Source organism: Odocoileus virginianus, chromosome 23 (assembly GCF_023699985.2).
Source record: "Odocoileus virginianus isolate 20LAN1187 ecotype Illinois chromosome 23, Ovbor_1.2, whole genome shotgun sequence".
Taxonomy (NCBI): Eukaryota; Metazoa; Chordata; class Mammalia; order Artiodactyla; family Cervidae; genus Odocoileus; species Odocoileus virginianus.
The window spans coordinates 40,725,657-40,797,574 of NC_069696.1; the positions used below are offsets into that span (position 1 = coordinate 40,725,657).

Sequence of the window (71,918 nt, forward strand, 5' to 3'; positions counted from 1 at the left end):
CCTGTCGCAGGTGTTACAGGTAAGGCTGGCCCCGCACGTGTCGTGGCGGTCACCGGCGTGATCGGTGGCTCGGGCGATGCTGTGATCACGGGTGTCGTGAGTGGAGGGGGTTGAGCTGGGGGTGACGGTCCTCGCTTCTGGGCAGGGTGGGGGAGAGGCAGGCTCTCTGGTCGTTTCCCTTGACTCCTGGTTCTCCTGCTGCTGAGTAGTATCCCAAAGCCTGTCGGGAATAAGCATGGACACTTCAGGGCTGGCGGGAGGCGTATGTTCTTGGCTGCTAAGGTCGGAGGAAACGGCTGGCCTCACAATGATGGTGCGGGCCCCCACCTTGGGTTCATCCGTGTCACTGAGTTTAAGCAAGGCCTGGATCTGGTCCCTCCAACAGCCCATTACCATCTCCGCTGTCACCCCAGGGTACTCTTCAGAGGCTGGCGGGAGTGGTTCCTCCTGGCCCATGTTCATCCATGGATGCTTCCAAACATCATCTAAAGTCCCTCTATTGCTAGGGTTGAGAGTTAGCATCTTCTGAATTAAATTAATTATTTCACCTGATAGATGTTTGGGCACATGGTACTGCCCTCTGAGGATGCACTGCCGCAGCTCCCAGAAATCTCGTCCCCTGAAGGGGAGGGATCCAGTTACCAGTGTATACAGAACGACGCCGAGGCTCCACACATCCACCTCTGGGCCTGTGTAAGGCAGACTCAGGAAGAGTTCTGGGGCCGTGAACGCAGGGCTGCCGCAGAAAGTGTCTAGCTTCTTTCCTGGGTGCCACTGGTTGCTGAGGCCGAAGTCCGAAAGTTTGATGATGTTGTTGGCATCAAGGAGAAGGTTATTCAGCTTCACGTCCCGGTGCACCACGCCCCGCCGGTGGCAGTGCTGCAGGGCCGAGACCAGCTGGCGGAACGCGCCTCGGGCCTCCCCCTCCGTCAGGCAGCCTTGGGCCTCCAAGTAGGTGAATAAGTCTCCCCCACTGAGGTACTCCATTACTATGAACAAACAGTCTGGTGTATCGATGACATCCAGGAGTTTCACGATATTCGGGTGGTTTACCATTCTCAAACTGTTAACCTCTCGAAGCAGTTCCTGGAGGTGGGAGAAGTTCTGATGTGTCTTTTCAACGACCTTGATGGCTACCATTCCCTTGGTCAGAACATGCCGGGCCAATTTCACTTTGCCGAATTGGCCTTCTCCAATCGTGTGAAGGATCTCATAATTTTCAATACGAGCCATCTTGTTAGTGGAGATGGCTATGAAGCCCTGCACCCCTAACTATACTAACTCTACCACTAACTATACTACCACTAAGCCCTCACTAAGAATGCTAACTGTTCTAACTATACCGAGAATACTAACAGTGCTAACACTAACTATACTATGCTAACAAACTATTAGCTCTACCAACTATGCTAACTATATCAGTGATACTCTCTATACTAATACTAGCAACACTAACTAAAATAATAATAAGATAAAATGAGAAAAAGAAGTAAGGGAAAAAATGGGAAAAAAACAAAAAATGAGGAGGAGAAATTAAAACTGAAACAAAAAAACGATAAAACACAAATTTAAAAAGTGAGCAAAAGACAAAGAAAAAAAGAGAAAAATAAAAAAGAGAAAAAGGAAAAAAAATCAACAAAATGGCAAAAACACGGAAAAAAGCTCGCTAGCTATAGGTCCAGCCGTCAGGTCACCAAAATCAGCTTCCTGGGCTCTGTGGACAAAAACCTGCACCAGCTGGGGTCTTATATAGGGTTTTTGTGTTTCATCACAGTGATGCCTTGTGAGGTCAGAGCAAGAAATGGACCAGTCATGGCTGGGGATAAACCCAGTGGTTTTTCTCCCTTTTCAGCTTCAAGGCCCCTTTACACTTAGGTAAAAGGTCCCAAAGAGATTTTTCTTTAAATATATTAGAGACTGGTATTCACTTTGTTAGAAATTAAAATCTGTAGGAGGCTTCAGCAACTTTTTCATTTCTAGTTTGAAAGTTAGTAATAATTTTAAAGACCTCATAATGTCTCCACTTGAAATATTCTTTTCCCTTAAACTCTGGTCGCAATGTGATGATTTAACTGACTTGATGAAACTATAGGAAAATGTTCTATTGTGTGAGACACTGGTAAAGCACATTATTAATGTTTATGAAGGCGAGAGAAGATTTGCCAGGAGGATCAAGAGCGGATTTCTCATCGGGAGCCTCAGAAGTCAGATGACATGGGTGAGTGTCTTTGAAATATGTTGAAGGAAAGAAGGAAATGTTAACCAAGAATCCTATGTTTAGCAAAGCTGTCCTTTACCATCAAACAGTGATGGAGGCATTTCCAGTTCAGGGAGGATCTGAGCCGCCCGATCTTCCCGAGCCAGGGAGCCCTTCAGAGGGGAAGGACAGACCTCAGCAGTGACTCTGAGCTGCACGGAGAGAGAAGGGCCTCTGGCAAAAGGAGACGCATGGAGGCTTAGAGAGCCAGTGCTGCACCGCTGTATTAGAGTGGGCAACCGGCTCGGACCTACTGCATAGCATAGGGGACTCTGCTCAATGACCTGTGGCAGCCTCGATGGGAGGGTAGTTTGGGAAAGAATGGATACACGTGTATGTATGGCTGAGTTCCTTTGCTGTCCACCTGAAATTATCACATTGTTTATCAGCTATGTTGTCATGCAGTCACCTAAGTGTGTCCAGCTCTTTGTGACCCCATGGATGGCAGCATGCCAGGCCTCCCTGTCCCTCACCATCTCCTGAAGTTTGCCCAAGTTCATATCCATTGTGTCAGTGATGCCATCCAGCCATCTCATCCTCTGACACCCTCTTCTCCTTCTGCCCTTAATCTTTCCCAGCTTCAGGGACCTTTCCAAAGAGTTAGCTATTTGCATCAGGTGACCAAAATACTGGAGCTTCAGCATCAGTCCCTCCAATGAGTATCCAGGGTTGATTTCCCTTAAGATTGACTGGTTTGATCTCTTGGCTGTCCACGGGACTCTCAGGAGTCTTCTCCAGCACCACAGTTTGAGGGCATTAATGCTTTGGTACTCTGCCTTCTTTACGGTCTAGCTCTCACAACCATACGTGACCACTGGGAAGACTATACAGACCTTAGTCAACGGAGTAACGTCTCTGCTTTTCAACACACCCAAGTCCTTACACACACCCAGGTGACAGAGTTTCAATGTTGCTTCTTGGTTCGGGAATTTTTGCAAAGAAGAAGCTTCAGATCATGGGTCCAACACTCCAACAGCCTCAGTACTCGACCAGAGCTAGCCAAGTCCAGATCCAGTTTCCTCCTTTCTCCATATGTTCATCAGGCACACAACTGTTGGTTTCTCTTTTTCACTTCAAACATTTAGCCTCTGGGAAAACGTCTGGCATAGCACTTGGCACAGGAATGTAAAAAAACTGAATCCCGGCCAATGTAATTTATATTTGTGACAGTATTATAAAGAAAATAAGACAGAATGATAAGCTGGAGAGCAGCCAGCTGAGGGAGGGTACCTTAGTTTTTTTCAGGTTAAAATTATATGCCACAGGTCATACAGAGTTGTGGGTGGTATTGTGAGTGACAATTCATGAACCCAACTACAGGGTGAAGTGAAGCATTCATCGGGGACTTGAATAAGATGGAGATGAGTCACAGGCTGCATGAAATCAACTATAGCCCAATATAGAATAAAAATAATAAAAAAGATCTCCTTTAATGACCTTCCATCATGTATTGTAGTTTTCAGGGTAGAGGTTTTTCCATCAATTCAGTTCAGTTCATTCGCTCAGTCATGCAATTCCATGAGCCACAGCATGCCAGTCCTCCCTGTCCATCACCAACTCCCGGAGTTTACCCAAACTCATGTCCATTGAGTTGGTGATGCCATCCAACCATCTCAGCCTCTGTCGTCCCCTTCTCCTCCTGCCCTCAATCTTTCCCAGCATCAGGGTCTTTTCTAAGGAGTTAGCTCTTTGCATCAGGTGGCCAAAATATTGGAGTTTCAGCTTCAGCATCAGTCCTTCCAATGAACACTCAGGACTGATCTCCTTTAGGATGGACTGGTTGGACCTCTTTGCAGTCCAAGGGACTCTCAAGAATCTTCTCCAACACCACAGTTCAAAAGCATCATTCTTCTGTGCTCAGCTTTCTTTATAGTCCAACTCTCACATCCGTACATGACTCCTGGAAAAACAATAGCCTTGGCTAGACGGACCTTTGTTGGCAAAGTAATGTCTCTGCTTTTTAAGATACTGTCTATGTTGGTCATAACTTTCCTTCCAAGGAATAAGTGTCTTTTAATTTCACGGCTGCAATCACCATCTGTAGTGATTTTGAAAGTGAAAGTGAAGTTGCTCAGTCATGTCCAACTCTTTGCGACCCTGTGGACTGTAGCCTACCAGGCTCCTCTGTCCATGGGATTCTCCAGGCAAGAATACTGGAGTGGGTTGCTGTTCCTTCTCAGGATCCCAGGGGATCTTCCCCACCCAGGGATTGAACCTGGGTCTCCTGCATTGCAGGCAGACGCTTTAACCTCTGAGCCACCAGGGAAGTAGTGATTTTAGTGCTCCCCAAAATAAAGTCAGCCACTGTTTCCACTGTTTCCCCATCTATTTGTCATGAAGTGATGGGACTGGATACCATGATCTTAGTTTTCTGAATATTGAGCTTTAAGCCAACTTTTTCACTCTACTCTTTCACTTTCATCAAGAAGTTCTTCAGTTCTTCTTCACTTTCTGCCATAAGAGTGGAGTCATCTGCATATCTGAGGTTATTGATATTTCTCTCAGAAATCTTGATTCCAGCTTGTGCTTCATCCAGCCCAGCGTTTCTCACGATGTACTCTGCATATAAATTAAATAAGCAGGGTAACAATATACAGCCTTGACATACTCCTTTCCCGATTTGGAACCAGTTTGTTCTTCCATGTCCAGTTCTAACTGTTGCTTCTTGACCTGCATACAGGTTTCTCAGGAGGCAGGTCAGGTGGTCTGATATTCCCATCTCTTTAAGAATTTTCCACAGTTTATTGTGATCCACACAGTCAAAGGCTTTGGCATAGTCACTAAAGCAGAAATAGATGTTTTTCTGGAACTCTCTTGCTTTTTCAATGATACAGCTGATGTTGGCAATTTGACCTCTGGTTCCTCTGCCTTTTCTAAAACCAGCTTGAACATCTGGAAGTTCACGGTTCACATACTGCTGAAGCCTGGCTTGGAGAATTTTGAGCATTACTTTACTAGTGTGTGAGATGAGTGCAATTGTGCAGTAGTTTGAGCATTCTTTGGCATTACTTTTCTTTGGGATTGGAATGAAAACTGACATGTCTTTTCCAGTCCTGTGGCCACTGCTGAATTTTCCAAATTTGCTGGCATATTGAGTGCAGCACTTTCACAGCATCATCTTTTAGGATTTGAAATAGCTCAACTGGAATTCCATCACCTGCACTAGCTTTGTTCGTAGTGATGCTTCCTAAGGCCCACTTGACTTCACATTCCAGGATGTCTGGCTCTAGGTGAGTGATCACACCATTGTGATTATCTGGGTAGTGATGATCTTCTTTGTACAGTTCCATATCTCTCATTAAATTTATTTTCAAAGTGATCTATGATATTTTTAGCCTTCACTGTAAATAGAATTGTTTTGCTAATTTCATTTTCCGAATGTTTGTTGTTCACATATAAAAATATAAATTTTCTATATTGGAAAAAAAAAAGTCAGTCATAATAACCTCCGAAGGCCAGCATATCAGAGTTGGCATAGATTTTGTAGGGGCAAGTTTGAACCACTCTGATTGCCTATAGATCATGTCTCCTGTAGACAGCTGTATCAAGCACAGAGGACAGATAGTCATCAATGGATTTATAGGGTCTAGTATTTCTGAGTTTCAGTGCATTGCATGGATCTGGGAAATTTCCATTCAATCCTTCATTCAGCAAACATTCATTTGGTGCCTACTATGTGTCAGATGGGCTTCCCCAGTGGCTCAGAAGTAAAGAATCAACTTGCAATGTAGGAGCTGCAGGAGACATGGGTTCAATCCCTGGGTCGGGAAGATTCCCTGGAGGAAGAGATGGCAACCCACTCCAGTATTCTTGCCTGGAGAATCCCATGGAGCCTGGCAGGCTACAGTCTATAAGGTCGCAAAGAGTCGGACACGACTGAAGAGACGGCATGCACGCACACACGTGTTAGACACTAGGCTAAGGAGGAGGAGGAACATATTAAGACCAAAACTCCTGCCCAGACGGGATTATGATCAGAGAGGCAACATGATAAACAAGCAGATAGATATTACAAATTATGGTAAGTGGCTTGAATAAGACAATGCTGTAAATAGTATTACAGTTAGCCTGTCTTATTCATTACCATGTTTAGGAAGGTGATTTTCAGATGGGGACAAGTGATGATATTCATCCCACCTTAAACAAAGTATGGCCAGACCTGTTAGAACTCAAGGTTCTACTCAAAGAGTGAGGGCATTTCAGAGGAATGGAATCTTCAAATTGGTGAAAGTGGTTTCTTTGATAATCTCTTGAAATATCATGAAATGACTTGGGTTTACCCCTCACTCATTATCAACAGAATTGTCAGCAAATTAAAACTGGCTTTGTTGGCTTTTTTTTTTTTTTTTTTTGCGGGGAGTGGTCAATATGGATTTTGTCATTATAGTTCTTGGTTTGATAAAGACTATCAGAAAGGAAAAGGAAAATAAATGAAGTAAGAAACAGAACCAATTCTTCAAATGTAACCAAGAAAGTGAGCTCATGTTTAAGAGGAGTTTGGGAGCTTAAGGGAGTTGTAATAAAGCTTAAATCTTGCTATACAGTGGTGGTGAGTGCTACCCAGGTGCCTCAGTGGTAAAGAATCTGCCTGCCAATGCAGGAGACACAGGTTTGATCCTTGGGTCAGGAAGATCCCTTGAAGAAGGAAATGGTAACCCACTCCAGTATTCTTGTCTGGAGAATCCCATGGACACAAGAGCCTGGTGGGCTTTATAGTCCACTGGGTTGAAAAGAGTTGGATGTGACCTAATAACTAAACAACAGCAATGCGGTAATGGTGCATCTTCCTGGGACTCTGTTCTCAAGGATGTGATTCAGGGGATGATGACTGGTCCATGAGACATACACTTTAGCACTGGGTAAATCTCATGTCATGAATTTTCCCTCCATAAGGTTGGCAGAAATGGTTATTTCTTCAAGTAAGTCCTAGATGGGGTGGTTGGCTCGTAGGGTTTATGCTGTTTGGAAACAGACATGTTTAAACTCTTGAGTTCCATTATTGTGGTGAGATGAGAGTCTCAGGGAAAAGACAGATTGAGATCCATCTCACCACCCATGCTGCAGTTTAGAATCCCCTGAGGGGAACTTTCACAAAACCCTCCCTGGCTCAGCCCCACCCCCACTAGTTATGTCAGAATCCCTTGGAGAGGGAGATCATGTATTGTTCTTGCTCATTCGCTGGGTCGTGTCTGACTCTTTGCAACCCCATGGACTGCAGCATGCTTATGGGAGAACAGATTCTGGGATACGGTTACCTTTAGCAGGAAACTGGACTGTGAGCTCAGAGGACTAGTTCTGAATTGATGCCCCAAGTCAGCACTTCTCAGAGCTCACTGTGCATCCACATTCCCTGGGGCTTTTATTAAAATGCAGGTTCTGATTTGGTCCACCTGGGCTGGGGCCAGAGACTTAGCTCTTCTAACAGCCCCCACGTGGATTCTGATACACATCCAGGGTAGCCAGACCCCAGATGATACACGGATGTAAGCACCATGACATTGGAAAAGCATTCCTTAGAGCAGCGATCTCAACCTTGGCTGAACATCACCTGGGTAACTTTCATAAAATACCCATACTGGGGCTTTACCCTGAGAGACTCTGATTCAACTGGGAGCTGGGCATCAACTATTTTTAAAGTTTTTCAAGTGATTTTTAACATGCAGCCAGGGTTAGGAAACTGCTCTAGAGGATTTTTTTTTTCCTTAACTTGAGATCATTGTTGTTGTTTAGTTGTTCTTTGCGACCCTATGGATTGTAGCCTACCAGCCTATAAGGACAAATTCCTTTGTCCTTGGGATTTCCCAGGCAAGAATACTGGAGTGGGCTGTCATTTTCTTCTCTGAGGGATCTTCCTGACTCAGGAATTGAACCCATGTCTCCTGCATTGACAGGGGGATTAATTTACCACTGAAGCCACCAGGGAAGTCCAACTTGAGATTAGTGCCGCTTAATAGTAATTACATGCATGTGTATTAGCCATATGTTTCTGTGTGATAAATTACCCATGACTTAATATTATGATGTCACATGGTTTCTGAGGGCCAGAAACCTGGGAGTGGCTTAACTGGGTGATTCCAATGCAGAGTCTTTCATGAGGTTGTAGTCAGGACATTGCTTTGGCTGCAATTATCTGAAGGTTGGACTATGGCCGGAGGACCTGCTTCTGAGAGGGTACATCTACATGGGTGTTGGCTAGAGGGCTTGGTTCCTCACTGTGCAGGCTTGTTCATAGGGCTGTTCACAAATTAGTACTAACTTCCTCTAGAGTACATGACTAGAGAGAGAGAGGGAGAAAGAGAGAGACAGAAGGATAGACAGACAGAAATATTGAAAGAGAGACCAAAGCAGAAGCTTCAGCATATTTTGTAACCTAATCTTGAATGATACACCATTACTTCTGGTGTATTCCACTAAAAAATATACTGTAATGTTCCTTTAAGGAAGACTGCACAGGACACAGGGCAAGATGACATTCACAAATCTGGGAATTACTGAATACTTGAACCTAGAAAATATTTTGTATTCTACAAACTGGTCCTAGGCAAGCATGTGGCAGTTTTACATTTAGAGATGCACACAAAAAGTTACACGAACATTTTATTTATTTTTTTTTGAAATCAAGTATCTTTTAGATTTAAAAGATATCCTTTTTAAAAGGATAAAAGCAGTAAAAATTATACTTTAAGTGAATAAATTACTATATATTCTGATATTTCTAAAACAGAGGAGGAGAATGGAAGCCACACAAATTACTGTAGGTGAGCAACCCTTGACTATGTGGGTACCACCCAAGTTCTCCAGTCGACTCCACCGCTAGACTTCGATGCAGACACTATCCAGGAACCAGAGCTGCTCTTTCCATCACAGCAGGAGGAGCCTTCCTTGTCACTGGGGCACGGAGAGAACCCAAGTCTGTGCCTTCAAGCACCTCTTCTGCCAGGCTCCAAGCAAAAGGCTCAGCCTGAGCTGTGTTCATCTTCTCCTGCAGGTTAATGGTGTTAAAATGAAGCAAAGGAAGTGCCTAGAAGTTGGGCACCTCCCCTTTCTGCAGTTGTTTTATTTTCTTCTCCTTCTGTAAGTGAATTTTTTGAATCAAAAGAGAAAGGGCCTATTTCCATAGTTCCCCTCACCGGGATTTTGGGCTTCAAAGGTACTCCATAGTGGGGCAATTGTTAACCTCTTATCACTACTAGCTGTTCCTCATCTTCATCTTCTTGGGTGGGTTTTGGGGTTCTCTTTTTCTGAACAAAGGCAGGTGACCTAGGGTCAATGAGTGGAATTTCTTTCTTTTCAGGAACACCCATAACATCTAACAAGCTATAAGAAAGGCAAGGCTTCGCATGAAATTTAAAATGTTTATCCTCCTATACCTTCTTTGCTTCTCATTGTTTGATTCTTTTCTCTGTTTCAAAATCAAAGACAATAGGGATGGTGGGTGGCTTCTCTGGCAGTTTCTTAGACAAAATGGACCCACCATCAAGAATCCTGAAGTCCGATTTATGTGCTTTAAATCTGCAGAGCCTTCAGGACTTCCCTGAGCATCCAGGGTTTAAGACTCCACCTTGTAATGCAGGGGTCAGGTTGGATGCCTGGTCTGGGAACTAAGATCCCACAGGCCTCAGAGCAACTAGTCTGCAAGCCGCAAACTAGAGAGTCCATGCATCTCAATCAAAGACTTTGTGGGATGCAGTGACGATCCCAAGTGTCACAACTAAGGCCTGACAAAGACAAATAAATAAATAAATATGTAAAAATATTGTAGAGCCCTGCTTCTACAGGATTACATTTCTTGGATTTTCCATTTGTTTCCAACACCTCCACCACATTTTGTTGCATTTTTATTCTCTTCTCCGACTCTTGCTTCTCAGTACTTTTTAGGATCTTCTGTATATGGGGAAAAGAACCTTAACTGGAGCTGGAATCTGAGGCTGAGCCGCGTGGGCTTTCTGCTGAGTTCGTTTTTCGCTGCCCTGGTTTCCAGCACGACGGGCCTTCCTCTGCACCGGAGTTTCTTCACGTTCGGCTTCTGTCACAGGAGCTTCGCTGAGTTTGGCTCCTGCTGCGCTTGGCCTCTTCCACATGGAGGTTGTTTCAGCCAGGTTAAGCCCAAGTCACGGCACCATAGATGTCAGGCGAGTGTATGCTCCTCGGTTCTTTGTCTCGTCACAACAAAAATTTGGAGTGACAGACATTAAAGCCCCCTTGGTGGGTCACAGCTCTCGGAGGACAGACCGTGTTATAGCTCTGAGGTCTCGACTGGACCATGTTATAGCTCTTAAATAAATCAGTGTTACAGCTCTATTTTATTTAGATGATAGCAGGAAAATCCATCTTCGAGGAGTGAAGGCACACCGATCCAAAGACGTGAAGAGAAGAGCACCCCATCACACAGGAGATCCTACACGAACATTTTAACAATGTGCATGCTAAGTCACTTTAGTCGTGTCCAATTCTTTGTGAACCAATGGACTATAGCCCTCCAGGCTCCTCTGTCCATGGGATTCTCCAGGCAAGAATACTGGAGTGGGTTGCTATTCCTTTCTTCAGGGAATCATCCCAACACAGGGATTGAACCCACAACTCTTTTGTCTCCTGCATTGGCAGGTGGGTTCTTTACCACTAGCGCTGCCTAATGAACTCAAACAAAAATATTCTATTGGTCACACAGACCAACCCTGATACAATGTGGGAGGGGATCACAGAAGGGTGTGAATATCAGGAAGAATTACTGGGGGTCATCTTGGAGATGGCTACCACAGGGTGCATGCAAGTAATTTAAAACATTTTAGTAGACATACAAAAAAAAGTAAAAAAAAAAAAAAGAAAGAAAAGATAGCATGATTTTTAATGATATATTTTATTTGGCCAAGCTATCCAAATATGTTCTGACCCATAATCAATAAAAAAATTTGCATTCTTTCTTATCCTAAATTTGAATTCTGATGTCTGCTTTATATTCATAGCTCATCTCTATTTTGACCTGCCGTGTTTCAAGCATTCATTCGCTGAGTTGCTTGTTCTTAATTCTACAGGTAACCATGTCTGGATGGATCCTAAGGGTAGATTCTCCCACTTTGTAAAGGCCCAGCCTCTATTACCCTTACCCAAATGATAGACCTATTGGTTTACTTACTATTCCAACTAAACCACCTGTCAATTTCCTCTTCTGGAAATGGCAGGTCTGGGGTTTTCCAGGCTGGTGTTTTGTATGAAGAGGCCCTTGGGTTTTCAGCATATTTATTCCACATGATTGACCTTTTTTTATGCCACTGGTGCAAAAATCTGTCAGGGATGATATACGAATTGCAGTAGTAGTGACTGAGTCTGGCCTTTGACTCAGTGGAGAGAAACCAATTATGTGGAGAGAAAGCAATTATGGGCTAAGCTAGAGGTGCTGATATTCATCCCCACCCTGCCACAGGCACTGACACAGAACCTGCCCTTTAGCAGCGCCTGCAGGCCGGCGTCTGGAGGAATCGCCTCCTCAAAAGCAGATGGAGACTTCAAGCGGAGCACAGAGGCCAAGGTCTGGGCCCAGCTCCCGCTAACATGTCTTGCATGACTTGAAAGAATTTTGGGATGAGCTGAATGAAGTGCCCTTTGCTACGAGGAACAGAAAGTTAAAAGTCTTTTTCTATGCAGATGACATGATTTTATTGTCAAGAAGCAAGAATGGCCTCATTACTGTCAGGAAAAACTGGCTCAGAATGAACTGTTTTAACCCCCAATTGTCACTGTAGGCAGATGTCCTCCAACATTGAGTTGGCTTTTATTCAACAACCTGTGAATTGCATTCACTCATTTAGTCACTGAGGGTTGCATTTTCCTACTCAGCCATTTGCGGGACTCACCAGGAGGTGATATTTGCTTAACATTAGGTGTCTGTGGGTGCAGAGTTAGGATTTTTCTAGGGCCTTCTTGGGTGATTTATAAAACATACTTTGAAAAAAAATTAAAGCTAAAATTATTATGGTTTGGCTTGATGGACTTGGACATTATTTCTTGGTCTGGGAGAAGATGAAGAGCTGTTCTCTTAAGGACTGCAGGTTTCCACAGGCATCCCCACAGCTTTCCTACTGGTATTCTCACAGGTATTCTTTTTTTTTTTTCATTTATTTTTATTAGTTGGAGGCTAATTACTTTACAATATTGTAGTGGGTTTTGTCATACCTTGACATGAATCAGCCATGGATTTACATGTGTTCCCCATCCTGATCCCCCCTCCCACCTCCCTCTCCACCCGATCCCTCTGAGTCTTCCCAGTGCACCAGGCCCGAGTACTTGTCTCATGCATCCAACCTGGGCCTCACAGGTATTCTTACAGGTATTCCCACAAGTACTCTCACAGGTATTATCAGAGTATTCTCACAGGTAGTCCCACAAGTATTCCCACAGGAACCCTCACAAGTATTTTCACAGGTATTCCCACAGGCATCCCTAAAAGCTTTTCTACTGGAATTCCCACAAGTATTCTGAGAGGTGTTCCCTAAACTATTCCCACAGGTACCCTCACAAGTATTCCCACAAGTATTTTCAGAGGTGTTCCCAAAAGTATTCCCACAGGCACCCCCACAGGTATTTTGACCTCTCTTTGTGTAGAGGTAAGTCCACTTGATTGTAAATCACACGGATCTTTCCTTAACTGGTACCACAGCATGCCTCTTCCTCAGGCCAGTTCTTACTCCAGACTGTAACTTCAAACTTGTCTGCTATCCACATTTCATCTCAACTGTTTTCTAGGATGAGGTAGAGATGTAAATAAACACTAGTGTGAAGAATGGGACAACCCATCTGTCATCCTGAACAGTTCAATACGAGGACTGGATCCCAGGTCTCCTGATTGCCTCACTAGTGTTTTCCTATCAGACCATGATATGGGCATGTGAGTTTAACAAGAAGAGTTTAGCTGTTGTGGAGGCAACACATTACTGCACCAATAGATGGAAATCCTGGATAAAACACACCAGAGATTTCACATGCAAGAGGGTATTTATTTATTTTCTATCATGTAAATGGAGTCAAGAGTGTCAGGTCAGGGCTGGGCTGGGTTGGATTGGCAAATTCACTATCAAAGGGGTCTACATACCTTTGTGCCAACTTCTGTCCTCAGTGTTGCCCCACAGTCCAAGTTGGCTGCTGTGGCTCTGGACATCAAGTCTGCATTCCAGGTGGAAAGGAAGAAGGACTAATCTCTTACCTTGGTCAGTTCCCCTCAAGAGTTTTCTGGAAGAAAATGCATCCAATGACTTTCTCTTTCATTCCATTAAGCCTCCTCTTATGGCTGAAGGTGGGACTAGGAAATGTAATCTTGAACCTGAAAACACTGCTAACCTGAATAAGACTGGGATTCTATTGCTAACAAGAAGGGAAATATGCATATTGGATATACAACAGAAGCCTGACTACAGCTTGTAGTTGGGAGCTACAATGAGCAAGCCCCTTAAAAACATGGAGAAAGGAAGTGAGATGGCCTTTTTGGTGACAGACCTAATCCTGAACACAAAACACTGAAGTGGAGAAGTGTAAAGGCAATTTAAGAAGACACAGAAGTTGCACCCTGTTAGTAATGTGTCTATGTGAAAGGGGCTGATCAGCTCCAGGGGCTGGTGAAAACCCTCACTGGGGCACACGTGGGAGGCGCCTTCTCTTCCTGAACTTCGGCAGCAGGAAGTGCATCTGGGGGTGGGGGGAAAATTTTAGTAAGTTTAGTTATTTTGGTACCACTGGGAAGATCCTATGCTTGAGATGGGTGTGCAACCAGTTGTATCACTTGGGGTACAAGTTGATTAAACAGCCCAAATGCTTAGCTCACAAATATGAGCATGCTGGGATCCAGAGGAATAAATCTATAAGATGGCAGGTGATAAATGCTATGAAGGGAAGAAAATAAGAAAACAAGAGCAAGGAGACGAGAATGACAATTAGGGAAGCACTTCAGAAAGAAGGAGAGACTAGAACGTCAGGATGCAGAGTCCTCATCCCTGCTTTCCTATTGACTTGCGTGTGTATCTGCTTCACTGGCTCTCAGTCTCCAGCTCTGTGGAATGGGTACATTGGACTGGTGGCCAGAAAAGTGCAGTGATTAAGAGCATGGACTGTTGAATGGGTGCCTCCTGCCTTTGAACAGCTCAAATGTTAACTGAGCCTAGTGACCTCGTCTCTCTGAGCATCAGTTGGCTCGCCTGTAAGTGGGAATCAGGGCAGTCATCCATAGGTGTCACTAGAGGAGGCTTAAGCCAGGCAACGTAAATAAAGTGTCTGCACAAAAGAGTGCAGCTTCTCAGGTGGCACAGTGGTGAAGAATCTATCTGTCAAAGCAGGAGACACAGAGACATGGGTTTGATCCCCGAGTGGAGAAGATTCCGTGGAGGAGCAAATGGCAACCCACTTCAGTATTCTTGTCTGGAAAATTCCATGGACAGTGGAACCTGGTGGACTATAGTCCAGGGGATCACAAAGAGCCGGACACAACAGAGCACATGCCCACATGCCCAAAGCAGTGCAGCACTGATAGTTTCCTCCCCTGCCTACTCCACTGGACCAGGAAGTGCTGTCCTTTCTTGATAATCTGCTTCCAGCTGTCACCACCGCCAACTCCGGACTTCCTTTGGCAGCCCGTCTCCCTGGTGACCGTTGCTATGATTGTCTCAGAAGTAAAAAGACTACCACCCACTGTGCATGCGGAAGACCCTGTGTGCTGCTGTCTGGAGTCCTTTTAACCCGTGATTTATTAGGCTTGTTGTCACTAATGACTTCTCAAATGAGCCCATAAATTAGAAATATTAATAAAGAACCCCTGGGGTCTTAAACTGATAACTTGGGTTACAGGGTCCATTTATGGATCAATTAGGATCAGTTGACATTTCCATCTGTATCATCATCTATTCAGGGTGCAAATGGTTCTCAGACTCTGCTCTGGGGGTTCAAAAGAGAAATCAGCTGAAGGGTGGAGGGTTACATAGATATAGTGATGTGGGTCCTTATTTCTTCTGCACCCACATGGTCCATCAGTTCACAAGTGTATCACTTGAATTTGCTTCACACCCTCTTGCTCCCCTTCTGCATTCCAGAGCTTTCTGTGAGTAATACATTCATTCATTCATTCATTCTTCTTTCAGTTACTTCTTCCTTCCTGCCCAGCTTCTCTGCTCCATTTGCTGAATGTTTCCTGAGTATCTCATATCGCTTTGGGTAAGTCTGTAATTATATCAGTAGGGGTGATGAAGGTGATAAGGATTAAAAAAACACCTCTCCCTGGTGGCTCAGATGGTAAAGATATCTGCCTGCAATGTGGGAGACCTGGGTTCAATCCCTGGGTGGGGAAGATCCCCTGCAGAAGGGAATGGCTACCCACTCCAGCGTTCTTGCCTGGAGAATCCCATGGACAGAGGATCCTGGCCAGCACAGTCTATGGGGTCGCAAAGAGTTGGTCATGACTGAGCGACTGAATGAAGTGAACTTCACTTCATCTGTTTTTGAGTATTAATACATGGCAGATATTTCATTTTCTAGAGAAGGTAACTAGGGCACACAGCAGTAAAATAACTTGCCCAAGATCAGGGAAGCTAAATGACTTACCCAAAGCCACACAGCAAAAAAGAAAAAGAAAGGCGCCAGGGAGCTTTGGGCAAATTGCTTTAACACTCTATGCTCCAGTCTCTTCTATTGTAAAATGGTAAAAGATAGACAGAACCCATGTCGCAGGGCTGCTGTGAGAATTAAACATGAAGGGCTTCCAACAGTGCCAGGCCTGCAGAAAGTACTGCTGTCAGTCTTGGACCTAAAACTGACCATGAAGAAAGGGAGACCCACAGAGTATCTTGCCCAAGTCTGCCCAGCAAAGGCAACGGCAGGTGTGGGATTTGAACGCAGATCCATTCTGCTCTAGAGCCTCTACACTCAGAAAGCACTTTATCTTTCAGCTCACAATCTAAAACCAAAAACCGGAAGTCACATTCAGCAGACACAGAAAGGGAAAAACTTCATAATCTCGCCTCTATATGGAATCTAAAAAAGTTGACTCTGTAGAAGCAAAGAGTAGAATGGTGGTCAGGAGGGGTGGGGGTGGGAATGCGAAGATGCTGGAGGAGGGAACAGTCTTGCAGTTATATAGGATAACAAGTCTAGCCATCTAAGGGGCAGCATGAGGCTCTGGTTAATAATACCGCAATGGCACAGGGAACTATATTCAGTATCCTGCGATAAAGCATAATGGAAAAGAATGTATATGCTATAACTCAGTCACTTTGCTGTATGGTAGAAATTAAACACAACGTTGTAAATAAAAAATTCATTTTTTAAAAACTTTAAAAAATAACAAATTCTGAAAATCTGCTAAGAGTAGATCTAAGGTGCTTTCACCATGTGCACACTTGCAGACACACACATACACACACACACACGGGAACTATGTGAGGAGGTAATGCATTGACTAGCTTGATTGTAGTAATCATTTTGCTGTCTACATGCATATCAAATCATCATGTTGTACATCTTGAATGCACACAATATTAATTTTAAAAAAAGGAGAAAATGAAACTGTCTACGTGGTTTCAGTTAATCTGCCCCATTGTGGACGGGGCACCATGGAGGACTTCCTGGAGGAGGTGGCACTTGAACCGTCTCTGAGAGGACGATGGGGAGGAGGAAATACTGTGAGGATGGGAATGGTAACCCAGGGGGTGGGATTCATCTGGAGAAGAGCTGCAGGTAGGTTTGCCTAGAGCAGGGAAAGAGGGAAGGTGGAGAGAGGCAAAGACCCAGCCTCCTGCGCCAGGCCCCTGGCCTCACCAACGCAGGTGTGCATCACACTGTCTCCCTCCGCAGTTGTTGAGCGGGTGGATGTGGCGAGGCGTGTGAATGTCGCAGGGGTGCAGTGAATGGTGACTTCACGACCTGCGTTTAGAGACTTCCTCACGGTTGAAACAAAACCCTCCGCACAGGTCTTGTTTTGACGAAGGAAACCAAAGAGAGAAAAGGGAGGACACCCGCGGAAGGTCAGCAGCGGAGGAGGAAGGTGGGTGTGGACAGGCTCCGGGGGGCGGGCCCGGCCGGCTGGCGCTCCATCGGCGGCCACTTCCTCGGAGCGAGGGCGGGTAGGCGAGTGCAGACAGGCCGGCGTGAGTGAAGTGAGTGAAGGGCGGTTTGACAGGGCTTCTCCCTGAAGTCTTCTGTGTAGAGGGGGCTACAGTCCGTCCCTCACTCTGAAAAGGTCCACTGATGCCCACTGGAACTTTCTGGAAATGGCGATAGTCATAGAGACGTAAGAGTTTTTTGAGCAGGAAAGGCATCGACGGGTGTTTAAGCCCAGGTGGGGCCCATTAGGGAAGCGACTTTCCCAAGGTCACAGGGTCAGTTCGTGGGAAAGCCAAGAGGGTGGGTCTCTTGACTCCTGATTTCATGGCACAGAATATACCAGAGCTGAGAGATCCTTGGAGGTCATCCCTCCCGTGTGCTTGATGGCCAGGCAGGGAGATGACCGCCTGGCACAGCGTCGGGGGCGGGGTCACATAGCAGTTGGGAACACAGGCTCTCCAGTCAAGATCATCCCAGGTTCATGTCTCACCCTGCCCCTTCCTATCTGTGTGAACTTCAGTGATGTCTCTGGGCTCAGGGTCCCTCATCTCTGAAGTGGAACTAACGATGCTTATGTCACAGACGTGTTGTGAGCATTAAATGAGATGACAGGAGAAGAGCACAGTGCCTGGCATGCCGAAAGTCCCCACTTACTGCATGCTGTTATTATAAATCCAAGGCTGCACATGGTGGATGGTCGTACGGTGGGGGCGCTGTGGCTGACTCCCCACCACGCACTGCAGCCTTGATCTGTTGGATGGTGGCGCTTCAGTTTAGGGAGCTGACCGAGGTCCCAGGTCAGGGGCCCAGATGGACCAAAACCAAAACCCTGAAAATTATCCCACATTTTTCTCTCTCATCCTACATCTATTTCATCAGCAAATTCTGTTGACTACAACTTTTTTTTTTTTTTTTCCTTGGTTACATCTTTTGGGTGTGTTTGGAATCCCACTTCATCTCAGCTCCCCTTTGGTGAGCCAGCTGAGTCCCTGCCTTGGACGACTATACATGATTCCCTGCTTTTGTCCCTTCCCCTCCAGTCTCTGCCCCTTCAACTACCGTATCCAGCCTCTTCTGCTCAAGCACCTGCCCTGATCCCCCATGAATCTAGAGGAGAACCAACAGCCTTGTGAAATCTGATCTCTCTGTGCTCCAGCTGCACAGACCTCCTGGCAGTTCTTTTGAATGTGCTGAATGCACTCTGATCTTTGCATTTGCTCTTCCCTCTGCCTGAAATGCTTTTCCGTGCACAGCCTCATGGCTCACTCTTTCTTTCCTCCTAGTCTGCTGGAACACCACTTTCTTGGCTAGACCCTCCACACTCACCCCTGCTCTGGTACCCTGATCCTCCTTTCCTTTTTCTACAGCACTTACATGCGTCTAAGTTACTTTTTTATTTTTATTTTAATTGGAGGATAATTGCTTTACAATATTGTGTTAGTTTTTGCCACACAGCAACATAATCAGCCATAAGTGTACATATTTCCCCTCCCTCTTGAACCTTTCTCCATCCCCATCCTAACCCTCTAGGTTGTCCCAGAGCACTGGGTTTGAGCATTCTGCATCATACAGCAAATTCCCACTGGGTATCTATTTTACTTGGTATCTATTTTATCTATTATATGATAATGTATATGTTTCAATATTACCCTTTCAATTTGTCCCTCCCTCTCCTTCCCGCACTGTGTCCACAAGTCTGTTCTCTATTGTTTGGCATGTCTGTGGCTTAGAGCTTACTCTGTCCCTCTTGCCAATTAGATTATAAGTCCATGAGAAGTGAGATTTTTTTTTTTTGGTCTATTTGTTCATGACTGTATCTCAAGGATCTAGAACAGTATCTGACACAGTACATATTCACTGAAAGAAAATCTCTTGTTTCCAGTTTCTTCTGACCTGAACTCCCTCTCTGGCCACACAAGTTATTTATGTCACACAAGGGCAAGTGTTACTGAGTCCAAGCTCATTCTGCCCACTGCAGGACAGGTCAGTGAATCAGGGACAAGGTGTTGAGGCAAGGATTATGACTTTATTCTGAAAGCCAGCAGACCAAGAGGGTGGCAGACTAATGTCTCAAAATAACCATCATATCAGAGTCTGGATGCCAGGTTTCTTTTATAATAAGGTGAGGAGATAAAGTAAAAAAGGCCAGTAATCTTACAAGGCTTCCCTGGTGGTGCAGAGGTTAAAGTGTCTGCCTCTAACGTGGGAGACCTGGGTTTGATCCCTGGGTCTCAGGAAGATCCCCTGGAGAAGGAAATGGCAACCCACTCCAGTATTCTTGCCTGGAGAATCCCATGGACAGAGGAGCCTGGTAGGGTGCAGTTCACGGGGTCGCAAAGAGTTGGACACGACTGAATGACTCACGTTTTCACTTTTCAATCTTACAAATATCTCTGGGAATGGTTAGCCTTAGGAGGAGATGTGTTAATTTCTTCCTTTCTCTAACCATCCACAGATGGACAGGGTCCTGAACAAAGGCATTTTGGTTTAACATTCAGGCAGAGGGGTAGGGTTACTTGAGGCAGGCGATTATATATAAACAGCATCCTTTTAGTGAACAAAAGCAACGGGAAGCAAAGATTAAAGTAAAAGAAACAGATCCAACACGGAGTCCTTCTCTGTAACACAAGGACATCATCTCTGCTGGATGTCAGCCTGTGTGCCATCTCCTTGGTTGAGGCCAACCTGTCACTAAACATAAAGCAAAATATGGGTGGCACAGTGGTAAAGAATTCAGCCTCCAATGCAGAAGACACAGGAGTTGCGGGTTCAATCCCTGGGTCAGGAAGATCCCCTGGAGGAGGAGATGGCAACCCACTCTAGTACTATTGCCTGGGAAATCCCATGAACAGAGGAGCCTGGTGAGCTATAGTCCATGGGGGTTGCAAGGAGTCGGACATGACTGAGTGACTGAGCATACACACACACACACGTTACATTAAACATTATTTTACTATAATTAAATGAGTGCCCTCAGACTTTTAGAATGAACAAAGAATGAATCACATTTTCTTCCTTTTGGTGGAATTTTTCTGACAAGACGGTTTAATGGTGTGTTAGGACACCCTTCACTCCTTATTAGATTTTCAAGGCACCACTGTAAAGAGGGTCTTTTTTTTTTTTTTCTTTATTTGCAAAAATGCTTGAGGGCTTCCTAAGTTTCCCTAAGGGCTTCTCTTAATACTTTGATATTAAATTATTCTCTTTGGAGATACTTATTCATTATCCTCATTGATTTCCTCTTTGTTAATTATTAACTGGTCTCACCCTTCTACACAGTACTGATAGCTAGCACTTTTTGAGTGTTTACTATGAGCAAGGCTCTTTGTGTATATTAATGGATTTATTCTTACATGATTCTATGGGGTAGGACATATTTGGTGTGTTTTATAAGGAAACTGGCATGGAGAGGCTTAGTAACTTGCTCATAGGTTTGTAAGGAGTAACAGGAAGGAGGGGCTTGAATCACAAGACTGCTTCTTAGCTGCTCGCTGATCAAAGGCTCTCTGTGTGATTGGAACCATGCTCTCACATCACTTTCGTTGAGCTCATGAAATCCTGTCTCACTTGTGAGATTTACACTTTCTTTTAAAAAAAATTTATTTATTTTAGGTCGTGCTGGGCCTTCATTGCTGGTGAAGGCTTCTCTGTAGTTGCGGAGGCCAGGCGCTACTCTCTAATTGTGGTGCATGGGCTTCTCATTGCAGTGGCTTCTCTTGTTCAGAGCGCAGGCTCTCGGGCACTCGGGCTTCAGTAGTTGCGGCTCCCAGGCTCTAGAGCACAGGCCCAGTAGTTGTGGTGTGTGGGCTCAGTCGCTCTGCGACTGAGGTGTGTGGGATCTTCCCCGACTAGGGATTGAATCCATGTCTCTTGTATTGGCAAGTGGATTCCCCACCACTGAGCTGCCAGGGAAGCCTGAGATTTGCATTTTCAAATACAGTTAATTGAACTTCATGGGCACAGCATCTTGGAGTGCTGAGGTCTGTCCATGAGGGTGACTCACTGCTCACTGGATAGTGTGATGAGCCGTGGGAGACACGGTGTTAAATGGGGTGGGACATCCCAGCAAGGGTGTGTATATAAGTGGTTAGTTTATTGGTGATTTTTATGTCTGACCATGGAAGGAATTGCTGGAGAACTGCTTTAGGGATAGATAAACTCACAGCTGTGTGTTCAGAGTGAAGAGACTGGGGCTTCCCCAAGCTGTTTCCTGGATCCATTCTTTGACATAATGAAAAGCATTTCTTTTTCTTTTTTCATTTATTTTTATTAGTTGGAGGCTAATTACTTCACAACATTGCAGCGGGTTTGTCATACATTGAAATGAATCAGCCATGGAGTTACATGTATTCCCCATCCCGATCCCCCCCGCCCCCACCTCCCTCTCCACCAGATTCCTCTTGGTCTTCCCAGTGCACCAGGCCCGAGCACTTGTCTCATGCATCCAACCTGGGCTGGTGATCTGTTTCACTATAGATAATATACATGCTGTTCTCTCAAAACATCCCACCCTCGCCTTTCCCACAGAGTCCAAAAGTCTGTTCTGTACATCTGTGTCTCTTTTTCTGTTTTGCATATAGGGTTATCATTACCGTCTTTCTAAATTTCATATATATGTGTTAGTATGCTGTAATGTTCTTTATCTTTCTGGCTTACTTCGCTCTGTATAATGGGCTCCAGTTTTATGCATCTCATTAGAACTGATTCAAATGAATTCTTTTTAATGGCTGAGTAATATTCCATGGTGTATATGTACCACAGCTTCCTTATCCATTCGTCTACTGATGGGCATCTAGGTTGCTTCCATGTCCTGGCTATTATAAACAGTGCTGCGATGAACATTGGGGTGCACGTGTCTCTTTCAGATCTGGTTTCCTCAGTGTGTATGCCCAGGAGTGGTATTGCTGGGTCATATGTTCTATTTCCAGTTTTTTAAGAAATCTCCACACTGTTCTCTATAGTGGCTGTACTAGTTTGCATTCCCACCAACAGTGTAAGAGGGTTCCCTTTTCTCCACACCCTCTCCAGCATTTATTGCTTGTAGACTTTTGGATAGCAGCCATCCTGACTGGCCTGTAATGGTACCTCATTGTGGTTTTGATTTGCATTTCTCTGATAATGAGTGATGTTGAGCATCTATGAAAAGCATTTCTTGACAGTCAGATGGGGGAGGCAAGGCTGGAGGGGATAGGAGGAGGAGTGAAATTAACATGTTTTGGACACCAACACTGTACTAGAGTTTCTGGGAGATTTAATTCATTCTTCCTACAAGCCAAGGTGAGAGGTATGACCTGCCCATTTTACAGATGAAGAAACTGAGGCCTTGGGAGGGAAAGTCACCTAGCCTAGGTACTCAGATCTACATTCAGTTTTGGGTTTGTGGGTCTTCCAAAGCCAGACTTTCCCCGAGACACTGTGTCCTTGCTAGTACAGAAGGGTTAGTTGAGGTTGGGGAGGACCCTGGGGAATGCTGGCAGAGTTGGTCTGAGAGGCAGCCAGTGTGGCAGCGGTGACAGGAAGAGAGAAGCTGGGCCTGCAGGAAGCCATAGCCCTGAACAAATACAGCGGAGCCAGCATCTGTTCCCATTGCTTGATGCCTGGCCTCTCTAGTTCCTTCTGGTTGGAACCAGACTTTTTCTCCAAGGATGGAAAAGGGAGGCTGGTCCTCCCCATGGTTTGAAGGCTGCTACTTCCAAAAGCCTGAGAAGATGTCACTCCCCAGTTTAGGGGGTGCAACAAAGCATCTTCTCTGCTAGCTCCAGAAATGTCAGAGTGACCAGCTGGAGGAGTGCCAGAGTGTGGCAGAGGGACACAAGGAGGTTCCCACAGAGAACATAAAAGGGAGCGTGTCTCCTGATTCACGTACCAATTACACTCAGTGTACCACATTACAAGGCTAATAGGAAATAAAGCAGAAGACCATCTGTCCATGCCCGAGCCCATGCAGGCCTCTGATTGCTCAGCCGTGGTTGGCCACCTTCCGGCCTGGCCCCTGGAGGCTGATGGAGTGGATTATCGTTTTGGCACAGGAATCATTGGGGAGGGGGCCACACCCATCTCACAGTCAGTCTGCATAGGCTGGGAGACCTCCTTTCTCTTCCTTTAGTTTCTAAGATGGTTGGAGGTCAACAGCATCCTTTGGGTTGAGATGCTTTGAGTAGGACCTGTTGACTTAAAAAATATTCATAGCCTAAAAATTGAGAGTTATGTTTTATTTGGTGGAAATCTTTAGGACTTCAAGCCCCAGAGACAGCATCTCAAGTAACGCTGAAAGAATTGCTCCAAAGAGGTGAGGAGAGGAACCAGGTTATATAGAAGTTTTGCAACAAAGGGTAGGTAGTCTGAACATCAAGAGATTATTGATAATTAAAGAAAATCAGATATTCCAAGCTAAGGACTTTAGCATCTTTGTATTTATGGGAAGATGCAAGAGTTTGGACTCACTGAAATCCTTCCTTTGATATGTACCTCAGCTACTGGGGCCAGTATCTTATATTTTTCACATCCTGAGCTTCCTTGGGGCTCACCATAGGGAGTTGCTGTTGTCTGATGGCGGCTAGATGGCAGGTATTCTTTTCCTTCCCATGTTCCCTCCGGGCTCATCGGCTCACATTGGAGAGCTGCAATCGCTGATGACTGTGACATCCTTATTTACTGATATGGCAGGAAATATTCCATTTCTCAGGTCTTTGGCTGAAGAAATGAAAGCTGGGCCCCCCTTGTGTCCTCTATCGTTGGTAGAGCCAGACCTGCTGTCAGCCCACGGAGGACCTGGACCAGGTAGGGAGGTGCTCTCCTGAGGCAGATACGGGAGGGCACAGAGCCTGGTAAACAGGGAGAGCTGGGGTTTCCTGGCCCTCCCAGCAGGTGTGCCCGTGTAGATACAACCTGGACAATCACAAGTGGTCAGGGCCCTGGTGGTGATGGGGGTGGGAAGGGGGGCAGAGGGGTTTACCTTGCAGGAAAGGAAGTGCTCAGGATCCAGAGGTTGGGATGGGATATGGGACCAGCCTTGCCTTCCTCCTGCTTTCCTCAGTCCCACTGTGATCACTTCCACCATTGCTTTCCCTCATTACTGCCCTCTAGTCCCCCAACCCTAGGCTAAGGCGACTCCATGAGGACTTTGGGAAGTAGTCTTGGGGTTTAAACGGACTGTGGAGGAAATGGCAATGATTATTATTAACATTTTAAAACTGTTAAATGCTTATTAACATAAGGAGAAGGGCTCCCTCTCATTAGTAACCCAAGAAATGGAAATGTAATTTTTAGATTATTTATTTATTTATTATTTGACTGTGTTTTGTGGCATGTGGGACTTTAGTTCCCTGACCAGGGAGTGAACCTGCATCCCTGCAGTGGAAGCACATTTTAATCACTGGACCATCAGGGAAGTCCTGGGAATTTAGATGACAACCTGGAAATTGTTTTATATGAGAAAGAACTGCTTTCTGAAGCAGTCAGTTTGGTTCAGTTTGAGTTTGTTTATTCGGCCTATGACTTTCTGGGTCTGTCTCAAGATGTAAATGATTCAAATTTTGTATTTTTCTAAGATGTTGTTTTTGTTCAGTTGCTGAGTTGTGTCCGACTCTTTGTAAACCCATTTCCAAAATGTGGAATATTCTAATACTGAAAACAGGTCCTCCCTTCCCTGGTGGCTGGTCGCCAAGCCCCTGTGTGATGCTGGGCTGCTCTGGCACTGGAAGGCAGAGCCAGATGAGAGCTGGGTCACAGTCTGGCGCGAGGACAGCACGGGAGCAAGTATGACCGGGGTGGCAAAGTGGCAACGAGCAGAGCTCCACAGCTCAGCACACGGGTGGAACCCAGTGGTGTGCCCTTGCTGAGGCCAGATGGGCACCGAGCTCTGCCGCCAGGCGGCCGCCCTGAAGTGGGAGGGGCAGGGCTCCTTGGGAGGGCAAGGGATGAGGCTGGAAATCCAAGTCTGTCTCTCTGTCCCTTCTCTTCTTAGAAGCTCACCAGTCAGACTGGATTAGGATCTGCCCTAAGGACCTCATCTTCACTGGAGGACACCTGCAAAGACCTGGTTTCCCAACAATGGTGCATTCACAGGCACTGGGGTCAGGGTTTCCACAATTGCATTGTTCAGGGACACAATTAAACCCACAACAGTAAGAAAAGCACTTAGCTTGGGCCGGTGCCTCATGAGTGTTCAATCAATATTAGCCTTTATTATGACTTCTGACGTCTCAAAGGAGACACAGCACACAGAGATCCGCTGGGCAGAGCTGGCACTGGCCGTTGGTGTTTCCTTTATATTCATAGAAGGTGTTTTCAGACAGAGGCAGACATCCTTAGGGAAGAGAATGGTGATAAATAACTCTGAGAGCGGGTGTTAGCTGCAGAAGGCAGGGAGGGGAGGAAGAACAGTCCAGGGCAGGAGGATGTGTCCACCCACTGTTGGTGACCAGCTGCAGGAAGAACAGCAGAGATGCTGGGAGCCGGGCTGAGCGTGGACCCCAAGTGTGGACCCTGAGCATGGGCCCTGAGCAAGGCCATGGCTCTTCTTCAAACCACCACTGCTTTGAACAATGGTGGCCAGTCATGAAAGCCTCCTCACCAGTTCCCTGCTACTCTCTTTGTCCCCTGCCCACTATGGTTACTTCTTTTATTTAAAAACATTTTTTTTAATTGGTGTATAATTGCTTTACAATGTTGTGCTGGCTTCTGCTGTACAATGTGAACCAGCTCTGTGTACATATTGATCCCTCCCTCTTGAACCTCCCTTCCATCCCCCTCATTCTACCCCTAGAGATCATCACAGAGCACTGGACCATCTATTTAACACAGCCATTTCTTAATGTAGCAGCCAGATCACTCCTTTTAAAACTGTAAGTCAGGTCATGCTTAAAACCTGCTTAAACCTCTATAGGGCTTCCCTGGTGGCTCAGCTGGTAAAGAAACCTCTAAAAGCTTCTTACTGAACGTGTTACCTTGACCTATGTTTCTCTTCTCCATCTGGCTACCCATGCACCACCTCCCTGTTTCTTTCAGTTCCTCCAGCACACCAAGCCTGGTCCTGCCTCAGGACCTTTGCACGTCCTGCCTGTGCCCTCTGGGTGAGTAGTCCTTCCTCCAGATTTGGCCTGGCCTCCTCCATCTCGCCATTTACTCCTGTCTCTGTTTTTGTTTTAATCCCTGTCACTCCCTCTGCTCTGCATGTTTTCATTTTCTCCCTCATATTATCTTTGATCTGAAATTATCTTGTATTTTATGTATTTCCTTGTGTGTTTGTTTCTGCTACTAGAATATAGCAGGCACAAAGAGATAAGGAATTATGAACATCTTGTTTATTTCTGTGTCTTTAGTGCCAAGAATTGGGTATAGGATATAATGGGAACTAAGGAATATTTGCTGCAAGAGTGAAAAATGGCTCTGAGACCAACACAATGGAGTGTGTGTGTGTGGAGGCCTCAGAGCATTCAGTATCAGCCCCTCTCATCACGTGTCCCTTAGTCCTCAGTTTTGATAAATAAACCTCTCTGTTGTTTCTGAAACCCAGTCCCCACTTCCCCAGTTTGTTTCAGTTCAGTTGCTCAGTCGTGTCTGACTCTTTGTGACCCCATGGCCTGCAGCATGCCAGGCCTTCCTGTCTGTCACCGACTCCCAGAACTTGCTCAAACTCATGTCCATTGAGTTGATGCCATCCCAGTTTATTTGTTCACTACCTTATTGGTTCAACAATCACCAGGAGCCTATAATAAGCTGGGAGGCAGATTTCAAAATACCAGCGGGTAAAAGCACACACAGAAAGACATCTATCCAGAGCTGGAGTAGGAGGAAGGCAGGGAGGGCTTCCAGGAGGAGGGGATGCCTAAATTTGCTTCATCAAGGATGTGCACAAGTCAGCCAGGCAGGAATAGAAGGGGAGAGGAGCATGGGTGGACATCCCACTGGGCAGCCAGCCTGGGGAGCAGAGGAAGGGGAATAATGTTCATCACTGGCACTTTCTCAGCGTCTCCAGGCCTTGTGCTAGGCAAGCATGATCACTGGCAAGAATGATCTCATTTGCACACCTGGTAACCCTGGAGGCAGGTACTATGCCCTCCTCACGTGGCAGAGAAGGGAACAGATGTGGTGAGAGGTTCTCTCCTGCGACTGAAGGAACACAGCTAATACACGGTGGGGGTCAGACTCCAGTAAGGGCAGCTCCACTCTCCGGCTGGTATTCTCACCTTCGCTGCCAGGAAATGGCCCGACGGTACATCTTGGGTCCTGGCCTGCATCCAGTTCTCCCACAGGGCCTCCTTTTTGAGGCCCCTCCTATTCAGGGATCATAAAGGCCTTCCTGGTGGGTACAGCCTGGCTGCCAGACCTCTTTGAAGCTTGATTCCCCAAATCTTGGCTTTCCCTGGATTCTACGCTGCTCTTCCCTGGACGTCTTGCGTGGCAGACCCTCCCTATAATACTGTTAGTGACGCTTTGGCTGCAAGAGAGGGACACTGCAACTCGACCTGCCTTAAAAAGGAAATTCTCTTATCCCCATAACAGGTGTGGAGTCCTACATCTGTCTGGCCTCTAGCAGTCACTTCTTGCTGCATCCACAAACCTGTTCATCCCTAATCTCATTAGACAGACAGGGGGGCAGCTGAGTTTCGGGGCCCAGGGAACCGGCCCTTTGCTCAAGGTCACAGCCACTGGAGTGACAGAGTGTGGGGTAAGGGAAGGGAGATTCAGGAGCCCAGTAAACACCCTGATCTCAGCCCTCAGAGCCCAAGGGACCACTGGGATGAACCCAGGATGCTCACAGCCCCATGGACAGCAGCCACCATGAGACACCAGGCCCCTGGGTCATCACAGTGGGGCCCAGGGGGAGGCAGGGGCCCGCAGGGGTACCAAGCCCAGAGTCTGGAGCCAGCCGACCTTGGTGGGAGCCTCGGCTCTTTCATCTGGAATCTGTAGATCCTCCAGCCCATCACGTACCTCTCAGAGCCACAGTTTCCTCCTCTGTAACACAGGGCTAATTACAGGGCCCAGCTTCCAGGGTAGTTGTGAGGGTTCAATGAATTGCTTTGTGTGAAGAAGTCCTCAGGAGGGGACAGCACACATGGGGCGTTAGCAGTTCCAATGCCACCCCGTCGCCAAATCGAATCCTCTGCTGTTCTGGCTGCACCCCTAACTGACTCAGCTTCACGCAGCTCCCAACTCTGCAAACCAGCAGTCCACCCCGGTTCAGGGAAGAACTGTAGAGGACTGTGGAGGACTTAAAACACGAATTAAACCAAAGTCAGTGTGCTTTCCAGAATCCCCATCCTCCCACAATTTAAACAATGTCTCCCCAACAGGAAGTCCCACCTGCCCTGCCCGCGATGCCGCGGCCCAGACCCTCTAGCGCTCAGCGTTGTGTCTGCAAGGTTTCCCAGGTGCTCAGCCTCCTCCCTGGATCTTCCCGTTGCCCTCTTGCTCTGGGGGACGCATGGATCTCCCTGAGCACACGCGTCCCTGGCAGCCCCTCAAGTAGTCCCGCCCTCCACACTGCGGGAACTCCTTGCCCATCCTTGCTGCCCAGGGTCAGCCACAGACGGTGAGATTCAAGCCTCCTGCCACCCCTCTTCCTTTTCATCATCTCTAGGGCTTGGGTTTGTGTCTCAGAGACTGAAGCCTCTGGCCTCTGCTGTGAATCCAGCCTGGGACATCCGGGGTCATAATTTGGGGGGACTTTAGTGTCTGCAGAGGGGATCTCTCCCGTAACCCAGCCTCCTCATTCCTTAGACTTTTTTCCTCATCCTGGCTCAGCCAGTTACCTCCATGGTTACACCCTGGACCTTGTTCCTACCAGTATTTGGCAACTGCAACTCCCCACTGGCCGGCCAACTCCATGCTTTTAACTAAACCTTGCGTTATTCCCCATCACTCCCTGTGGTTCCTGGTCTCCACAGTTCTTTGACCTCATCCAGACCTTCAGTCCACCCCAAACCCCAGCATCTTCCTACTGCCTTTCACCCCTCATACCCTCAACTCTTTCCTTAGATCCTATGACCTGTCAGTTTTTGATGAGTGACACCTGCTTGGCAAATACCCAGTCTTTGTTCAATCCAGCATTCTCTTTGCTCCTTACCTGGACATAGGCATTCCTTTGTCTTGATGACCACTCCTTCCTACAGGCCTCTAGGGGGTCGTGGATCAATGCTGCCTCCTTAACTCAGCCTTTTACAAGCCTCAGGTCAAGATTTACTTGTGGGTCAAGGAGCCAATTTAGTAGGTCCAATATGCATTAAAAAAGTGAGATAAAATAGAAAAAAGGTCAGAGCCCACCAAATATAATAAGGTTAAATATTGTTTTGTGAAATGTGCTGTCTACTGGATCTGAATGTAAATGAATTTTTCACTGTGGTGAGTGGTCCATAGAGGTCTGAATATAGAACCAGGCTCACCCCCTACACTTTCCTAGGTGACTGTTTCAGACTGGCCCTTCTCTAACCTCAAAAGTGTCCTCTTCCCTCCCTTGTCTTAGGGATGCTCTGGCACTGCTTCCCATTTCATGGAGGTGGTAGTTGCCATGACAACAGTTCCACATGGCCCCACCCACTTCTAGGCTGGACTTCCTTCCTCACACCATCAACAAACTGTCCTCCCACAGAAAGTCAGATCTTCCAGTCCTCAAGGACACTTCTTACACCAATGACCCCCTTTCTTTCTTGCCTTATCAGTTTTTTATTCTCTACTGAAAAGTTTGTCAGTGGGTAAATAAGCGATAACAATAAAGAATAATAATGCCTGCTTTGATTCCTTAGTGTCCTCTGGATGTTGCCCCACAGTTCTCTTCCTCTTTATAGCAAAGTGTTAGTCGCTGAGTCATGTCCAACTCTTTGCTATGGATGGATAAAGAAGTTGTACATATACAATGGAATACTACTCAGCCACAAAAAGATGAAATCTTGCCATTTGCAGCAACATGGACAGGCCTTTTTCTAAATGAAAAAAGTCAGATGGAGAAAGACAAATACTTTATGATTTCACTCATAAGTGAAATTAAAATAAAAGGAATGAACAAACCAAACCAAACCAGAACACACAGATACAGAGAAGAGATGGTTACCAGAGGGGAAGGGTAGAGGTCAGAATGGATAAAAGGATCAACTGTAGGGTGATGGATGGAAGCTAAACTTTTTGGCAGTGAGTACCCAGCAGTGTACACAGAAGTTGAAATATAACATTGTACACATGAAGCTTATATACTGTTACAAACCGATGTTGTGTGTTGCGTGTGCATGCTCAGTTGTGTCAGACTCTTTGTGACCCCATGGACTACAGCCTACCAGGCTCCTATGTCCATGGGATTTTTCCAGGCAAGAATACTGGAGTGGGTTGCCATTGCCTTCTCTAGGTGATCTTCCAGATCCAAGGATTGAACCCAAGTCTCCTGTGTCTCCTGCATTAGTATGTGGATGCTTTACCAGTGAGCCACCTGGGAAGCCCATGTTACTGCAATTCAAAAAATAAAAAAGAAGAGAAAAAAAGAAATCCTGCCTTATGTCAAGGCTCTGAGGATGAGACTGTATGCAAGACAAGGACAAAAGGGATTTTTGAGTCAAAAAGTGATTCAAAAGAGTTGGTCTTAGGATATGAAAATGTTTGGGGAATGAGTGAATGAAAGTCGCTCAGTTGTGTCCAACTTTTTGCGACCCCATGGACTATACAGTGGAATTCTCCAGGCCAGAATACTGGAGTGGGTAGCCTTTCCCTTCTCCAGGGGATCCTCCCAACCCAGGAATTGAACCCAGGTCTCCCTCATTGCAGGTGGATTCTTTACCAGCTGAACCACAAGGGAAGCCCTTTTTATTTCACACACATTTTCCTTTTTACGTTTTCACAAGTGTGTCCAAATCTACATTTAAATAGTCTAAAATAACTTTCAATCCATGTAAAATAAAATCTAAGTAATACGAAAGGCTCATGGTATGGTTTAATTTGGCAGTGTGTTTCCTTGTTAACGGTACATAAAAATTATGCATCTGACAAATCATGGTGTATTAAATTAGGGGTCAGCAAACCATTTATGAAAATGGTCAGATGGTCGATATTTCAGGCTTCCAGGGCCATCCCATCTCTGCTATAACTACTTAACTGCTCCTGTGTTGTCCCAGCAACCGCGGACAGGCCTTAACATGAAAAAGCATGGCTGCGTTTCAATAAAACTTTATTGATGGAATTTAGATTTCATATAATTTTCACGTGTCATGAAATATTATTCTTTTGATTTTTTTTTTAACTGTGTAAAAAAAAAACACCACACACACAACCCACTCAGTTCACAGGCTTTACAAAAACAGGCCTGCAGGCTACAGGTTGCCGAATCTCACATTAAATTCTGGAGAATGTGGTAAACCTGCTTTACAGATAAGGAAGTTGGCCCAGGGCATCACTGAATGTCTTGTTCAAGGGCAAAGAATCCTAGATCTGAGCTCGTAGTGTCTTCTGCAGTTCCACCGGGTCCCTTCCCATTCTACAGGTCCCCCAGATTCAGATTCAGGCGCCGCATCCGCGTTCAAGGCCCCTCAGTGCACCATCCGCCTTGTTGGGCCAAGGATGCTCGCCATTTTCAACCGTGCGTGCTTTTCAGATACAAGAACCGGTGTCCAAGTACTGAGCACTACCAAGGCAAGTTTTAAACTCTTACCAAGAGTTATTCCCCTCTCCTACTTGCTCGCTCCCCTTTTGCCAACTTTCTGTCCTTTCTCCAGGGAGTAGGCACCCCTCCCCCACCGCCCCGCTCAAGGGTGTACGCCCCTCCCAACCCCACCCCTGCTGGCTGGGCCGCCTTCCGCGCCGCCGCGCGGTACCCAGATCTGGGGCGGGGAGGTGTGTCAGGAGGGGGAGGCAGACCTCAGCGATCTGCGCCTCCAACGCTCCCCACACCCAGCCCGCCCACCGGAAGCTATTTGTGCTCCTTTAGGCCAGGCGCCGTCTTCCTCCCCTCACCTCTTTCTCGCTCACTGCACGCTCTCTCTCCACTTAGTGGTTCATTTACTGCTCAATCTGTGATTAATTAAAACAATTTAAATAACTGTGCTGATGCTAAATTCATTTACAGCCACCTCCGACGCGCGCGGCTACACGGGCACAGGGGAGCTGCGGTGCGCACTTGAGATGACCGCCAGGGGGCGCTGCGGGCTAGGGTTTGGCCGCAACCGGAGGCTCAGGCCTAGGGCTGCTTCCCGACAAGGAAAGGGTTAAAACGGGCATTCTACTCGCGCCACCCCATCCCTATTTGCCTTCTTCCACTCGGTCACCCACTGTGTCCTAGAAGTTCCCAGAGAACCTGTGGGCTAACCCCGGACAGAAACTATTGGGAAAGTGAGCTCCATTCTGCCCTGGGTCAGCCTTGGGGTTTGATCTGGACGCATCGGGGTCCAGACACCAGGAAGGTCTGTTTTGCAGGAGAGGAGACAGGCTCAGACCGTGTGAGACAACGACCCCAGGATGGACTTTCTTGCTGGAAGAAGGGAGCAGAGGTACAGGGCAGAGGCGGGGTCTTGGGTTCCTCGTCCGTGAGGTGTGCGCTGGCTGGAAGAGGGTCTCGCTCCCCAAATATACTGTCCACACAAAACCTCAGAATATAACCTGATTTGGGAAAAGGATATTTGCAGCTGCAATTAGTTAAGCATCTCAAGACGTAATCACCCTGTTGTTGTTTGGTCACTCAGTCGTGTCTGACTCTTTGTGACCCCTTGGACCATAGCCCGCCAGCCTGCTCTGTCCATGGGATTCTCCAGCAAGAATACTGGAGTGGGTTGCCGTTTCCTCCTCCAGGGCATCTTCCCCACCCAGGGATTGAACCTGCATCTCCTGCATTGGCTGGCGGATTCTCTACCACGGGCCACCTGGGAAGTCCAGGTAATCATTCTGATGGGCCCTAAATCCAATGACTGGAGTCCTTATAGAAGGAGAGAACAAAGAGACAGACATACATAGGGAAGAAGGCTACGAGGCAGAGATGGGAACAATGTGGCCACAAGCCAAGGAACCCAAGAACCACCAGAAACTGGAGGAGGTGAGGAAAGTTTCTCCCTAGGAGCCTCTGGAGGGAACATGGCCCCACCAACAGCTGCATTTCAGATGTCTGGCCTCAAAACTGCGAGGGAAGAAATTCCTGTGGTTTGAAGCCAACGAGGTGTGTGGGAATTTGTTCTAGGAGCCACAGCTACTGAATACAAGGTATTAAGACAGAAGCCTGCATGGAGGAGGCTACTCGGTGCCAGGCATTTTGCTGGGTGCATTCACAATCGTCTTCTCACTTTGCTATGGTCTCGTGAGACTGATTATTATCAACGCCCCCCACCATCCAGGGTCAGGCAGCCAGAAAGTGGCAGAACCAAATCCAAGCTCAGGTTAGCCTGGAGACCCAGCGGGCGATCCAGCAGCTTTCCTGCCTCGGGGTTCCATGGCCCTGCAGTTTCCAGGCTCTTTTCTTGAGAATAATGAGACCAAGGACATAGAAATTTGCTCGGTGGGTGATCCAGGCTGGTCCCACACACAGCTTTATTGATGAGACCTAGACAAATCACCTTATTTATTTATTATTTTTTAAACTTTGTAGAAATTTTTTTTCTTTAAGATTTATTTATTTATTTGGCTGTACTGGGTACAGCTTAGTTGTCGCATGCTAGATCTTCCATTTTGTTGCAACTTTTTAGTTGCAGCATGTGGGGTCTAGTTCCCTGACCAGGGATCAAACCCAGACCTCTTGCACTGGGAGCTTGGAGTCTTAGCCACTGGACTATCAGGGAAGTCCCATCCACCTTATTTATTTATTTTTTAATTTATTTTTCATTGAAGGACAATTGCTTTACAGAATTTGTTGTTTTCTGTCAAACCTCTGTGTGAATCAGCCATAGGTATACATATATCCCCTCCCTTTTGAACCTCCCTCCCATCTCCCTCCCCATCCCACCCCTCTACGTTGATACAGAGCCCCGGTTTGAGTTTCCTGAGCCATACAGCAAATTCCCGTTGGCTATCTATTTTACACATGGTAATGTAAGTTTCCATGTTACTCTTTCCATACATCTCACCCTCTCCTCCCCTCTCCCCATGTCCATAAGTCTTTTCTCTATGTCTGTTTCTCCACTGCTGCCCTGTAAATAAATTCTTCAGTACCATTTTTCTAGATTCCATATATGTGCATTAGAATATGATATTTATCTTTCTCTTTTTGACTCACTTCACTCTATATAATAGGTTCTATGTTCATCCACATCATCAGAACTGACTCAAATGTGTTCCTTTTTATGACTGAGTAATATTCCATTGTGTATATGTACCACAACTTCTTTATCCATTCATCTGTGGATGGACATCTAGGTTGCTTCCATGTTCTAGCTATTGTAATAGTGCTGCAGTGAACAATGGGATACATGTATGCTTTTCAACCCTGGTTTCCTCAGCATATATGCCTGGGAGAGGGATTGCTGGGTCATATGGTGGTTTATTCCTAGTTTTTAAAGAAATCTCCATACCCTCTTCCATAGTGACTGTATCAATTTACATTCCCACCAACAGTGCAGGTGTTCCCTTTTCTCCACACCCTCTCCAGCATTTATTTGTAGACTTTTTGATGATGGCCATTCTGACTGGTGTGAGGTGATATCTCATTGTGATTTTGATTTGCATATCTCTAATAATGAGCGACGTTGAGCATCTTTTCATGTGTTTGTTAGCCATCTGTATGTCTTCTTTGGAGAAATGTCTGTTTAGGTCTTTCCCCCACTTTTTGATTGGTATTTGTGTGTTTTCCTGGTATTGAGTTTTATGAGCTGCTTGTATATTTTGGAAATTAATCCTTTGTCAGTTGTTTCATTTGCTATTATTTTCTCCCATCCTGAGGATTGTCTTTTTAGCTTGCTTATAGTTTCCTTTGCTGTGCAAAAGCTTTTAAGTTTAATTAGGTCCCACTTGTTTACTTTTGTTTTTATTTCCATTTCTCTAGGAGGTGAGTCATAGAGGATCTTGCTTTGATTTATGTCTTTGAGTGTTCTGCCTGTTTTCCTCTAAGAGTTTTATATTTTCTGATCATACATTTAGGTCTTTAATCCATTTTGAGTTTATCTTTGTGTATGGTGTTAGGAAGTGTTCTAATTTCATTCTTTTACATGTAGTTGTCCAGTTTTCCCAGCAACATTTATTGAAGAGGTTGTCTTTGCCCCATTGTATATTCTTGCCTCCTTTGTAAAAAATAAGGTACCCATAGGTGCATGGGTGGGTTTATTTCTAGGCTTTCTATCTTGTTCCATTGGTCTATATTTCTGTTTTTGTGCCAGCCCCATACTGTTTTGATGACTGTAGCTTTGTAGGATAATCTGAAGTCAGGAAGGTGGATTCCTCCAGTTCCATTCTTCTTCCTCAAGACTGCTTTGGCTATTTGGGGTCTTTTGAGTTTCCATATGAATTGTGAAGTTTTTTGTTCTAGTTCTGTGAAAAATGCCATCAGTAATTTGATAAGGATAGCATTGAATCTGTAGTTTGTGTTTGGTAGTATAGTCATTTTCACAATATTGATTCTTCCTACCCAGGAACATGGAATATCTCTCCATCTGTTTATGTCATCTTTGATTTCTTTAATCAGTGTTTTATAATTTTCTGTGTACAGTTCTTTTGTCTCCTTAGGTGAGTTTATTCCTAGACATTTAATTCTTTTTGTTGCAATGGTGAATGGGGTTGATTCCTTATTTTCTCTTTCTGATTTTTCATTGTTAGTATATAGAAATGCAAGTGATTTCTGTGTATTGATTTTGTATCCTGCAATTTTGCTAAATTCCCTAATTAGCTCTAGTAATTTTCTGATACTATCTTTAGGGTTATCTATGTACAGTATCATGTCATCTGCAAACAGTGAGAGGTTTACTTCTTCTTTTCAAATCTGGATTCCTTTTATTTCATTTTATTCTCTGATTGCTGGAGACTTCCAGAACTATGTTGAATAATAGTGGCAAAAGTGGACACCCTTGTCTTCTTTCTGATCTTAGGGGGAATGCTTTCAGTTTCTCACCATTGAGAAAAATGTTTGCTGTAGGCATATCATATATGGCCTTTACTATGCTGAGGTAAGTTCCTTCTATGCCCATTTTTTGAAGAGTTTTAATCATAAATCCCAACCACCTTATTTAAACTTGCATCCCTGTCCCTCTTCCATGGTCTTTCTAATCCCTCTATCTTCCTTTTTTTTTTTTTTTTAACACTCATATCACATACCACCTTGTAGCATCATATGTATGTTAATTATTTCCTATGTTTTTTGTTTATTGCCCATCTCTTTTTTGGTTTATTTTATTGAATGCTGTATTCTTACTGCTTAAAGGATGCTTGGTACTTGGTAGATGCTCAGTAAATACTTATTGAATCAAACAATGCCTCTTAAGTAGATTTCTGATGCAATTGAGCACACTCAAGGCCCTAAGAAGTCTGACAGCAAGAAGCTAGTGTCTATTTGTCTTACCCAGGACATCTTGTCTTATTTGACCATGGAATCTGCTTCCTCTCTCCCTTCATCCCCCGTCAACTAAGCTCGTCATGTGGAAGTCACTGTGACAATCACTCTTCTGTTCCAGTCTCCTCTGGGGGCTATTTGAGGGCAAAGTTTCTGAAGAGTAGAGTTGGGGAGACTTAGAACAAAGTAGTGGGGGCAGAAATGCCCCCAGAGCAGCTCCATGGGGGACAGAGGTACTACGGCCTGGCCCAGATGGGTACTACTGGGTCTGCAGCCTGAATGCCTGCTGGCTGGGAGCGGAAGCTCAGCTGGGCAGTGCCTCCATTGCACCTGTGTAAATATTCCGTTCTGTGAGCCCTGGAAAGAGCAGGACAGCATATGTCCAGGGATATTCTTAGGAAGAGCTGGGAAAATGAGCTCTTGCTTAATTTGCCTGACCTAACAGAAACCTGGTGGGAGGTCTGTGACACATCAGAGTGTGCGTCTGGGAGACTCTGACCCGCCAGGGCCTCTTTCCAGGCTGTGTGTGATACGCAGTGGTGTCTGGGGAACCAGGACCAGATGAATCGGGTGGGATGCTGGCACTCCAGTCTTCGTCCAGAGGAGGGGGATGGACCAGGGGATGAGCTTGAAGGGCATGCCAAGGTCAAGAGGGAGTGCTGAGAATGGAGACAGCAGTCATGGAGTGGACAGCAGACTTGATCATCGTGGCCACACCGGCCAGAGTTAGGACCAGTGAGGGATGCTTATAAGCGGAGGTGAGCTTTAGCCTGAGATAAACCAGAAACTTCCAAGTACCAGCACACCTCCCAGAGGACTGGGCAACCTAATGAAGCTGACCAGGGCCGTCCCCAGACAGGTCTGAGCGGGGCCCTGGTGGCCAGCTGGCTCTGTGTCCACGCAGCTCTGTGCTCAGGACATCATTGATCCCCAGTGCGGGAGTGAAAAGTGGGGTCACACCCAAGTTCACATCCTGCATCCACAGGGACTTGCAGCATGCTCTTGAGCAAGTTGGTTATCTTCTCTGTGTCTCAGTTTCCTCATGACTAAGACCGGATAACGGGCTCCTCTCGTGGTTCAGCTGGTAAAGAATCCACCTGCAATGTGGGAGACCTGGGTTGGATCCCTGGGTTGGGAAGATCCCCTGGAGACGGGAAAGGCTACCAACTCCGGTATTTTGGAGTCCCATGGAATTCTCTAGGCCTCTTGATGAAAGTGAAAAAGGAGAGTGAAAAAGTTGGCTTAAAACTCAACATTCAAAAAACTGAGATCTTGGTATCCAGGCCCATCACTTCATGGCAAATAGATGAGGAAACAATGGAAACAGTGACAAACTTTATTTGGGGGGGCTCCAAAATCACTGCAGATGGTGACTGCAGACAGGATATTAAAAGATGCTTGCTCCTTGGAAGAAAAGCTATGACCAACCTAGACAGCATGTTAAAAAGCAGAGACATTACTTTGCCAACAAAAGTCCACCTATTCAAGACTGTGGTTTTTCCAGTAGTCACATATGGATGTGAGAGTTGGACTATAAAGAAAGCTGAGGGCCAAACAATTGATGCTTTTGAACTGTGGTGTTGGAGAAGACTCTTGAGAGTCCCTTGGACTGCAAGGAGATCCAACCAGTCCATCCTAAAGGAGATCAGTCCTGGGTGTTCATTGGAAGGACTGATGCTGAAGCTGAAACTCCAATACTTTGGCCACCTGATGCGAGGAACTGACTCAATGGAAAAGACCCTGATGCTGGGAACGATTGAAGGCAGGAGGAGAAGGAAATGACAGAGGATGAGATGTTTGGATGGCATCACCGACTCAATGGACACGAGTTTGAGTAAACTCCGGGAGCTAGTGATGGCCAGGGATGCTTGGCGTGCTGCAGTCCATGGGGTCGCAAAGAGTCGGACAGGACTGAGAGCCTAAACTGAGCTGAAGACTGAATAATACTGTTTCTCCCTCATACAGCTATTGTGAAGATTAAATGAATTAGTATGTGGTAAGAGTCTGGACTGTCTGGCGCCTGAAAAGTACTACATGAACACCATTGCTGTTATTTCTGTTTTCCATTTGTACCCCTCCCTGCCTATCCTCCCTAGCCCTTAAGCCCTTGGCCCTGCCCCTGCTCTAACCTTTGGTCAGGTTTCCTTGGGCTTGTTCCCTGGCTCCACGGATTTTGGTTCCCCAGGCCTGGGTCTCCATTTCTAATTTTGGCTTACCTTATTTCTCATGTTGGGTCTATAGTGGGCACTGGTCACTAGTATAACACATTATCAGTATATTCTCAGATGGTAAAGAATCTGCCTGCAATGCGGGAGACCTGGGTTTGATCCCTGGGTTGGGAAGATCCCCTGGAGAATGGAATGGCAACCCACTCCAGTATTCTTGCCTGGAGAATTCCATGGACAGAGGAACTTGGCAGGCTTCAGTCAGTCCACGGGGTCTCAAAGAGTTGGACACGACTGAATGACTCACGTTTTCACTTCTCTTCATGTTATCAGTTAAGAGCCCGGGGTCTGCTGTGGACACAGTGAGGGAAGGAGCGTGTGTGCGTGCACGCTCTGTGGACACAGTGAGGGAAGGAGCGTGTGTGCGTGCACGCTCTGTGGACACAGTGAGGGAAGGAGCGTGTGTGCGTGCACGCTCTGTGGACACAGTGAGGGAAGGAGCGTGTGTGCGTGCACGCTCAGTTCCTCAGTCGTGTCCTACTCTGCGTGACCCCATGGACTGTAGCCCGCCAGGCTCCTCTGTCTGTGGGATTCTCCAAGCAAGAATACTGGAGTGGGTTGCCATGCCCTCCTCCAGGGGATCTTTCTGACCTGGGGATCGAACCTGCGTCCCCTGCATTGCAGGGGGATTCTTTACCATTAAGCCCCCAGAGAAGCCTGAGGGAAGGAGAGGGTGGGACAAATGAGAAAGTAGCGTTGACGCGTATATACCACTGTGTAAAATAGAGAACTGGCAGGAAGCAGCTGTTTGGTGCAGGGAACCCAGTTCGGTGCTCTGTGATGCCCTAAAGGGCTGGGTTGCTGGGGCGGGGTGGGAGCGCGTGTCAAGAGGGAGGAGATATATGTATACTTATAGCTGACTCACGTTGTTACACAGCAGAAAGCAACACATCATTGTAAAGCAGTTATCCTTCAATTAAAAAAAGAAAACCCAAAGAGCCTGGGGTCTGGAGTCAGAGAAACATAGGCTCAAATTCTAGCTCTGTCACTTAGGGTCTATGTGATTTTGGATCAAGTCTGTAAACTTTGGGGCCTCAGTTTCCTTATCTACGAGATGGAAATGAAACACAATACTTACCTTACCGCCTTAGGACGGGGTTTATATGAGAACAGTCCTGGAAAGTGCTTACAGTAGTGCCTGGCCCGTGGTAAGAAGTCAGGAAAAGGTAGCCATTACTATTCTTGTCATCACCATTGCTCTTCCCTGCGTGCTGTTTGCACTGGGCTAGGTGAGGAGAATCCTGGATTCAAGTCCTGTCTCTACCACTTCCTAGCTGTGTGGCTTGGAGTGAGTTGCTGGCCCTCTCTGGGTCTCAGAATCACCATCTCCTCCCCGGAGAAGGCCTTTCTTTGGCCGCTTTCCTGTTTTCCAAGCTCTAATATCTTGACCTCCCAGCTGCCTTTTGGCCCAGGTCTGCTGAGTGGCCCAGCCTGACCTGGGTGTTTGCTCTCCTGACTTTAAGCCCTCGGTTCCTGCCTGGAGGTACCGCTGCTGTGTGCCTCGGGGTCTGCCTTGCCCAGGTAGCTCCCTCCACTGCCTGGGGGGTTCTCTAGGGAGGACAGGAGTCTTTCATTGTGAAAGAGACCAGAGTGGTGGTCTTTATGTTTCTTTCTGGCTGTAGGCATCTAAGGCTGCTGTCAGTGGTATCGCCTTTTCTTCCCCAGCTTTGGTAGCTGAATCTTTGGGTATATCAGATACCTTTGAGCCCATCTTACCTGGGACTGCACCAGCCCCAGCACACAGGGCCTTAGTTAAGTCAAGCCATCCACCTTGGGTTCCGAACCTCTATCCATCCAATAAATATTAATTGAGCGCCTAATCATACTGGGCACTGTTTTGGGCACAGAGACAGAGGAATAGATAAAACAACATTCCTAGCCTCTGGCAGCCTGGTTTCTATTCCCCAGGCTCTCCTTCCCTTCCTGGAGAAGGACTGTACTTCCCTATTCCATTGAATTCAGCCTTGGCCAGTGGAATCTGAACGAGATGATGTATATCAGCCAGGTCACCCTTGGCACATTCTCTTTTCCATGTAGCAAGTCACCTGCAAAATTCCAGATAGCAGTTTGTCCATTAGCCTAGGTCTTCAAGTGAGGATGATGGTAACATGGGTGCAGAACCCACAGCTGATCCTTGTTGGACAGGGTGGGAGAAATAAACTCTCATGCTTTGAAGCCACTGAGCTTTTGAAGTTGTTTGTGCAGCAGAATTTGCCTTCTACTGACTGGAACACTGTTCTGTGAAGATTCTATTCTAGTGGAGAAGAGCAATGATCCACGATAAATAAATGTGATGTAATATTAGATACTGCGAGGAAACAGAAAGTAAGACAAAAGGGTAGGAAGTGATGGAGGTGCTTTTGTAGATGGGGTGAACAGGGAAAGCCTTGTGGAGGAGGTGACTGTGAGCTGAAGGAAGTGAGGGGTGGGTGAGCCGAGTGAGTATTTGAGGGAAGGGTTTCCAGGCAGAGTGGCCAGGAGATGCTAACAGCTTGAGGTCAGCACGTGGTCCATGTGCTCAAGGAACAGCAGGGGGCAGGATGCCTGGTGCTCAGAGGTGAGCGGAGAGTGGACCCTTTGTGGAGGACAGGTCACGGAGAGCCCAGTGGACCAAGGTAAGGATGTGGGATTGGGTTCCAAGTGTGCTGGGAAGCTGATAGAGATAACGAGTGGGGAAGTGACATGATGTAACTTACTTTACAAGATGGGCACTCTGGCTGCTCTGTGGGGAGGAGATTGTGGTAGATGAGGGGCAAAGTAGGGGTACTAGTCAGGAGGCTACTGTGGTTGCTGCAGTTGGGAGCTCAGAGCTCTTCCTCTAGGGAGGTGGAGAGTGGATGGTGAGAAAGCTGCCCCATTAAGTGCATCTTGTTTAATGGTGAGTATTGAGGGCTATGCTGGATTTGGTTGGCATTTATATTCTCCAGGTGAGCATGCATTTACATTTATCTTTGGGTGTGATCTTTTTATGGTTCTCCATGGTTTTCAGACTCACCCAGAACATGTAAAATGTGAATGGTAAATGACATCCCATTCTGTAGGTTTTGAGGGCAGTTCAAGCATTTTAAATAAGAAGCCTAGGAGATCCTATTGCATCTGACTTGGAGATCATACAATCAGAGACAAACTCCTAGATAATAGAGAGAAACCATATAATTCAGGGAGCTGTCTGATTCATTGGGGTTGGACCTGGTAGGGGCAGAAGTAATCTCCTCTATGTCAAGAAGTTGAGTGAATGATTGATTACTTGGAAATTCTTCAGAGCTCACAGTGGCAGCATATAATAGGTTTATTCCCCCCCACCCCCCAAATAAGAACCCTGAGAAGGTGACTTGGGGTGAAGATTGTTGCTCCCTGATATACCACTTCATCATTTCTAGGATGCAGCTTGTTTCAGAAAATCAAGATAGGGGAAAGGGCTGGAACTGTGTGAGGACTGTGAAATGTTTGCAAGGAGAGAAGCTTAAAAAAAGTTGTATTTTAACTGACATAGAAATTTTGGTCAATTTTGGTTTACTGAGAGATAGCCATGCCTTGCTCCCATCATGCCAATAGGCTTTAAGAAATCAGAAAATCTTCTAAGATCCTATTAGTCAAGGCATCTTTCTCATTTCCATTCATCCCAGGATCCCAAAGGCTGCTGTTACTCAGAGGGCAGTCCTGGTACCAGGGGAAAAGCACCCATTCCAAATTCACATCATCACTTGCAGTAAAAGCTGATTTGGACCCAAAATATAAGAGGTCCAAGCTAAAAGCTTCCCAACTTCTTGGGCAGAGAACAAAATCTGAAGTGTAAGAAGGAGAAAATTCAGAGAGGGTCAGCCCCAGATGATTGATCAGGTCGATGCTTTCTGGGCTCTTAGTTCTTGGGGATTTGAGACAGAGATCGATTGCTGTCTTGCCCGTCTCGGAAGACTCCTGCTTCATCTATCAGGCAGTCAGTCTCCATTTTTCAAAACCCTCTGAAGTGATCCCTTCCACCTTTGCTTGGGGCTGGGCTTCTCTGGTGGCTCAGCAGTAAAGAAGCCACCTCCAATGCAGGAGACAGGAGACGATGGTTCTCTTGGGTCAGGAAGATCCCCTGGAGGAGGGCATGGCAACTCACTCCAGTATTCTTGAGTGGGAAATTCCATGGACAGAGGAGACTGGCGGGCTACAGCCCTTGCAAAGAGTTGGACATAACTGAAGCGACTAAGCACAATCTTGCTATTGCCTATTTATTTATTTCCCTGCACCAAGTCTTAGTTATGGCACACAGGATCTTCTATCTTCCTTGCAGCATGTGAGATCTAGTTCCCTGACCAGAGATCGAACCCAGGCCCACTGCATTGGGAGTGCATAGTCTTAACCACTGGACCACTAGGGAAATTGCTGTTATTGCTTTTTGAAGTCACCGACATCAAGATTGTGGCGTGGGGAGAGCAGGGGCACAGGGGTGGGAAGGCGGAGGGATATGGTGTAATATCACAGTAACAGGGGACCACAGACCGAGCTGATGCCACGCGATGAATTACAGGTCTTCGCTACCCATTTGCCCTTTCCCTTTGCAGTACCTCACACGCTGCTCCTGCTGTCACACCCACAGCCTCACTCTCCAGGTAAAGCCAATTTGGAGGCAGAAGGCACTTAAGCAACCTCAGCGTCCATCAGGGGGCTTAGTCCACTCACATCTCCCCATCTTTAACCAGATCCTGGTGGCGCCTCTGGCTCTGTGCTGCCTTTGATGGTGCCCCCAGCTGGTCTCCCCAGTGAGGCAGCCAATTGGAGTCCTATTTCAGGGTCACTCCTGGGTATCTGCTCTTGCCCATTCCTGCCCTCTGCTGTGTTGTAACAACAGGCAGTGCCCTCCTCCCATTGTTCTTCACTCTCGTCCACAGGTACCAGACCCTAAAGTGAAAAGTGAAAGTCACTCAGTCATGTCGAACTCTTTGCGACCACATGGACTATGCAGTCCATGGAATTCTCCAGGCCAGAATACTGGAGTGGGTAGCCTTTCCCTTCTCCAGGGGATCTTCCCAACCCAGGGATCAGACCCAACTATCCCACATTGCAGGCAGATTCTTTACCAGCTGAGCCACAAGAGAAGCCCACGAATACTGGAGTGAGTAGCCTATCCCTTCTCCAGTGGATCTTCCAAATACGGGAATTGAACCGGGGTCTCCTGCATTGCAGGCGGATTCTTTACCAACTAAGCTACCAGACCCTAGGTTATCTCCAATTTATATAACTGGGATTTTCTTCTTGACCTCTGTGCTTCTGTTTTCTTTGAGTCAGTGGGAGGCTGGGCCCTGGGGCAGGAAGTGGAGGGGGCACAGGAATGAGACAGGTGACAGAGAGGCATTCAGTTTGACTCAGTTTATTCACTGAAACCTTACTCTGTGCCACATCCTGGGAAAGCTGCTGGAAGAAACTGATAAACAAGACCTTATCAAAACGATCACACCCAGGATAAGTCCTTGATGGTAGGAAATATGAACCAGTTGGGGAGAAAAACTAGGACAAAGAAAATTCTAGTCTGGGATGATCATAGCCAAAAGAGAGAAAAATGTGGCTGTGGTGGAGGCTAGGAGAAGCCCTGAATCTGGTCTGGGGATAGAGGAGGGGAGGATGATGAGGCAGACAACCTACAGGAGATGCTTGAGCAAATCATCTGTGAAGTCTGTAGTCCTGTGGGTGGAAAGGTCTGGAGATGAGAAATTTTGAGCAAAGCCAAGAGCAGGGACTCAGCTGAGTCCCTGAGGCCTTAGTAGGCTGGATCTAGGAGGGGACTGATGCTGAAGCTGAAGCTTCAATACTTTGGCCACCTGATGTGAAGAGTCGCATCACTGGAAAAGACTCTCATTCTGGGAAAGATTGAGGGCAGGGGAAGAAGTGAGTAACAGAGGATGAGATGGTTAAATAGCATCACCAATTCAGTGGAGAAGAATTTGAGCAAACTCTGGGAGATAGTGGAGGATTCAGGAGACTGGTGGTCTGCAATTCGTGAGGTCGAGAAAGAGTTGGACATGACTTAGTGACTGTAAAGTGAGGGGACTATGTGATTTGGTGAAGCCAGAACACAGAACATTCTGAGTGGAGAGATGTGTGCTGGACGGATGTGTGTTGGACAGGACCGTAGGCTCCTCTAAGAAGTTTGAGCTTTATCTCATAGACCAGGGTCGTCAAAACTCTTATTTTGGCAAAGGACCAGACAGGACTATTTTTTGGCTTTGTGGGTCATATTGCTTTTTCCTCAACTACTCAGTGTTGCATTGTAGTGTGGAAGCAGCCATTGATGACATGTAAACAAATGAGTGTGGCTGTGTTCCAATAAAACTTTATTTACAAAAACAGGGGATGGGTTGGGTTTGGCCCTCGGGCTGCAGTTTGCTGGACCTGTTGCAGACAATGGGGGGCAGAGGACACTTGGGAGTTTTAAGTATGAGAAACTGGGTTTTAGTGAAGTTTTAGAGAAGTCTGGGTTTTAGTGTTGATTGATTCATTGATTCAGTAGCTTAGCAAGCCTGTGTTATGCTTGTACTATGTGCCAGGTGCTGTGCTAAGTCCTGGGGATTAGAGATGAAGACATAAATTCCTTCTTCCAGAAACCCACCATTCAGTGAGGGTGTGGACAGACTCACACAGGAGCAACTAGATGATTGGCTCTGTAGGGTTCATGTCTGTTTTGGTCAGTATTATATCTATAGAGCATAGCACATAATACATGCTCAATAAATATCTGTTTCGTGAATAAGAAAACCAATGAATAAATGAGTTCCCTAATCCAGGCTGACTCTGACTGGTTCTGTGATAGAAATACAAGACTTTTGGAGGAATGAGAGATTCATTGCCACTGGGATGTCCAAGCATTAGTGTATATGCGTGCATGTGTGTGTGTGTTTTGGGGATGAAATCTGACTTGGACCCCAGGATGGATGGGATTGACATGTCCAGGGGAGGAGTGGGTGGAGGGAAGGGGATTAGCCAATTTCTCTCACCATATCTCTCCTGTTTTTTTTTTTTTTTTTTTTGAGTTCCTTTGTTAGAATTCTTGCCACCAAAGCAGGTGGATCCTGAAACACTAGAGGGATGGAAATCCTCGGGAAGTATTTATGATCTGCAGAAAAAGTCCCCTCATTCCCAGCTGCCTGAACATTATTAATTGGGATGCCCCCCTCCATGTCATTTGGAATCATCTTGGTCAGCTGTCCCTCCACTAGGGGAGGCCAGGTCACAGTGTGGTGGGTAGCTGCATCTGTCAAATGAAATGATTTCCTACAGCCACCTTAAGCCTGGAGCAGACTCCTCTATAATAATGATGCCATAAATGTGAAAGCAAATATTATTAAATTTTAGAATTGAGATTTATAGTGCTGATTTCCGGGCCATGGAGAGGCTGTAGTTTCTTGCTTTGAGGTTTTCTAGGCATAAACCATGAAGTTGAGCAGCTGGAGCCTAGAGTGGGGGGGGGGGGGGGGAATTCCAAGCTCTGACATGGCTCTAACCCTGATGCTGGGAAGGGAGTGAAGTCCAGGAATCACAAGCCTTAGAGTCAAATAAAGTTGGGTGTACAGACTTTGCCTCTTTTGGCTTCAGATTCCTAATATGCAAAGAGGATTAATTGATCCAGTCAATGCATATTTACTGAGAACCTGCGATGTGCCAAGTAGTGCGTGACACGCTCCTCACAGGGCAACTGAAGGGACTGGAAGAGATGTGGGGACAGCCAGTTGGAAGACAGGTGTTCCATTAATTCCTGAACTCAGACTTTTTATTTATCACTCGTTCAATAAGTTAAAAAAATAAACGTTTAATTTGAGAATCATTTTAGGTTTACAGAAAAGTTGCAAAGATAGTATAGAGAGACCCCATGAACACTTCGTCCATTTTCTCCCATTGTTAATATCTTGCTTTGTCAAAGCTAAGAAACTGATATTGTATGTTACTTTTAATCAAATTCCAGACTTTATTTGGAGTTCATCAGTTTTCCACTAATGTCCTCTTTCTGTTCCAGTATCCAATCCTGGCTACCATACTGCTTTTAGCTGTTGTGTCTCCCTATCCCCCTATGATCCATGACAGTTTCTCAGAATATGCTTTTACTGAGTTCTTTCTATACCTGTTTTTAAAAACAAAACTTAAAAAAATTGAAGTACAGTTGATTTACAATGTTTTATTCGTCTCAGTTACACAGTAAAGTGACACAGTTATGCATGTGTATATCTTCTCTTCTTTTTCAAGTTCTTTTCCATTAGAGATTATTGCAAGATATTGAATATAGTTCCCTGTGCTACAGAGTAGGTCCTTGTTGTTTATCCATTGTATATGCGGTAGCGTGTATCTGTTAATTTCCTGTATCCTGATATGTGCTTGGAGCATCTGCTTTTGCCATCTTAAAGCATCTTACAATCTGTGTCTTCAGGCTCCCCTGTGTCTCAGGTGTGACTTGAGCTGACACGTCTGTGACTTGGGCTCACGCAGCACGTTTTCCGCAGCACGATGTCTCAGCACAGTGACTTGTGACAAGCACGGGGCGTACATATCTGTCACCAGGTTTTAACGCTTCCACTTGCTATTGAGAACTTTAGGACAAATTACTCAAATTGGCTTGGATTCAAGAGAGAAAACTCAGATGATGTAAGCAATGAAGAAAATGTGGAACATCACCAATGAGAAGTCTTGAGGTTGGAGGGGCCAAGGCTGGTTCCTTTACAGTCCATGAGCTGATCGGTGCTCAGGTTCTCTCTGTCTTGAATTTTTCCCTCTTTAGCTTGTCTTGGCTCCCCTCAGAGCCACAAGATGACCTCCTGCCCACCTGGGTTTCCTCCCTCAGCACCTGGGAATCTGGTGGTCTCACCTGTTCTTGGGGTCACCTTGGGAGGGTTCTGGGCTGGCTCTTTCCCCATGGTTCAGACCTGGCCCAGCCTTGCCCACACCTGTGTAATGAGATACTGATGAAGTATATCTTCCATTCTTGCCTCACTGTCCAGGTCCATAGCTGTAGCCCCTCACCCCTAGACTCCTTAGACAACCACACAGAAGGTATGTGTGCAAACCCCTTAAATCCAGGGGATGGTCTCCACTGGCCTCCCTGAAGCCCATCTCTCTGGCTGGAGGGGAGAAGGAAGTATCTCACCTCCATTTCATCATCTTGGGTATTTGTAAGTCCACAGCTCCCCAAGCACTCCAGAAAAAGTTATTTAATATTCATATGGAGCTTCCCAGATGGTGCTAGTAAAGAATGTGCCTGCAAATGCAGGAGCCACAGGAGATCCCAGTTCTATCCCTGGGTCAGGAAGATCCCCTGGAGTAGGAAGTGGCAACCACTTCAGTATTCTTGCCTGGAAAATTCCATGGACAGAGGAGCCTGGTGGGCTACAGTTCATGGGGGTCACAAAGAGTTGGACATGACTGAGCGATTGGACGCATGCTATCCATATAGCTGAATCACTGCTGTACAACAGAAATTAGCACAACATCGTAAATCAACTATACTTCAATAAAATAAATTTTTAAAAAGTAACCAATAACTAGGCTTTCCCAAGGCTGCTCCATCATTGAACATGTCAGCCGGGGGTGGTCAACCAAGTATTGCAAAGCTGATGTTCAGCTACCTCCTGGAGGGGTGGTCGAACACTCACTTTAAAATGTAGAATGTCTTGGGGCTGGAAATTGAAATTGAGCTAGAAAAAGCCCATTTTAGCTCCTGTTGCAATGTTATTGATTCTGTTGCTATTGACTATAATTGAAGGTGCCATGTGGACCAGAGTCCAAGTCTCCTGACTCAAAGGGAGATCTCTTTAGCTCACCCCACACTGCTTTTGGGGGTTGGGGTCTTGGGCAGGTGTGCCAAGGGACAGGTCCATTTTCTGAAATCAGCTTCTTTTCTGTCCAAGCCAGCAAGCGAGCCTTTCCCAGGGAACACTGGAGCACACACGTACAGATGCTCTCACGCAGGGAAGGCAATTAAAGGAACACAGAGGCAGTCTGTCAACTGCGCCAAGTTGACAAATTTTGCATTGTAAAAACAAAAACAGGAGCTTAACCCCCTCCCTCCTCCTGCTAAGTGTGGAGCAGAGAAAGCGAGTCTGCTTTCACAGAGCGGAGGCGTGAGGTCTGGCAGAGGAACACGGGGCCTCTGCTGGGACAGGCAGCCGTCACTCCATCAGGAAGGTCTGGAGATGCACGTGGTGGGGGCGGGCTCTGCCGGGACCCTGATGGGGGAGACTGAATTTACTAGGACCTGCAGACACTAGGCAGGTGTCCTCTTCTGTGCCCCGCCGAGACCCCTCCATGCAGGATGAGAGCCCTCCACTTCTCAGGTGAGGAAGCAGGCTCCCGCAGGTGAAGGCCAGCACACAACGGTTTGAGGGCTCAGGCCCAGTTTTATCTGACCCCAAAGCCTAGGCTTTTGGGTCATGGATATCTGCACCTCACACTTTGACAATCTCTTCATATTTCTTCCCAGTAGAAAAATTCCTTTCCTTCTACTGCATTTCCCAATCCTTTTGCCTCTGCCACGTTTTGTGCCTGGCAGAGTTTGTGTTCAAAAAATATTCTCCAAGTTGACCTCAGATCAGTGGAAGGAACTATTCTAGATGTTAAGGATGCAGTGACGAACAAAATACAGTCCCTGGCCTTGAGGAGGGGCGGTTCTGTGCCAGGGGAGACACAGAAAGTAGCATGTAAGAATCTAAGTGGGGGCGAGGGGGGACTTCCCTGGTGGTCCAGAGGTTAAGAATCTACCTTGCAATACAGGGGAGCTGGGTTCAATCCCTGGTTGGGGAACTAAGATCGCACAGGCTGTGGAGCAACTAAACTCGCCCTCTGCAAATAGAGAGTCCATGCACCACAGCAAAAAATCCCGCAAGCCAAAACTAAGACCTGACCCCACCAAATAAATAATTAATTAAAAAAATAAAGTCAATTTAAAAAAAGAATCTAAAGGGCTGTGTGGCAGGTGTCATTCTGTCTTTACATCTTTACTCATGTTATCTTCATGACAGCCCTGTGGGGCAGGCGCTCTGACTTTCTCCATGTTACCAAGGGCGTTGAGGCTCAGGATATAGGTAGCTGTCCGGCCAGCTGGAAACAACTGGGATTGGGCCACAAGTCATGTGGTCCTGGACACCTTGCCTTTGACCCCTGGGTTCTCTCTCCTTGCAATAGAAGGTGCACTAAGGAGAGAGCAGGTCTAATCCTCACTCTACTCCATGCTAACATGTGAATCCTTCCCTGTTGAGGTCTCCCTACCTGTAAAATGGGATCGTAAGAGTGGAAACACCTGGTGTGCACCTGGGAATGTTGTTGGGGAGAAAAGCTGCCTTGAGACAGATTTTTGGGGGTCATTGGTGCGGAGGAGGAAGTTCAAGTTTGGGGAGCAAAAGAGAGTCCTCTGTGAGTATGTCCAGTGAGGAGGAGAACTAAATAGTCCAAGGAGGGAACCTTAATAAACAGGAGGAGAAGTGGAGAAATAGGACTTGCGGAGGGTGTGGAAAGAGACACCCACTCATTAGAAGAGGCAGAGGAATGATATTTCATTATGTCATGAGTCTTATTTACATGAATGTCTCCTTCATTAGATTTCATTTTTGAAAAAAAGCATTATCTTCAAAAAAATTAATTTTATTGAAGTATAGATTTAAAATGTGGTGTTAATTTCTGCCTTACAGCAAAGTGACTTAGTTGTACATATATATATATATATATGTATACACACACACACATTTTTTTCATATTCTTTCCCACTATGGTTCATCATGGAACATTGAATGTGATTCCCTGTGCTATACAGTAAGACCTTGTTGTTTTGCCCTTCTAAGTATATTAGTTTGAATCAGCTAACCCCAAACTCCCACTCCATCCTTCCTTCCCTTTGGCAACTGCAAGTCTGTTCTCTGTATCAATGAGTCTGTTTCTGTTTTGTAGATAAGTTCATTTGTGTTGTATTTTAGATTTCACATATAAGTGATAGCGTATGTCATTTGTCTAAGAAAGCATTATCTTAATCATTTCTGTATTCCCCAGATTTAACAGCTTGTCCAATACCTAGACAGCATATTAAAAAGCAGAGACATCACTTTGCCAACAAAGGTCCATATAGTCAAAGCTGTGGCTTTTCTGGTAGTCATGTACGACGTGAGAGCTGGATCACAAAGAAGACTGAGTGCTGAAGAATTGATGCTTTCGAACTGTGGTGCTGGAGAAGACTCTTGAGAGTCCCTTGGATAGCAAGGAGATCAAACCAATCAATCCTAAAGAAAATCAACCCTGAATATCCATTGGAAGGACTGACACTGAAGCTGAAGTTTCAGTAATTTGGCCACCTGATGGGAAGAGTCGACTTGTTTGGAAAAGACCCTGATGCTGGGAAAGATTGAAGGCAGGAGGACAGGGGGACGACAGAGGACAAGATGGTTGGATGGCATCACCAACTTGATGGAATTGAGTTTGAGCAAACCCTCGAAGATGGTGAAGGACAGGGAAGCCTGGTGTGCTGCAGTCCATGGGGTCACAAAGAGTTGGACATGACTGAATGACTGAACAAGGACAACCAATACAGTAGCTGCTCAGAAAAATGTTGCTCAGTCATGTCCTGTTACTCCATGTTTCGACTGCCTCTCCACTGCTTGGCTGCTCTGCAGTTTTATTCCCACTTCCCACTCTCAGCCCTGCCTGCCTCACTATGCCTCGAAAGGCCTGTTGTAAAGCTCTGATCCAGAATAGGAAGCAGGACTCTTCTTAAAACAGCAGGACAGACATCACTTCTCCTAGGTACCCTCTCCCATGGCAGACATTACTAACCGATCACAGCACTGTTTTCTGAGTCTGGTCTCGGATCTCAAATCCTGGATTTCAAATTCTGAACTCCATGTTCCGATAACATCCAGTACCAGTCAATAAACACTGGAATTCAAGGTGAATCTACTTGGCATCCTTGCTCCAACGGTGTTGTTTCAGAGAAGCCAGAACCGGTTAGTCTCACCCTGGCTCCTGAGCCCCACTGAGCTGGGCCTTAGGGAGCCCATCGTGGCTCTGGCCATAGGCAGAGTCTGCACTCTATCTGGAGTTTTCTGGCCCAGTTTTTTTTCACACCATGGTGGCTCTTAAAAATACTTTCCTGGCAGCAAATGGGTGTCTTCCTGCTGGGAGGAAAAGGGAAGAAGAATTAACAGCTTCCCATCTGAGAACTTCCACTGGAATTGATTTATCCCAGCAGAAAGAGCCCGGCATTTTCCTTCCAAATTAATATGCAAATGAGTGTTAAGCAACACCTCCCACGGGCAGGTTCAGAACACAGCGGTATTATCCTGGAACATTTATTAGCACTATTAATAGAGTTCACTGCCTTACTCCTCCTCCCTGCCTTTATTGCCATTCTAATTATGGACCATTTGGCTTCATTTAATTTTTTCCTGTTTCTGGTGAAGGCCCACGGTCTTGGGTGGGGAAGGATGCTCTGTCATGCGAGTAGGCTTTGAGAGTGGGGGCCCGGATTCCTGGCGGGTGCCGATCTCAGGACATCCCTCTTCTCACCTGGTGCCCCGAAATTTTCAGAGGATGTTTTCTCCATACCTCTGACACCCTAGTAAGATGGAGACAATGGTACTGAGCTTGGGGAAACTGCCATGTGGAGTGCTGTTTAAACCAAGCAGGCTAAGAAAAGGCTTTTGGGGTGTTTTTAGGGAAAGAAGCATTCAGTGGAGATGATACCTGCTGGGAATGCCAGACCCTGGGAAAGCCAGACCCTCAAGGCTCTTCGCCATGGATGAGGTAGCATTCCAGGTGTCCTGTGTGTATGAACTCATTTCATTCCCACCACAATTCAGTGAATCAAGGAACTATTATTAGCATTCCCATTCCCCAAGGAGGAAACTAAAGCACAGAGAAGTTAAGTGACTTGCCCTGGGTTACTTGAGTCTGGGTCCAGACCCTGTGTCTCCAATTACCTGTCCTGTCCCAGATGTCCTCCTGGGGCCTCACTGCCTCCTTCCTATTCCTTGGCAAAGCAGTTAAGCTCAGCCTGGGCTCCTCCTAGGAGACAATTGCTCTCCTGCTCAGAAACAGAAGACCCTTGGGGTCACTAGGACTCACCTCTTCAGGGGATACAGGGAGTTGTAAACAACAGATCGATTACTTGACCACCGTTGTGGGAAAACTGCTTTTACTCCAAGGTGCAGCGCCCCAAACTCTTCCTACGTTGACCCTGTTCACAGCCGTCCCCATTCATCCTGTCCCATCTCCCGTGACTGTTATAGCCATATCCCACAACAGGCAGCCTGGTTATGTGCGGGATGGTACCTCAATCCTTCCCCAAAGCCCAGGGTCGCAGAGTGTTAGACTCAGCTGGCGTCAAGTGCCTTACTCTATTTTCTTCTCTCTCTCACACACGCGCACACACACCACACACACACACACACACACACACACACACACACACACACACACACGAACCTCAGAAAAGTTTGTTTTGCTGCTGTTGTTGTTGTCCCCAGGGGAGGACATGGAGTCATCAAACAGGTAAATACCTAGCCCGAGTTTACACAGAGGGAATGGCAGTTTGGCTGCAGGGCCTCTGGTCTCAGTGAAATGACATTTATGTTGCCTCTGTTTCCCTGATCTGATTGGGATTTGGAAGCTGATGAAATGGTTTTGAGGTTCCAGACTTTGATATGGGCTTATGACCTTTGACTTGGCTCCAGTGGAAAAGCCCATAGTGGGGGGCCTGCGTGCTCCTCCCATTGGGCAGGGAACAGCCCCATGCCTGGAACCCCCTCCCCCCCCCGACCTCCTGTTTGCAGGGAGGGAATGGAGATGTCGATGTGGAGAATGAACTTGTGCACATGGGGGAGGGAAAAAGTGGGACAAATTAAGAGAGTAACACCAAGAAATTAAGAGAGTAACACCAACTATCAGGTGTAAATAAGATGGATAGCTGGTGCGGAGCCGCTGTGTAGCATGGGGAGCCCAGTCTGGTGCTCTGTGATGACCTGGAGGGGTAGGATGTGGGGAGGGGAGGGAGGCTAGGGAGGGAGGGGATGTATGTATAATTATGTATGTGCAATTTGCATTGCTGTATGGCAGAATTCAACCAGCATTGTAAAAATTAAAAAAAAATTAATAATAGAAAAAAACACACAGTTTTTTCTGTTCATCCATCTGCCACCCACCCATCCATCCAGGAGTCCACGTGCATGGAGGCTTTAGAGCTATCAGTACCCACTCACAGGTTATTTTCACTTCCCCTGCTTATTGGGGGCCGTATAAAGATGTAGTCAAGTGCATAGGATTGACCTTGGGCAGGTTTCTTGTTCTGCAACCGGGAAGCTGATGACCTTGGGTGAGCTGTTGAACTGGCCCTGGTGCCTCAGTGTCCTTGTCTGTAAAACAAGGCTGTGGATGGGCTCTTTTTTACCGGGCGGCTGTGAGGAGTAAGTGAGCACTTAGAGCTTGAAATTGTGCTGGACGTTTGGTGGCTGCTTATCTTTTGTTACGAATCAGTCTCAGAGAACGTAGCCTGAGTGCCCCCGAGTTTTAAGTTGTAAGTGGCAGAGCAAGAATTTTAACCCAGATCTTTCTGACACTGCATCCATTGCCTTTTTCATGATACCACACAGCCTCCTGCAGAGAGGGGCAGTGGGAGACGACCCTAGAAAGTGATGCAGGGGACAGATAGATCTTGGATGGCCTTGAATGCCAGCTGGGGTCCTGGAGGTGTCCAGCCAGGAGCTGGATGGTAGTCTGGAGTCTTACTTTAGTCAATGCAGAATTTCAGCCACCACTGAGTATTAAAAGACTGAAACAGTTCCATATTGCTGGTCCATAAACTGCCAATGATATTCCAATGATACGGCCCTCTCTCACAGCCTGGTCACCCTGGACCCTTCCTCCAAGACCCCCTAGATCTCTGCAAGATCAACTAGAGGGACAAATTCCTGCTCTAGTCCTCTGGCTCGTGGGCAGGGTGACGGCCAGGGTCAGTACTGTGCTTGTTATTGAAGAGTTTAGATGTCCCTCTGGACCCAGCTCCCTCTGATTTGCCCAGTGTCTCTTTTAGGAGGCCACGACATGGCAAACAATGGTGAGAGGGAGGAAAGATAATGGAAGACATTCAGCTGAAAAGGCGCGGGGGAGGGTGAGCCAGCTCCAAGAGCACTATGCCACCCCAGGGTCGGGCTGGAAGACTCAAGCTGGGGTCCAGCTAGCCAGCATTCAAATCTCCCCATTGTTTGTCAGTTTCTTCCAAAGACTGATGTCCCTGGGCTGCTCCAGGCAACAGGAAATTCCATTTCCTCTTCTCTTCGCATCATTTCCCTCCCTGGCTTATGGAGGTCATAAATGCTTTTTTTTTTTTTTTTGGTGATTCTTTTATTCCCCGCATCAGGAACAGAGGCCAAAGTCCTGCTCTCAGCCCTGCTAGGAGCTGGTTGTATGATCTTGGGGCTGTATGATCAGTTTCCTCCTTGAATCTCAGTTCCTTCCTGTATAAAATGGGTGGGTTGGACTGGAATTGGTTGTTTCCATGCTGGGCTCCACTGTGAGGATGGGGAGGGAGAAAGGAGTGAGGAGGTGGACTTCTTCCAGCTCCCTTATGTGGTTCTATGGCTTAAACCATGATGGATAGCCTTGGTAGAGACAGAACATCCTAGTAGAAAGCTGGGTAGCTCCAAGCCCATCTTTAGGACGGGACTCCTCTGGTTTTCTTAGAGTATGTGTTTTTCCATCTAGAGGATGACAGAAATAATAAATAATATTCATGGAGAACTTACTTTGTTCCAAGTGCTATGCTCCAGGAGTATGACACGTGGCCGGGGCATCAGGTTTATTTACTGAGCACTTACCATGGGTTTTCACACTGCTCATGGGGTTCTCAAGGCAAGAGTACTGAAGTGGTTTGCCATTCCCTTCTCAGTGGACCTCATTTTGTCAGAAGTCTCCACCACGACCTGTCCATCTTGGGTGGCACTACACAGCTTGACTCATAGTTTCATTCAGTTAAACAAGGCTGTGGTCCATGTGACCAGTTTGATTAGTTTTCTGTAATTGTGGTTTTCATTCTGTCTGCCCTTGGATGGATAAAGATAAGAGGCTTATCTATTTGAATGCAGAGTTCCAAAGAACAGCAAGGAGAGATAAGAAACATTCCTCAGGGATCAATGCAAAGAAATACAGGAAAACAATAGAATGGGAAAGACTGGAGATCTCTTCAAGAAAATTAGAGATACCAAGGGAACACTTCATGCAGACATGGGCATAATAAAAGACAGAAACAGTATGGACCTAACAGAAGCAGGAGATACTAAGAAAAGGTGGCAAGAATACACAGAAGAACTACAAAAAAGATCTTCATGACCAGATAACCACTATGGTGTGATCACTCACCTATAGCCAGACATCCTGGAATGAGAAGTCAGGTGGGCCTTAGAAAGAATCACTATGAACAAAGCTAGTGGAGGTGATGGAATTCCAGTTGAGCTATGTCAAATCCTAAAAGATGATGCTGTGAAAGTGCTGCACTCAATATGCCAGCAAATTTGGAAAACTCAGCCGTGGTCACTGGTCCAGCCGTGGACTGGAAAAGGTCAGTTTTCATTCTAGTCCCAAAGAAAGGCAATGCCCAAGAATGTTCAAACTACCGCACAATTGCAGTCATCTCACACACGAGCAAAGTAATGCTCAAAATTCTCCAAGCCAGGCTTAAACAGCATGTGAACTGTGAACTTCCAGATGTTCAAGCTGGATTTACAAAACGCAGAGGAACCAGAGAGCAAGTTATCAGCATCCGTTGGATCATCAAAAAAGCAAGAGAGTTCCAGAAAAATATCTACTTCTGCTTTATTGACTCAGCCAAAGCCTTTGACTGTGTGGATCACAACAAACTGGAAAATTCTTCAAGAGATGGGAGTACCAGACCACCTGATCTGCCTCTTGAGAAATCTGAATTCAGGTCAAGAAGCAAGAGTTAGAACTGGACATGGAACAACAGACTGGTTCCAAATTGGGAAAGGAGTATGTCAAGGCTCTATATTGTCACCCTGCTTATTTAACTTATATGCAGAGTACATCATGCAAAATGTTGGGCTGGATGAAGCACAAGCTAGAACCAAGATTGCTGGGAGAAATATCAATAATCTCTGATATGCAGATGAAATCACCCTTATGGTAGAAAGTGAAGAAGAACTAAAGAGCCTCTTGATGAAAGTGAAAGAGGAGAGTGAAAAAGTTGGCTTAAAACTCGACATTCAGAAAACTAAGATCATGACATCTGGTCCCATCACTTCATGGCAAATAGATGGGGAAACAATGGAGACAGTGAGATACTTTATTCTTTTGGGCTCCAAAATTACTGCAGATGGTGACTGCAGTTATGGAATTAAAAGATGCTTGCTCCTTGGAAGAAAAACTATGACCAACCTAGACAGCACATTAAAAAGCAGAGACATTACTTTGCCAACAAAGGTCCATCTAGTCAAAGCTATGGTTTGTCCAGTAGTCATGTATGGATGTGAGAGTTGGACTGTAAAGAAAGCTGAGCGCCAAGAATTGATGCTTTTAAACTGTGGTGTTACAGGAGACTCCTGAGAGTCACTTGGACTGCAGGGAGATCCAGTCAGTCCATCCTAAAGGAAATCAGTGCTGAACATTCATTGGAAGGACTGATGCTGAAGCTGAAACTCCAATACTTTGGCCATCTGTTTCGAAGAACTGACTCATTTGAAAAGACCCTGATGCTGGGAAAGATTGAAGGCAGGAGCAGAAGGGGATGACAGAGGATGAGATGATTGGATGGCATCACTGACTTGATGGATATGAGTTTGAGTAAGCTTCGGGAGTTGGTGATGGACATGGAAGCCTGGTGTGCTGCAGTCCATGGGATCTCAAAGAGTTGGATGTGACTGAGCAACTGAACTGAACTACTACAGTTTAGGCCTTGTGGTATTTATCTGAAATACTTCACTGAAGTTTCACAATATCTCTAAGGAGGAATGGATACATGACAGGAACCACAGGGAAGACAGATTAGGAGGTTCTTCCAAGATCCTTTTGCTGGTAAATGAATTCACTACTTCATTCAATCAGCAAATATTTACTGAGTATCACTATGTCTTGGGCTTGATGCTAGGGGATCCAAAGGTGCCAGGTTAGGCATGGTCCCTGGCTTCATAGAGACAAAGGGCAGCAGTGGGAAGGAATTCTAACTCTTGTCTGATTTACAAAATCTAGGCTTAAAAAAAATTGAAGTATAGGTGATTTGCAATGTTGAGTTAGTTTTAGGTATTCAGCAAAGTGATTCAGTTATATATATATATATCTATTCTTTTTCATATTCTTTTCCATTATAGGTTATTACAAGATATTGACTATAGTTCCTTATGCTATACAGTAGGTCTTAGCTATTTATCTATTTTATATGTAGTAGTGTATATCTGTATGTATAGAAGTATATATATATATACAGTATATTAATATATAGTAATGTGTATCTGTTAACCTCAAACTCTTAATTTATCCTCCCCCTTTCCCCTTTGGTAACCATCCGTTTGCTTTAGATTCCACCTATAGTGGCTCAGAGGATAAAGAATCTACCTGTAATGCAGGAGACTGGGGTTTGATCTCTGGGTTGGGAAGATCCCCAGGAGAAGGGAATGGCTACCCACTCCAGTATTCTTGCCTGGAGAATTCCATGGATAGAGGAGCCTGGCAGGCTATAGTCCATGGGGTTGTGATGAGTCAGACATGAGTGACTAACACTCACTTTTTATAAGTGATAATCATATAATATTTGTCTGATTTATTGGACTTACTTTATTTAGTGTAACAACCTCTGGGTCCATTCATGTTGCTGCAAATGACATTATTTTATTCTTTTTTATAACTAATATATGTGTAGTATATATATGTGTGTGTGTACATATATATATATATATATATGTATGTGTGTGTATACATATATATTATTCCTTTATCTATCCTTCTTTGTCTATCTACCCCTTTATCTTCCTTTATCCATCTATTCCTCTTTCCATGGACACTTAGGTTGCCTCCATGTCTTGACTCTTGTAAAAATAGTGCTGCTATGAACATTGGGGTGCATGTATCTTTTTGAATTAGAGTTTTCATCTTTTCAAATAAACATCCAAGAGTGGGATTGCTAGATCACATGTAAAACTCAGGCTTTTATCACCTATTTTAGAGTGACTTCTATGAGAGCAGAGCAATTTTCAGGCATTCATTTTCACTTCCATCTAGAGGAGTGACATAGCAGAGTGATTAAGAGCATAGACTCTGAGCATTGATGCTGTAGGTTCAAATCTCAGCTCTGTTATTTACTAGTTGGGTAACCTTGGGCAAGTGACTTAGCCTCTCTGAGCTTCAGTTTATCATCTGTAACATATGGGTGCTGATAGCTATACCACCTCATAGGATTTTTGAGAGTATTAAGGGACATCATTTAGTAGAGTTTAAATTGGGGGGATATGAGAAATGGGAGAGAGCTCTTTATCTTAGGTCCCTAGAAGAGCACCCAGCATTTGCTCAGAAAATATCTGCTGAATGAAAGACTCCACACATTACCTGAGTGGGTACTGAATTTAACTTTCTTAAACTAAACACTTAAATCAAGGGAATGGCCTCTCCTTATCTGGCTTCAGGGACTGCCTGTCCCCTCAGTCTTCTGTTCTCTTGCATGGTAGGAGGACAACGGAAGAGCTGGGTTGAGTCTCAGGGTTTCTTCTGAACAGGATGGATTTTTTGTGCTAACCTCTGCAGTCCTAATCTTTCACCCAAGGCTCAGATCTTTCGTCACCATCTCCCTTGCCGCCGCTCTATTCCACGGAGCACGAATTCATCTCTGCTCTCTCCCATGCGATAGTTTTATCAGGAAATGGGCTTGCTTCTTAATAGAATCTCTTACTTCTGAGACCAACCCAGAGGAAAGAGGGCTTAATTACTACTGACTCTGTACTCTATTTTACTTTGTACTTTTATTTTACTTTGGCAGACAAAGTTTAATAACATTTAGGAATTAGAACAATTTTTTTTCCTCAGGTCAGGTTCTGCTGACCAGCACAAAGTTTTCTCTGATTCATCACATCTTAGGAATCAAAATGACTTAATATGATTTTTGCTGTCTTCTTTTTCTAAGAAGAGATGTTTTTAACTAATGTGTATCACCCAAGCTCTCCTGCTCCCATCAGATAATTCCCTGAAGAAAGGAATGGCTTCTTACTCCAGTCTTTTTGCCTGGAGAATTCCATGGACAGAGGAGCCTGGAGGGCTAAAGTCCATGGGGTCACATAGAGTCAGTCAGCAAATAACACTTTATTAAACACAGATAACTCCTGGGATTCCACGTGACTCAGGCTTGAGGCAGTGTCTCACTCAGAGACACCCTCAGTCAATTTTTAAATTAATTAAGCAGTTAATTAATTGTTAAATTAATCAGGTGGCTCTAATTCCACGGCCACCTCTGTGAGCAAACCAAAATCTAACCCTGTGCTTGCTTCAGGTTATAGAAATGAAACCAAAGGGCAACAAATCACAAACTGCGAAATGTGCTTTAAGCCACAGCGAATCAACAACTTTCTTACTTTGCTTCTGCCTCTTTCGCTTATTTATTCCTTATCTTATAGATTTATTGAGAGAATTAAATGAGGTATTAAGTGAGGAATATAAAGCACCTAGCACCTGACTAGCACAGAGAAGCACTCAGTAAAAGCTGTTTTGATTATTAACATAGCTTTTCCTAAACTTTCTGAACTGTGCCTGTTTTTTGAAAAAAATTTTTTTGTTGGAGCATAGTTAGTTTCCGATGTTGTGTCAGTTTAAAATGGGGGCATGTAAGAATCAGGAGAGACATCTCTATCTGAACTCTATCTGTACAGAATTCTGCTGTACAGAAAAGTGAATTACTTATCAATACACACGCATCCTCTCATTTTTGGATTTCCTTCCCATCTAGGTCACCACAGAGTGCAAGGGTTTCCCTTGTGACTCAGCTGGTAAAGAATCTGCCTGCAATGAGGGAGACCTGAGTTCTGTCCCTGCATTGGGAAGATCCCTGGAGAAGGAAAAGGCTGCCCACTCCAGTATTCTGGCCTGGAGAATTCCAAGGACTGCATAGTCCATGGCGGGGCAAAGAGTCAGACACTGAGCGACTTTCACCTTCACTTTCAGAGCACTGACTAGAGTTCTCTCGGCTGGACAGTAGGTTCTCGTTAGTTAATATCGATAGTGTATATATGTCAATGGCAATCTCCCAGCCCTCCTTTCCCCCTTCGGTGTCCATGCATGTGTTCTCTACGTCCGTGTCTCTATTTCTGCTTAACAGGTAAGGGCGTATATACCATTTTTCTAGATTCCACGTGCGTGTGTACTCAGTCACTTCAGTCACATCTGACTCTTTGTGACTGCGTGGGCTGTAGCCCACCAGGCTCCTCTGTCCATGGGATTTCCCAGGCCATAATACTGGAGTGGGTTGCCATTTCCTCCTCCAGGAGATCTTTCTGACTCAGGAATCGAACTTGCGTCTCCTGTATTGACCAGCGTGTTCTTTACTGCTGAGCCACCGGGGAAGGCCCTAGGTTACACGTATATGTGTTAACATATATTTGTTAAAAGTTTCTCCAAGCTTCTATTCCACCGATGTCTACTCCTCACCACTTCTTGTTTCCAGCTGCCCATTTGAATTGCTCTTTGCTCGAATAAACTCTTAAAGCTTTTAATATGCCTCAGTTTATCTTTTAACACAACCTGAAGGCGATGAACAATGCTTCATTTTTCTCTTGGTCTCTCGATGGGATGCCAGAAAAAGAGAATCCTCTTTATTTGTCCCTTTGAAAGAAAACCTAAGATAACCATTGATTATAAGATGAATCACTATTTTTTTTCCTAACATCAAGAAAAGAAAAACTCTGTCAAGTGTGTTCTATAATCAATGGTAAAATGCCTCCTTATTTTAGAGATGCTAAAGTGTGAAAAAAAAATGCATGTCTTAGATTCAGGGCAAAGTGATAGTACATACTATAGTACTATAGTAGCCAGTAAAAAACCCAACATTGTGAAGAAGAACTTATAACCAAGACTCTTGCTTGGCCTTTTATATTCCTCGTCCTCCACTCCAGAGGCAACTTAAAAAAAAGTCAATTCTTTGGTTTTACCTCTACCACCAAACAATCTTTTCATCTTTTATTACATATCGGCTTATTTTCTTTAGCTAGATAAATTTTTAAAAATGTAACAAATCATGTATTACTGCTACAGCTCTATCTCCCCTTTCCCTCCTATCTCCCCCTTTCATTATGTCTTGAATTTGGTGCATATTACTCTCAGATATGGGCTTACCTAGTGGCTCAGTGGAAGAGACACAAGAGGCACGGGTTTGATCCCTGGGACAAGAAGATCCCATAGAGGAGGGCAAGGCAACCCATTCCAGTATTCTTGCCTGGGGAGTCCCATGGACAGAGGAACATGGCGGGCTATAGTCCATGTGGTCACAAAGAGTTGAACACAACTGAGCAACTAAACAACAACTCTCACATATGCTTTTAAAAAATATTTATTTGGCTGCACTGGGTCTTAGTTATGGCATGCAGAATCTTTTGTTGAGTCATGCAAACTCTTAGTTGTGGTGTGTGGGATCTACTTCCCTGATCAGGGGTCAAACCTGGGCACCCTGCATTGGGAGCACAGTCTTAGCCATTGGACCATCAGGAAAGTCCCTTTCTTATATGTTTTAATATTTTTACTATATATGTTTGTAACCATAAGAAAAATGATTACCAACTTCTGATCAGACTATTTTCAAAATGGGGTTTCCCTGGTGGCTCAGTGGCAAAGAATCCACCAGCAATGCAGGAGATCCTTTGGTGGGGAAGATCCCCTGGAGAGAAAAAAATGGTAACCCACTCCAGTATTCTTGTTTGGGAAATCCCTTGGAGAGGGAAGCCTGGTGAGCTACAGTCCATGGTGTCACAAAGAGTCCAGCGGCTAAATAACAACATTCTCAAAACACTAAGACATTCTGGAGACCCTCTGAAATGCTCTCAACATCATTATAGTGGTGGTGGCTGATTCGCCTCACCCCTAACCAAGTTCCCCTAACCCCCCACATTCATCTTGACACTCAACTTGTCTGAATTCTGTACTGCATCTCTCCTAGCTTATCATATTAGCTCAGATGGTGAAAAATCTGCCTGCATTTCGGGATACCTGGGTTCGATCCCTGGATTAGAAAGATCCCCTGGAGAAGGGAATGGCTACCTACTCCTGTACTCTTGCTTGGGAAATCCCATGGACAGAGGAGCCTGGTGGGCTGCAGTCCTCTGGGTCACAAAGAGTTGGACACGACTGAGTGACTAACACTTTTTCTCTCCTAGTTTATCATGTAGATCAGGGTTGGCAAACTTCTGTAAAGAGCTAGACTGGAAATAGTTCCAGCTTTGCAAACCACACAGTTTTGTTTCCAACTACTCTGCTCTGACACTATCTCTGCAGCAGCTTTGGACAAGAAGAAAATGAGTGAGCATGGCTGTGTTTCAGTGCAACTCTGTGGACGCTGAAATTTCTTGTCATTTTCATGGATCATGAATTATTATTATTTTTTGATTTTTGTCTCAACCATTTAAACATTTAAAAACTAATCTTAGCCCATGGAATGTATGCAAAACAGGAAAAGGGTTATAATGGGCCCACAGGCCATAGTTTGGGGACCCCTGATGTGGATGATTTTAGCTTTTCAGATGTCATTAGTATTCCTTCTGCTTCTCCCCAGTGAAGGAGGGTTGTAGTAGGCTGAGGTTGCAGGCAAGATTCCCCCAACTCAGTGTCAAGACAGAGCGGGGACCCTGGGAATACTCATACATTTATCATGTTGTATCTGCTACATCAAAAGGATATTGTGTACCCTCACACACACACACACACACACACACACACACTTTAAAAGATTACCTTAAAAAAATCTGCTCTAATAAAGATGCTGACGTAGAGAGCAGACTTGTGGACACAGTGGGGGAAGGAAAGGGTGGGAGGAATTGAGAATAACATTGACACGTATACATTACCATGTGTAAATGCCCCAGGGGCCTAATGGATAAGGCACTGGCTTCCTAAGCCAGGGATTGTGGGTTCAAGTCCTACCTGGGGTGGGGTCAGGGCAGGAAAGCCTTGCCCCAAATTAACTTTGGGGCTTCCCAGGTGGTGCTAGTGGTAAAGAACTCACCTGCCAATGTAGGAGACAAGAGATGCGGGTTCTATCCCTGGATCGGGAAGATCCCCTGGAGGAGGAAATGGCAACCCACTGCAGTATTCTTGCTGGAGAATCCCGTGGACAGAGAAGCCTGGCGGCTATAGTCCATGGGGTCGCAGAGAGTCGGACACAGATGAGCACACACGCTGCAGCCGTGTGTAAAATAGAGAGCTGGTGAGAAGCCCCTGTAGAGCACACGGACTTCAGTGCTCGTGATGACCTACGGGGCGGGATGGGGGCTAAGAGGGAGCTCAAGAGGGACCAGACACACACACACACACACACACACACACACACACAGCAGATTCACATTGTTGTTCAGCAGAAACCAATGTAAATTGTAAAGCAGTTATACTCCAATTAATAAATAAATATAATAAATAAAATAAAACTGTTCAGGAAAAACAATCTGCTATGCTACCACCTGAGTTTGACTTGGGAGGAGGCTCCCCTTTCTCCTCTTGTTTCCCTCAACCCCACTCTCCTTCACTGGCCAGCCCTGGGATTCCGTTCAGAGCAATAGGTAGGGACTGATTCTAAGAGAAAAGGATTCTGAGTCAGCATTATCTGCTCAGCAGCCTTGAAGGGCCCAGGGCCTGGCTAGTTTATTTCTCTTATTGTCTCCAGAATGAGGCAGACACCAGGCTCAGTGAGAGCAAAGGCAACAAAAGCCACGCCCCCTTTCCTCCTGGGAACTCTCAACACGCAGCCATGTGCGTGCTCAGTCATGTCTGACTCTTTGCAACCCCGTGGACTGTAGCCCACCAGTATCCTCTGCCCGTGGAATTTTCTAGGCAAGAATACTGGAGTGGGTTGCTGTTTCCTCCTCCAGGGGATCTTCCCGACCCAGGGACTGAGCTCGTGTCCCTTGCGTCTCCTGCGTTGGCAGGTGGATTCTTTACTGCTGAACCACCTGGGAAGCCCAGGAGCTCTGAAGGCCTCCACAAATTCCTAGGAGAGTGGAGCACAAGAATTCATAGGATTTGTAAACATAGCAAGGCCTAGAAGTAATAGCCCGAATCCTGAGGTGGGAGAGGAGGTCCCTGCAGTCTATTTCTGTCACCTGTTCTAAGAGTCAGTGTCACCTGGGGCAGATCTCCTGGCTTCTCTGGGAGTTTAAGCCATGAAATGGGATGATGTGACATCACCCACCTTAAGACTGGGAGTAGAACTTTCTCTTCTACACCATACCGTCCTCTGGGTGTCAAGAACCTCAACTGTGTTTTGAAGGGGTCTGAAAAACACAGGGCCATTGGAAAGAGGGATTTCCATGCAGGAAGCTCTGGATGGGCTCAGCCAAGCCTCTGGGCCTGGGCTGTTGTCCTGCTGCTGGACAGACCACAGCGCCCTGTGTATGCTCTGCGGGGGTCTGTGTGCTGTCCTTGTCTGAACAATGAGGGGTGGTCTGAGGTGATGACTTGACCCCCTCACCCCCACTACAGCTCCGTGCACTTGTCTCAGGGAGAGTGTGGCGGCCATCTCAGTGCTGCCTGGGTGTCCTCAGAGTGGTCCAGGCCCCTTGACCTTCTCCTCGGTCACGCCTCACCTCTTTCTCTTCTACCCCAAGCCCTGTGTTAAAGCGTACTTTAAAAAATTATTTATTTAGCTGCAACCGGTCTTAGTTGTGGCACATGAGATCTTCAGTCGTAGCATGCAGGATCTAGTTCCTTGACCAGGGATTGAAGCCAGGCCCCCTGCATTGGGAATGAGGAGTCTTAGCCATTGGACCACCAGGGAAGTTTCTAAATGGTAATAAATACAACACTTGTACAGATATAATATGAACAAAGATTTTATTTGACTCATTAATTAATATAGGGCCAGTAAGATATTAAAACCACACACACATCTCAAACAAGAATGCTGAGATGAAATTTCTCATAGAGGCAAAATTAGTTAGTATAATGCGAAATTAGTTAATATTCTATAAGGTAGCAGTTCTCAAAAGTTTCCATCTCAGGATCCCTTACACTCTTAAAGCTGATGCAAGACCTCAAGGAGCTTTTGTTTATGTGGGTTAGGTCTACCAATATTTGCCATGTTAGAAATTAAAACTGAGGACATTTAAAAACACAGGAGCATACCAACAAGCACTCATTCCATAAGCCATCAGAGCAATGGCAGTAACATCGCGTCATGTAGCCCCCAAAAAGGCACCGTATGCCTGTGAGGAAATGAGAGAAAAACAGGCAAATAATATTAATATGAAAATGGTTTTGATCTAACAGACTCCCTGAAAGCATCTTGGGCAACTCCCAGATGGACACAGATGACACATGAATGAGCTCCACTGCTACTGGGCAATAAAATGGAATGGCTGGGGTTAGTTTTTCCTTATTGGGTAGAAATCAATTATATCTCTACTAGATGAAATTCATGTCCATCATCATGGACTAGGATCATCTGCATCACTATGAGTTTCCTACAACTTCTATAAAGCTGGAAAATAGCTTTGTTGATTGAGATCTGTTTAAGGTGTTCATCCTGGTAGAAGAAGATAATCCCTTTGAGACCCACTAGATAAAACCCAGAACTCCACCAGCAGGACACTTGATTTTGCCCATTTATGAGTCTTTGCAAAATTTTCCCTGACATGAGCGAGCCATCCTCTGTCTCCCAGGTGACAGGGTGTTTTGGCTCCCTGTTCTTTTTCTGGCTTGTTGTTATGGGCATAAGCAGCATCACCAGCTTCCCTTGGGTCTGTCTCTTTGGTTCTAAAGAGCTTACTGAGGAAGTAAAAAGACTGCAGTAAAAAGATCATCATAATTCTAATTATTCTCCAGGCAATGCGGAGAAGAAAAAGCATAAGGATAAACATATTGACATTTGTTCCTGCTACAGCGTGATTCCAGGAAAGGCCTCACTGGAGCTTGGTCTTCCAGGTGGTGTGGTGTTTTCAACATGGCAGACAGAGTTGTCAGGAAGCAGCACTAGACGAAACTGCAAAATCTGGGTCACTTCAACGTGTAAGCCGTCTCTACTTCGAGTCTCCCCCTGATAAGGACATTATTTCTTGTGCCCTAGAAAGAAGGCCAAAGGGACTATCTTGGTCACTAGGCCAGGATGATGGTTTGGAACTGAAGTCTAAACCTCGTGGGAGCAGACGGGGGGCATCTTGAGGACTCCAGTTGTAAGCGTCTAGAAGGTTGGTCTAAGGAGAAGAAGAGGCAGGGAAATCAGCAAAGATCTGGCCAGAGCAGGACAACTTAGATAGGATGACTGGCCAGTTTTTGTTTGTAATGGGGTTGCTTTTGGCTACAAGGATATATGTATATAAAACCCTCCGTCATGACTTAAAGGATTATTTGTCAAAGAGAGCAAGCACTCCACTTTGCTTTCCACGTGGAGCTACACCTTAATGCTTATCACTTCATAGCCACACAGTGGCTGCTGCATCCCCAGAAGTCTTCTAGTAGGTTAGAAGGGGAAAGAGGCAAAGGCAGAAAGAGATACACACAATTGCATGTGCACACATACATGTATACACACAACTTCTCCTAGAAAAGAAAAGGCCCCTTGGGGCTTCTGTTACTTTTCACTGGCCAGGACGATTTAAAAAACTCCCCAGGCAGATGGCAAATAGATTGTTTTAGCTTTTCAACCTTTCTAATAGAGGAAGTCAAGGAGAAATTGGTTATAAAGCCTTCAATAGACAACACACAGTGTCCACCCCAGCACCCTTGCAAGAAATGTGAGAGTGGGCAGACTTGACTCAACTCCAGGTAAGGAACCAGGTAGGAAAAGGCAGATCCTTGGTTTGGTCCACAGCTGCCTGACTCCCCATCCTCGGTTGAGGACCCTGCCTACCTCCCCCCCCATGTACCTTCTTGGAGGCAAACATGCCTGTTGCTTATTTTGTTTCCAATTTTATGAATGTTTCCCAATGTTTCATAACTCCTTGACTTTTCTCGTGCTTTCCTCTGTGCCTGGGGCCTGCCCTGTCCCACCCTTGTCTTCCACATGGTGCCCAGGCCATGTGCCAGCCACGAGGAACACCACAGTAGACAAGACCTTGGAGTACTTGCCCTCATGGAACATTGACTTTAGACTGCTTTGACTTACATACCTTGGGAAGGGGCAATACTAAGGATGAAGCCCATTTCTGGTTGGCTGTGAGCAGTCTACAGAAGGGTTATCATGTCCATTTTAGAGACAAGGAAACTGAGACTTGCAGACAAGATCACAAAACTCGAAAGTGATGGAGGTGGGTTTGAACCTGGGTTTGCCTGACTTTAAAGCCCATGTGTTGTGCCACCTTATTGTGTTGCCTTCCCTTTTCAAAGGACAGTCCTACATCTATTTGTGAAGACTGTAGTCAGGTTCCCCCAGAGTCTTTCTTCTCAGGAGATACTTGTCCATTCTAATCACCCAATCCTCCCTAGGCTGTGTGTCTTCAGAGGAAGGGCTTGAGCCCTATTTCATTTCTCATCTTTGGAGTTAAACACATTGTCTAACACAAACTGAGAACCCAAGAACCCAAGAAATTTGGGTTTGAATCCCAGCTCCTCTGAGACTGTTGACTTTGGGCAATCTGTTTAACCTCTATCTGGTGAGTGACCCCATCTAAAAAGTAAGCATCAGATGGAAAAATTTCTACTCTGTCATCTAATCAGCCTCCCAAATGCTTTATTTGTAAGCAGAGGGTATGAGCTTGCGAGATTTTTGTCATGGATGGCCAAAGCTCAAGCTTAGTTCTGACTCCTTGCCATGTGATTTTCCCTGACTTTCAGCTCTATAAAATGGGAATGGAATACCTGCTCCAAGGAGGATCAAAAATAACATCTGTTATAATAATGAGACTTGCTACCAAATCACTAAATGCATTGCATAGGCTGAGATCTCTGCTCAGCCCCTTTCACATGTTATTGCATAAAGACTTTCAGAAACATAGGAAGGAGTGCATCATTACTGTTCCCATTTTTTTGATGGAAAAAGAGAGGTCAAGTAACTTGCCTTAGGTTACATCAATGGTCAGGTTTAATTTCAACTCATAGTTGACTCATAGCAAGTGAGCCAACTCACTTGGCTCATAGTTGGCTCAGTCAACTCACAGTAAGATTTTGCTTTTAAAAGGCTGCTATTTCAGATATGCAGATGACACCACCCTTATGGCAGAAAGTGAAGAAGAACTAAAGAGCCTCTTGAGGAAAGTGAAAGAGGAGAGTGAAAAATTGGCTTAAAGCTCAATATTCAGAAAACTAAGATCGTAGCATCCAGTCCCATCACTTCATGGCAAATAGATGGGGAAACAGTGGAAACAGTGGCTGACTTTATTATTTTGGGGCTCCAAAATCACTGCAGATGGTGACGGGAGCCATGAAATTAAAACACTTATCTTTGGAAGGAAAGTTATGACCAACCTGGACAGCATATTAAAAAGCAGAGACATTACTTTGTCAACAAAGGTCTGTCTAGTCAAGGCTATGTTTTTTCCAGTAGTCATGTATGGATGTGAGAGTTGGACTATAAAGAAAGCTGAGCCCAGAAGAATTGATGCTTTTGACCTGTGGTGTTGGAGAAGACCCTTGAGTCCCTTGGACTGTGCAAGGAGATCCAACCAGTCCATCCGAAAGGAGATCAGTCCTGGGTGTTCATTGGAAGGACTGATGTTGAAGCTGAAACTCCAATGTTTTGGCCACATGATGCGAAGATCTGACTAATTTGAAAAGACCCTGATGCTGGGAAAGATTGAAGGCAGGAGGAGAAGGGATCGACAGAAGATGAGATGGCTAGATGGCATCACTGACTCAATGGACATGAGTTTGGGTAAACTCCGGGAGTTGGTGATGGACAGGGAGGCCTGGCGTGGTGCAGTTCATGGGGTCACAAAGAGTTGGACACGACTGAGCGACTGAACTGAACAACTGATTAATATAAAATGAAACCACGGAAATACAACGTGATGTGAAACGCTAATCCAGGTGCCCAACACAGGTGAGTGAGTGCATGAATCAACAAACAAATCTGTTGCCTCCACCTTTTATCTCCTCCCCACTCATATCTAGCAGAATGCTAGACAGATGTCAGGCATGCAGTGTTTATTGATAAATAACAACTAAATGAACGAATAGGCATATGCACTTTTGCATTCTCCTCTTACTGCGTTTACCCTGCTCATTCATTCCACTGATACACTAGGTGCCTACTGGGTGCAGAATCCATTTTAGAGGGGAGGGATGAACCCAGAGCGAGGGATAAAATAATTGCTCAGGAAGTAGTTTGTTGAACTATTAATGAGATGGAGATACCACAGGGACTTCCCTGGTGGTCCAGTTGTTAAGACTCTCCACTTTCAATGCTGGGAGTGTGGGTTCCATCCCTGGTCAGGAAACTAAGATCTCGCATGGCATAGCCAAAAACAAACAAACAAATAAACAGACCACAGTGGACTTTCCCTCAACAGACATCATACACTGGAATCCGAAGCCAGCTCCTGAGATCAGCTGATGCTTTTGGGAAAACAAACCAGCCACCTGCCCTGTTGATCATGTCATTTGATATGCCATTTCTGTCTCTGCTGTTCCCTGGACATTTGAAAGCAGAGAGGTGCTCCCCTGTTCAGAGAGCATCTCCCTTCCTTTCTTGTAGTCTGGCCTCAGTTCAGATGATCATCTCCATCTGGTGATACTGCAGTCAGCTCCCTGAGAGTTGACTGTGATGGTCCTCTGGGAATATTGTGATCCTGAGTGGGACTGAATGGGAGGGAGAGGTGCAGTGAAGGCTGCTCTCTGACAAAGACCTTGGGACACCATCTACTACATCACAATCCATTTGGAGATGACTGTTTAATAAATGCCACTCAAAAATTTCCCTGAGATCTTAGCCAAGTCACGCCAACTTACCAGGCCACAGTTTTCTCATCTTTCGAATGGGATAACAACTCTTGCCCTAGCTTCCTGTTGGTCTTCCACCCGTGCACTCAAGCTTTCCTGCTTTGGAGCCTTTGACTTCACTTGTGGTGCTTTTCTCTTTTCTGTTCACACAGATGGCTCCACTCCATCCTTAAGGTCTTGGATGAAAAGTCACCTCCTCAGAGAGGTCTGTCTAAAGTAGTAGGCTAGCCCTCCTTAATCTCCTAGTTCCTTTCTGTCAGAGGACCCTCATTATTATATGTGTCACACTTGAAATTATTTTCATTCGTTTATAAACATGTTCATTATTTATCCTCCGTGAACCGTCTTATCCCTGCTGTGTCCCCATGATGTGGCCCAGTGCCCAGAACATAGTAAACACTCAATAAATATTTGTTGGGTGAATCAGTAATAGGCAGTTGGGAAATTAGATTGTTTTCAGTGCTGCCGACATCATCATTATAGAGGGATGGAGATCTGGCTTGAGAGATAGTGGACATCTGGTACCTGAGTGCTTCCTCAGCTGCCACAGAATGACATTCTCTGCTAGTGTATCAGTGGATGTGTCTTCATTCTCTGAGCAGCAGGAGAAACAGAGATGAAACAGCGCAGGCCAAGGGAACAAGTCATTTTATCAGGAGACAGGGTCTGATGTAGCTGAGTTGTCCTCTCAATCCACATGGAAGACTGGAATGTCTGATCGCAAGACAATGAGATAGATTTGCTTCCAAATCAATTTGTGTGGAGGAATGGAAAGTGAGCTCAGCTGGTACAGAGGTCTGACTTGGGTCTTAACTTCATCACTTAGGAGTTGTGTGATCTTAGGCAGTAGCTTACTTTC

General features: G+C 45.7%; 3 long non-coding RNA genes and 1 other non-coding gene across 4 annotated transcripts; 2 read left to right on the forward strand and 2 right to left on the reverse strand.

Moving 5' to 3' along the window:
- The first annotated feature begins 1,822 nt into the window (after nt 1-1,822).
- LOC139030635 (uncharacterized) lies at nt 1,823-11,133 on the forward strand. Its single transcript, XR_011483031.1, has 3 exons — nt 1,823-2,218; nt 8,982-9,331; nt 9,552-11,133. It is a non-coding gene; the product is annotated as an uncharacterized lncRNA (long non-coding RNA).
- Nucleotides 4,452-4,523, reverse strand: TRNAC-GCA (transfer RNA cysteine (anticodon GCA)). The gene has a single exon. It is a non-coding gene; the product is annotated as a tRNA-Cys (tRNA).
- Nucleotides 11,134-15,276: 4,143 nt separating the features above from the next.
- LOC139030693 (uncharacterized) lies at nt 15,277-25,102 on the forward strand. The gene is made up of 4 exons (XR_011483100.1): nt 15,277-15,448; nt 17,200-17,273; nt 24,018-24,112; nt 24,969-25,102. It is a non-coding gene; the product is annotated as an uncharacterized lncRNA (long non-coding RNA).
- A 467-nt stretch (nt 25,103-25,569) lies between these two features.
- On the reverse strand, nt 25,570-29,825 carry LOC110131372 (uncharacterized). The gene is made up of 3 exons (XR_002312167.2): nt 29,406-29,825; nt 28,271-28,550; nt 25,570-25,640 (listed from the first exon to the last, which is right to left on the reverse strand). It is a non-coding gene; the product is annotated as an uncharacterized lncRNA (long non-coding RNA).
- Nucleotides 29,826-71,918: the final 42,093 nt, after the last annotated feature.